General features: G+C 42.6%; 1 protein-coding gene across 1 annotated transcript; it reads left to right on the top strand.

Moving 5' to 3' along the window:
- The first annotated feature begins 19,935 nt into the window (after positions 1 to 19,935).
- On the top strand, positions 19,936 to 64,787 carry LOC119659225 (zinc finger BED domain-containing protein 4-like). The gene is made up of 4 exons (XM_038067242.1): positions 19,936 to 20,439; positions 62,637 to 62,694; positions 62,747 to 63,564; positions 63,630 to 64,787. Exons 1-4 carry the CDS (start codon positions 19,936 to 19,938, stop codon positions 64,785 to 64,787), a joined length of 2,538 nt encoding a protein of 845 aa, XP_037923170.1.
- The last annotated feature ends 7,302 nt before the right edge of the window (positions 64,788 to 72,089 follow it).

Raw genomic sequence — 72,089 nt, 5'->3', positions numbered from 1 at the left:
TCCTACAGTGTTTTACTGTAGTGTACCGTTACGATCTTGAATGAAATGCTCTAACACACTTCAAGGCCCTGATCCAATATGGATTGTTGCGCCAATGATTATTTGAATTTGAGAGAGCATATCCTTTACCACTGCGGGAATAGGGCTCAAAATTAAACCCTATCGTTTAAAGGGATGGTGGTTAGAAAAAGACAACTTTTCTCTTCCTTCTGCATATCCACCCCATTCTGTCCTCCTCATGAGATAGGCTCGAAAATTCAGCTTGACCATGCTGATGTAAAAGAAACCCAAATTTGAATGGCTATAACATTTTAAGAACGATGGGCGCCTTCGTCCCCATAAACTTTCCACACCTCCGGGGATGAAGCATAATAGGAATATTCTACCTATAAGAAAATTATATTTCAGTCGTAAGCAGCACAATATGCCCATACAGAGCACAACGCGTTGCCCAAAATATTTCAAACAAATTTGAAATTCGTCAAACATTTGCGCAACGCATGAAACGTGCTCATAAGTTATCAAATTATGGCGCAACAGCCTGCGTTGCTGCATTTTGATGCTTCGTATTAAAACCTATATTATTACAAAATTTAACGAATCTGGGACGAACTTAAGATACTACTTTTGACTTCGTTTGAGCAGATACACAATAATTTTTTTCAGATTTTTCAGGCTGGAAGATTCCGAGAACGTGTGCTTAAAGTAAATGGCAATTTTCGTACCCCTTCACTCCTTCCCTTAGCAATGTAAAAACTAATAAAATCTGCAGAAAGTACTCGTCAAAACTATTCATTTGACACCCCACAAGGCTATATTTAATAATAATAATCGTTGGCGCAACAATCCAATTGGATCAGGACCTTGAAGTGTGTTAAAGCACTTCATTCAAGACCGTAACGGTACACTACAGAATAGCCTATAGGAGGCAATGTGGTCAGCATTGCGCACGCCCGAGATTATTACCCTGATTTGACTCAGGTACTCATTCACAGCTGAGTCGACTGGTATCAGACGGCAAATTACGATACAAATTCCACTGCTACCAGTTAGATTTGAACCGCGACTTATGCTTTGTGCTCTAACCACTCAACTATCCGTAATACAAGGCTATATTTGGTGAAAAAAATAGCAAAACTCTTTATTAGGTGTATAGGGACCCCTCCCCTTAAATTTAACGTGCAACAATGTGATTCACCCCATACGTGGGCGTTCATAGGTTCCGCCTTTCCCTCAAATTTAGTGCCAGTTGGTACAACCGTTTCTGAGAAAAGTGCGTGTGACATACAAACAGAAACACAAACGAAACCTTAATTTTTACACTTGTACAAACTCCACTCTCATCGGCTCTTCAAATACTCCATGAGTCCAGTTGATTACCGATCCACCCTCCTCACTCTAAATGTCCTACTAATTTTGTTTACGTACACCTTGACATTGAACTCGAAATTCAACGTCGTTGGGCCCAACAAGTCAGTTGTTCCCAAGAGAATTGTTTCGAATCGGTCTCATTACAAAACTAAATTCCCTTACGCCCCAGCCAAAAAATTAAATTACAAATTGAGATCCACACAAATATATGTATCCACAGTGAGTTGGGCTATTCCCCATTTAGAAGCCTGAATATTTACAAACATATCTATGCGTATTTCGTAAGTGGCAATTGTCTCAAACAGTGTTTTATCTGAAATAGACATTTTTCTGATTCACAGATTTGCATGTCTGCTATATAATACGTACAGACATTTTTCCGACAAAAACACAGAAGAAGAAAAATATGTCTTTGCTTTCCAGTGCTTTCTCTTCACAAAACAATTCTTCAGATTTAAAAATATCTTTCGAATTTATACGTACATACTTTTTTGTATTCACCTGCATCTTTTGATTTCCTTATTGGATATTAAGCCCGAGTCCACCACACGTACGTACAGATAATTAAGTCGTTAATATTCACTATCCAGGCGAATACTGCCATTGGATACAAAAAAAATTAATAATCGCACTTGGAAATACAGGTATTCATCCAACAGAACTCGTTCTCTTACTCGTCATACGAATACGTTTGTATTCACTTTCGGATGTGTAGAATACGGTCGTATTTCTATTCAGTTGTGTAAATACCAAAATATTCACTTTTTCGAATACGAATATATTCGTACTCGTATTCATAGAAAATCGTCGTACACTTTTCAAGAGTTAAGGTTAAAAGGCATAGAGAACCTCCTTGCTTTAATCTGCAGTTCGTTTCAAAGCGTTGCGTTAGTTCACCGAGCACCTTTACCTAGGTTTCAATCTTATCCATCGCCAATTCAGTCATTAGTACCAGTTTTTCGGGTGGGGGAAACTATTATAATCTGTTGGCAGTGCGATTTCCTCCAAACTTGTTAGTATCGTGCTCTATAGTATAGTCTTTATGATGATTCTAGGATAAACTTAAGGATTACTTTCTTTAACCAAGTATTGATGAGACACCTAGATATCATGTGCATGGGCCACCATATTTTTTCAGATATTTGGAATAGTTTCTGAGAACACCTCCTTGAAGTATGTAACTCTTTTGGGGGCCCGCCACTCCTCCCATTTACAGCCAATATCAAAACTAATATCGGCTTCGAAAAATATTAATCGAGACCTTTCATTTCATACCCCATACGACTATTCCCGGTAAACAAAATGTTATATACCGCTTTTCCATGTTTGAGGACTCCACCTTAACCTCAACCTTATTACTCCCTGCATACGAGGGGATTCATAGGTCCCAGCTTTCTACCAAATTTCGTATCAATAGGAGTAACCATTTCTGAGATAATACATAGGTATGACAGTGGTGGTGAAAGTGACACAAAAAATGTTAACTTACATTACATTGAAATAATCTCCAAAATTTAAACCTGACACCAAAGAAAGTGAATTTTGTGGGGCGATGGCGGTCCACTACTTACGAATATTGTCTTTCGAAGCAGCTAAAAAAGCTCTTAGCAGGGTTTTTACGTAATTATTTGTGCAACAAGGCACGCAACAATATTTCACTGTTCTTCTTGACATTTCATGCGCGAAATAATTTTTACATTTTGAGGTTTTAATGAGCAACTGTTAATTGCCTGGTCTACTGATTTTTTCTGACGCGACCTATTACGTCACGCACAATGGCATAGGCTTTGAAGTGCGTTGAATTTGGTTGAGATTTAAAATGCTGATAATTTAAAACATATAGTTTTTTCAAAAACGGGTTTTGAGAGTTTCTCTAGATTGTACGGTAGAAGTGATTACCATTAGTGAAAATAAGGTGGGGAGTCTATTATAAACAGTAGCAGTAGGTTATATTGTAACAAAACCGTTTTGTGTCTCTGTTGGTGGTCATCAAGGAAGCTCACTCCCTCTTTGTGCTTGTTATGGATACTGTCACACGGGATATCAAACGTCCAGCGCCCTATACACTGCTTTATGCAGATGATGTTTCGCTGGCGCCTCAAAGCAAAAATGATCTCGAGCAACTTGTCCAAAAATGGAATGATCGCGTCATGTAACAGATCTCAGATTGAATCTGACGATCGATTCCCATGAAATGGGCACAACACAACACTGTCAGCGGCAGTCACATGCGCAGAAATGAGCGATTTAAATACGCTATCAACGCTATCAGCCAATGGAAAACTGCATTATGAAATTGCTTCACGCATTAACGCAACCTGGATGAAGTGGCATTATTACAACTGGTGTTCTTTATGATCGACGCATCAACGAACGTCTCAAATCCAAAATTTACCGCAATGTTGTCCGTCCTGTCGCCCTCTACGGTTCTGTGTGTTGGACGACTATAAAATACAATGATCAGCGTCTTTCGGTATTGGAGACGAAGATGTTGCGTTGGACGTTTTGATCACATCCGCGATCGATATGAAGTTGCACCTATCGTGGAAAAACTGCGAGAGAGACGTTTTCGATGGTATGGTCACGTAATTCGCGCTAACAAGAATTCACATGCCAAGATTGGTCTGAACATCAAAAACGATGATAAAGATGACATGATGGCCTTCCGGCGACCCACCCCAACCCTAAATACTAGGAAGGACTGATACTTTCAATTCAATTCATGCTAGTAAAAATATAATCTATAAATAGTAGTACGTAGTAAGTAAGGTTTTGTTTGTAAGATAGTAGTAAGGTCTGAAACAACATCTTATTAAAATCGATTCAATGTCTGTCTGTCCATCTTTCCGTCTGTCTGTCTGTTACAACCGATTTACTTTACTTTATTTAAAGTGAGAAGGTGCGGTCTGTGTGCTCATTTACATGCTGTGCGTGGCGCCATTTTGTGTTGAGTTTCAAGGGCTCCCATGCGAAAGGGGGACTGTAAAATGTTTTTTACAGAATATGGCCATGTGGGAATCACATGAAAAGGCTGGATTAGTACTTTTCGAAGCTCATTATTTCTGATATTGGGTGGAAGATAAGTGAATGAAGGCTCAAAATGTGTGTTATCTGAACGGGGGGTCCATGGGAACACTTTTGCTTTTCCTTTTTTTGCTATTTTCATACTTATTTGTAGGTCTATCAATATCATATCAATTACTGGAGACAGGTATGTGCATATATATGTATATGCTACAATGAAATTTGCGCTTGTTTGTTCAATTAGATGGACATATTAACAGAGCAAAGTAATGCCTCAAGATGCGTTAGATCAATTTACATAGGCAACATTTGATTATTTAGGAGTACAGTATTGATATCTTTGATATGTATATAATTGGTGAAGAAATATTTTGCATATTTAGCTATGTACGATTTGAAAACCGTGCATAGAGACTCCCTCAAATAAGATGAACACAAAACCGACTTGTTTTTCTTTGAAAACCCCAATCTTGTTATTTTAAAAATGAAAACTTAAAAACTTAAAAATGAAAACTTAATATGTTTACACAAAACCTTTTCAATTCAATATCTGTCTGTCTCACCCGATTTATTCCAAAAAGGCTGAACCAATTGTTGCGAAATTAGGTGAGAATGTGTGGTCTGTTTAAAGTCTAGCCTGCCCACTGATTGTTTTAAATGGCCGCAGTATATTAACTGTGCAAAGGTAGCATAATCATTAGTCTTTTAATTGAAGGCTTGTATGAATGGCTGAACGCGATATTAACTGTTTCAATTTAAATTTTAGAATTTTATTTTTGAGTCAAAAAGCTAAAATATAATTGAAAGACGAGAAGACCCTATAGATCTTGATAATTGATGTATTCAGTTTATAAAGGATATTTAAAATTTTATATAAAAGATTATTTTATTGGGGTAATAATAAGATTTGTAGTAAGTGGCGTCATTTTGTGTTGGCTTCGGAGGGGGCCTCTCTATATATGCAAAAATGGGGTGTACAATTTTTTTTTCACAGAATCTGGTCATGTGGATATCAAACGAAAGGCCACAGTACTCTTCGAAAACCCAAAAGTGAAGCAGGCCTCGTTCTCAGAACCTCTTAAAGTTTGAACGCAATCTAACTATTATTAACAAAATTATTGAAAGTTAAATTTCTACATTTCACGTAAATTTATTTCACTCTAGGACGTGTATGATGCCATCATCATATAAAGTGAACTTATCTGAACGGCGGGGTCCCTGGGATCATTTTCGTTTTTCTCTTTTTAGTGGTTTGAATGTCAGTATCAATTACTGGTAGCAGGCATATGTATAATATAACATAATATAACTCTGACTACACAGTTCGAATACGAAAGAAAGTCTAAATGCAATATGTATTTGGGTACTATGCATGTAGAACATTTGCAACTTAGTTCTACCGGTTTTAATGAAATTTAATGGTGACTTTAAAAATAATATTTCCTTCTGATTCGATTTTCTTATTGGAAAAAAAATTCAGAAATCGGAGTCATGTATTCAATCATATCCCAAAACGCCGAACAGAAATTAATAAGGTCCAAAAACATGAGAAGCAAGCGCATTTCCATTTGCCCACTGTGATATTCTCTTTGACATCACATTATATCTTCATAACACCAATCCACTAATCTTATTATTCCAACTTTCCTCTCTATTCTATTCTCTAAAATATATGATTTTTACTAATTTAAGGTCTAGGATAAAATATTTTTCCCGCCATTGTTTGTCAGCACAATTCCCACAGCTCTTCCCAACTACAGAGAGAGAGAGAGAGTATGTGTTGTTTTAAGTATATCAAATATAATAATATATACATACTTCTTTAAACTGCATCAGCAGAGCTTTGGAATTCCGACAGAGCATGTATTGGATTTCAAACCTCCTTTTGCGAACCCTTGAGCACTTTAGCTCGGATTTCTTCTGGTTTTTCTGGCAGGATGAGGGTCTCTTGCCCGAGGCCTTCATCTTCCACACAACGATTGGAGCCAATGACACATTCTCTCGTATATTTTGACAATGCAACGTACGAGTGGTTACCAATCCATACAACAGCATTCATCGAAAAATCTTTGCGCCATGAATCAAAGATGTAAAACTATCCCGCCCTGGGACTATCACCTTTCCACAGGTATTTTGTACGCCAGAAATTTCAAATTTGAATATCCAATCCTCGAAAGCGAACAGGAAAATTATACTAATATAACAGATTTTTTCCTACTAAAACCATCCCCGATTCCCCTTTCCTGTACAGCGGAACCACCATAAGGAATTACATCACGGGGCGGAATCAGCTCACTCTAGCTCTATCACATTTCTTCTCAACGCGACCTACGTAATCACGCTTTTCTTCACTCCTCTGCTTATCACAGTTTGCTCTGAATTGATGCGATCATGGAGTTGATCGCATCCCAATCGTCCTCACGTGCTAGCATTGTCCGCAACAGATTTTCTGGTACTAGCACCTCTCCTAGAGTCTCCTTCAGATTCTTCCTTTCTTCCACAAATCTTGGATAGTGGAAGATTACGTGCTCTGAATCGTCTAGGACTCTATCGCAGTTTAGACAATCAGCTGTGGAATCCTGTTTAACCTGTACAGGCACTAGCAATATTCTCTGATTTCACCTTGCAATCTCTCCAACCATTTCTAACATGGAAGACATGAGCGTGGGTGTTTACCGGCCCTTTTCCGGGCGTTCCAATGCTCTTGCCATCTTATTACAGATCTCTGCCTGTCACCATTCTTCGTCTGAGATGAAGGAGAGATAGGCTTCGCACTGTATATGATTGTAATCGCATCTGCAAGATGTCAATCGGCGTCATTCCGATGACGGCTACAAACTTCCCGCTGACGCACCGCACGGGGCTAACAATGCTGAAGTCTACGATTGAGGCAGACCCTCCCTTACATAACCCCGTTGACCAGGACTATCTCCAACTGCGCAAAAGCCTCTAATAGACTGCGTCTCCTTGCATTTGCTTCTCCGCTACCCCACTTAAGTGTCCAAATGTTGAAGTCACCGGCAGTTACCATTGGACTTCGTCCTCTTGCGCTGAGAACGAGATTGTCAAATTCCGACTGTAAACATATACCCCACCTATGCCTGCTGCCTGATTCGTAGTAAATTGACTTGTCGTTTACACGCCCATATCGCTGCTCCACCAGTCAAATCTGTACCCCATACGTCACCGTGAGTGTTTCTATAAGGTTTACTTTTAATGGCAATTTCCATTTGAGATTGGCGGATGGTCTGCTCAAGAAAATTCTTCGCGACCCTGCAATGTTTGAGATTTATTTAAACAAGCCTCGTTTTGTCATTACAGTCAACGCTTTCCAGAAATCCGGCCAACATGCCTTAATTTACTTCGCCTATTGTACTCTCGCCCCACACCTTCAGCATCGGTTGGCCTGATCAATACCGCTGGGGTATACCTTTACGTGGTATCCAAACATGAGGCATTTAAAACATGTCTGTCACCCGATTTATTCGAAAACGGCTGATGAGATCGCCTCTGCCCTGCGATCGAAACCGACAAAGCCAAATTATAATTTTTTAAAAGTACTGGGCGCTCGCCCACGAAAAGAGATATAAAAAGAAAGAAAACATTTCTGTAGTGCAACGATTGTTAGTTAGTAAGCTTGAGGTTTTGGAAATAAACCAGTCTTTTTCACCCACGTCTTATTAATTCATCGAAAGTAGAAGCCCGGATAACGTGAAATAATTAAAAGCATACCAACACTTTATTCTTTTTCCCTCTGCTCGGACTTCACTAAATGCTCACGCAAAACATGAACACGAATTATATTGAGCGTAAATTCGTCGACATTTGGGCCAAAGCTGAAAATATTTTGTTTGAGGATTGAGGGATCCCAAGTCCGCATCCACTTGTTGCGCCGAAACTGAGACCTGTTTAGAGGGCAAGACAAATCGTACTATGAAATTTGTATGACCGTTATAATCGTTGTATCGCCCTCAAAGCCCACCTGGCAATTTCAATCGAATTTTATTCTGAAATTCAAACTGTCAAAAGATTCCCACCATGCAAACATTTATTGCGCAAATCAGAAGAAATACTTGATAAGTAAGGGTAGTTTTCAAGAAGCAAATTTTCAGCGAAGTATATTTTCGGAATTCACAAATGCTTATGGTGTATGATACATATATGTGTACCCTGCCTACCAACGAATAATTCATCAGATTTAAAATCCTAAAACACGAGCCAAACCCAACCTGCCCATAATCGGATTGTGGATTTAAGTTGAGCTGTGCGTATTTCAAATAATTGATAGAAACTCCTTCCTTAAATAGGATTGAATGTTTTCCTACATAATGGGAACATTTGATCTAATGGTTAATGCAGTTTCACTTATGGGTGGTGCAATTGCCTGAATCGACATTTTCACGTGAGTTTCCGACACAATTGTTGCGAAGAGAAGGGAAGACAATGTTCAGTTAGAAAGGGCTGATTCGCTCAAAGATTATCTAAACACTTTATGCCAACATCTTGTTACTATAACGTTCTATGGAATGGTGGTAGGATTGTGGTATCAACCAAAAACTAAGCTTCTTTTGCACGTTGCCGCCTCATTCATGGCAGATTGGAAAGGTGTATCGCCAAAGATGTCATATTAACACTTTAGGGATTAAACACACAAGATAACAACTCTTTTCACAGCAATAGATCCTGGGTAGCAGACAAGGCGATACAATAGGCAAGTAGTTGATCTGTGGAGTGTTATTTGTGTCAGTACAAGAAGCACATACACCTTTGGATACATGTGTACGTACTGGTCTCGACGAATTGTAGTTACAACGCAAATTGGCTTCAGATAATCCCAATGCCTTGCATTGTTTGTGTTATCCTACTTCTAAGCGGATAATCACCACATTGGCTGCATGCGAACATAACAGAAAATCGTTTTTGCGATAGAGTTCCCGTTTGAACAGGGAAAATTACTTTCGAAAAGTCTCTTCATCGGACTTGCCATTTCCACTCCAGTTTTTCGTCATAAAGCACGACAAAATTCTGACTACACATAATAAATAAATGCGTTTAAGACACAGCAGCAATCTATTATTAAGAATGCTTTGCTATACTTTTGAAAATAGACAGGCAAAAGCTATACGATAACTGTACACTTTGTGAAAGAGAATTTCTGGTTGCTTCAAATTCGAAAGGTAATGATGCTTCTCTAATTTTTACATATGACCTACAGAATAACAAACGCACAGCGAGAGCCAAAAATTTCTCTCTGTATGTGTTTTTTTCATAGAGAAATACAGGTTATAGCATGTAGTTTCATTCGATAAACATTGCTACTATATGCTGGCAAAATTATTAAAACTGATCATGCGACTTAACACCGAATATTGTTCATAGTTTTCCCAGCAGTCTTTCCGAAACCTACATTCTTCTTCTTAATCTTTAGTCTTTGTTCCGTTGGCTTGCCTAGATCCTCCAGACGCTCTCCAGTCACCACCTAGCATGTCAAGCCATTGTTGTTTCGGTTAGCCTTTGGGTCGTTTCCAATCGAATACGGTATTCGGGCAAATTTTACCTCGTGAATTCTTGTCAACACAAATTATATGATCATATCATCGGAGACGCCTCTTTCACAAATTTCCCACATTCGAAAAATCCATCAAGACAACCTTTGTTGTGAGGCGAAAAACATGATCTACGAGTACATCTAGTGGGTGGCAATATCGCAATATTCATGACAAGAACGAATGGGGTGGCGAACCTGCGCGCGTTTCATTCATAAACACGGACAGAGACACAAAACGAACCTGCCACACTTCGAACTTTGGGCCGCTGTTACAGTTCAGAGCTAACATACACTAGTATGGCCCTGGAGCCTATAAGCGACTGATAGCCTATAAAGCTTATACAAAGCGGATAAGTTCATCTGACATCAGCCCTCGTCGAAATGCATGCTATATTAAGCGAACGTGGCAAAAATGGCTATAAATTTTTCTATTTTGGTACCCCAGACAGTTAATACGGTGCTGGCATTGGCATCTCAGAGGGTTTCCGTGATGCCATTAAAGAAGTCAACCGATTTAACGACTGATGAAGCTCACCATTGTGTCAGCTGGTCGTACTATTCACTTCTTCAACCTGCACGCACCACCGACAGGTCGACCTGATGCCGAGAAGGGTGCATTCTGGCAACTTCTCGATGCAAAAACCTGTAACGTACCCGCTGATGACTATTTCATCATTGCAGGCAACCTTAATGGTCATGCGGATAACAAAGCAGACGGTAACAGGTGCAATGGGGGAAAAGGATTTGGAGGGCGCAATGAGGATGGCGAGCGTATAGTCGATTCCGTGGAAATATATGGTTCATCCAATGATTGCCTCATCTTCTTACATTTTATAGTGGAAACAGTTAAACGCAAATTGACTACATTCTCATAAAACGCCCACATTTCACCATCGTCACTCACTGCAAAGCCGTTCACTATGAGACCATCGCTCCAACATCGACCGTTGATAGCCGTCTTGCGAATTAAGCCACTGATAAAACAGCCTGAGGAATGCACTGGCCCGCCACACTATTTAGTGAGAATTCGATATCCCGACTAAATTAATAAGACTGACTAGGCTGACCCTGACCAATGTGCCTTGACCATTGGACATCAACAATGGTGTAAGACAAGGGGATGCCTTATCATGCGTCCTCTTTAACCAGGCCCTGGAAAAAGTGATCCATGATGTTGAAGGTAAACGGGAGGGGTATGATCGTCTTTAAGTCCATCCAATTACTGCCCATCCTGACGATATCGACATCATGGAAAGACCGACCCGAGACGTACAAACCGCCTCAATGAAGGTAAGACACAATATTTAGTGGCAACGTCAGCACCAAAAACCAACCAACCAACAACACCAAACCGCATTGATCACAATGGAAGAATAAAGATAGGAGACTACAACTTTGAGACTGTCGATAATTTCTAGGATCGAAAATCACAACCGGTAACAGCTATAACGATGAAATCCGCCCACGATTGTCGACTTTAACAGAGCCTATTTCAGCTTACAAAAACAGTTCCGCTCGAAACGTCTCACCATAGGATCACAGCTCTTACTGTACTCATATATTCTTCGGGGACTTGGGTTTTTAGCAAGCAAAATTGCGAACTCTTGGCCGAGTTCGAGAGAAGAATCTTCCGAAATATTTTTGGCCCCCTGCATGAGTGAACGATTCCGTAGCCTACATAACGACGAAATCTATGAGGGATACCATGATCGTCAGATTGTGGATAAAATAGGTTACGGTGGGCGGGTCACTCAGTCCGCATAGATGAAAATGATGCAGCCCAAAGGGCAATATTTTCGATAGAAAGAGAAAACGAGGCAGACCCTGCCTGAAGTGGAACGATGGCGTAGGCCAAGATGCGAAGTAGCTTTTAGGGATATTGAATTGGTGGACCTCGGCGCAAATCCTGAGTGTCCGCGGTTCCTTACTAAGGCAGGCCTAGACCGGATACCGGTTGTTGAATTATAATAATAATTTAGCGTGAAGAAATGATCACACGCGATTACCCATCATTACGAATGGGGAAGAATCTTGAAATTAAGTTAAAGACACGATGCATAATGCGGCACCAAACCAGGCAACCGGTTCATCAACTCAGATACTTCGGTTCGCAATGACAATGTTTTAATAAAGGTCCGTGAAAAGAAACGTCTTTATTTATTTATTTATTTATTTATTATTATCCACACGAACTAATTTGGTATGCTTTGCGACAACACCTGGTACCAGAGGAACCCGTGCGCTGGGTTAAATTGCTCTACCACGATGTGAAAAGTAAAGTTTGAAACATGGCGGGTATACCAGAACCGCTTCGCATCTCGGTCGGTGTACATCGAGCAAGCACCCTCTGCCCATTCCTTTTTGTTCTTGTTATGAACATTGTCTCACGGGACATCCAATGTCCATCGCCCTATACATTCCTTTATGCAGATGATATTTTCCTGGTATCTCATAGCAAAATCTCATCCAAAAATGAAACGATCGCCTCATGCAGACCGATCCCCATGAAATAGAACTGAGCCAATGGAGAACTGCGTTATGAAACTGTTTCATTCATTAGCGCAATGGCGTTCTTTGTGATCGATGTATCAACGAACACCTCAAATCTAAAATTGATCGCCATGTCGCCCGCCCTGTTGCGTTTATGGTTCTAAGTGTTGGTCGACTATAAAGGACAATGAACGGCGTCTTGCGGTAATGAAGACGAAGATGTTGCATTCGACTAGCTACATGACACGCCTTGATCACATCCGAAATGAGGATATCCGCTAGCGATGTAGGGTTGCACCCATCGTGGAAAAATTACGAGACAATAAATCAATTTGAGATAGGTTTTGTTTTACACAAAATCAAAACGAAGCACCTACATTCATACGAAAACAAAAAAATTTCTTTTATGAAAATGAAAAATGCAGTCTTTAAACACAGCACATTACTAAACCAAAGTTAATAATAATTTATTACTATATTTGGGCTTTTTTGGATAATCGCTCTAAACTTCAAGGAGCTTGGCACCAGTTGTTGCGCCTTTGATGTCCAAAAATCTGAAAAACATCAAGCATATAGACTTTGAAATACATATTATTCCAGTATCTGCTCAAATAAAGTTAATAATAGTATATTGCTATGTTTTCGAAATTTGCTGGAAAAAAACCCTAACAAAAACATTACCTATAATATAGGAAGGAAGTCTTGCGACTTTTAACAAAGTTGTAGGAGGGCAAATTTGTACTTTTGCTTGCTATTACCGTAGACCACCATCCCAGCAAAATTTATATATTCAAAAATGTCGAAATTATCAATAACATACACATATGACCAATTATGCATTTATACGAATTATCAAATACGTACGTCAATAATATAACATGTCACACAATACATCTCTAGGTACACGAACATGATCAATGAGGTTAAAGAAATGCACAACATAGGACGCGGTACTACAAAGTTTTGTGAAGACCTTACTATTGTTAACGAAGTTATACTAGGGCAAAGTTGTCTTTTCCGTGTGAATTTACTGAGAGTATTATATTCAAGTGATTCGTGAATTCGAATACTTTATGAAAAACTGGTTACGTACAAATGGAACCATTGTTCAGCAAAGCATGTAGCCTTTAAATTCCATTGTTCCTCTAGGTAAACATTTCTACTTATAACTACATATTTCTACATTCGGGGAAATGTTCACCGTTCAATCCCCAACCCATTATACTGTTGCCATGGAAGGCCAGACTGAGCGACCGACATGTATATATGCAACCAGGGATAGCTACAGTAAGTTTTATCCTAATTGCCTTTTTGATCTTTTTTCTGTTTTGCTCCATTCATACTTCCTGCAAATACCAGCAACAATCATACATATGTGGACTCCCCCTTGTAGCGAAGCAAATATCTTTCCATTTCAAAAACATCAGGTGAGAAGCAAGATGAACTCTTTCGGGAAATGAATTGAAATTTCTTGTACATATAGTATTTCTAATCGAATCGGTCAAACACACATGCACACGCATTTGTTATACGCATACATAACTACATACTCGTACATCTGTACATATACGAGCGCAGATGAAAACACATGCTAAACTTTGCAGGAAACTGATTAGTATTCATATGAGATCGTTAGGAAGCTTGGCGCAAAGCAGCTACCATTAATGAAAGTACACGGAATCCCCAATCGTTTCGTAACTTTTGCACTCCGAGCAATACTGCACGGACTAAATGTGTAAACATTTACATTCAATTAACATTTCAATTATATCAAACGCCCAGGAACGGAAACCCTGATTATCAGTCCTTTCCGTTCGTGCGCTCTGAGGTCATGTTGGAAGCAATGACAGAGGATCTCTCTGTGTAATTGTTATTGTTTTCAGCTCGACTATGCACCTAGCATATAACGCAAAATTAAACAACAACAACAGGAAGCAGGTTCTGAAAACATTCTCGCCCCCTGATACGCTTCCATTTGCATATTTGCTCCGCATAGAGACTAGAAATGAAAACTCTGCACAATTGCCGAACGATATGGTTTGTGTTTGTTATCTGTTTTCAAACAACACAATTTCAAACCAATTTACGGAAGAATTGTCGTTGTCAAGGCTTCAGCAAGGACTATGAATGCCCCATATGCGATCCAACCACGACTTTAATGGTTTGCAGGTCGTTTTCCCAACTCGTATGGGTGATTTTTACACCTTTCACGCCTACACACAACTCTGAAGAGCTATACAAACGAATGCCAGACAGGTCATCCTATTCCCATCAACTCACAGCAAATTGCTTTATTCGAAGAAATTGACCTGGACGCATTGTAGTCAATCATGGACGAGCTTTAAATTATTTCATGCTCGACTTGATTACATTCAAATCTCACTCGTGCCGACAGTTAATCGATACCATCCCGGCTTAGCGCAGGAAGCTAGAAACAACCCTCAACCTCCCTTCGCTACTGCCAGTATCCTAGTTGGGCTTGTATGAAAGGATTTCACAGTCGAATTACTTTTCAAAAAGCATACCTCCAGGTATACTTCGTCAGCGAGAATTCTCTGGAAATGATTCGCTATTCAATCTCGAACAAAGCCAGAAGTTCGCAAAAATTTCTTAAAAATTCAAGAAAATATCCATAAATTCAACAACGAAAAATTTCTCTTAGGATTATTGTCCGATATTAGATTATCTACGCCTATGAGTAAGGTTGGCAGGGTGGCAAGGTGGTAAGGGTGCTCCCTTCATAGGGAAAAAGCTGACTCCACTTTGCACTAGACACGTGGGATCATCGTGCTTTTTCCACGTTACTTTCATAGAAATTGAAGTTTCGACTAGCTTGGACAAGTCGGGGAGCAGAAGTTGAACACTTCAGTTATAAGAGGCTTTGTGTATTTCTTACATAATAATTTCTGAGTGGAAATGGTACTCACTTCGATGAAAAGATGATGCAAATGATGACCATATTTCAACTGATTTTCAATCGGCCTACCAAGATAGCAGAGAATATCTTATAGATGGTACTGCGCTGCACAGCGCGATATTCCTCTTTTCATGTGTGGGACAAATAATGCACCGTTACCAGTCATCAGGCATTGACTCGCTGTTCCACACCACCTTAATAAACCGCTCGGTATAGTTATCGCGCCAATATTTAACTAATTCGACTGTAATTCCCTGCGCTCTTGGCAACTTACGGCTTTTAAGTCGATTTATTGGACGGACTGTTTCTTGCATGCTTAATGGTGACAGCATTTGTCCATCGTCTTCAGTTAGCGAAACCTCCAATTCACCAATACTTAGGTTGCTGAGCAGTTCATCGTAGTACTCAGCCCAATGTGGTTACACAGTCGGAAATCAAATTTACCGCTTTGTCTCGCGAGGATAAGCATCTAAGTATACAAGACTCGATTTGCTGACTTGTTAGTAAAAGATGCGCGCCTGGTGCGGTTGCTTCCTGTACTCCTCGAGTTCATAGACCTGTTGGTTTCCCCAAGTTTCTTTTTTAAGGTGTTGTTCATCCCAGAGCCATACAAGTTGGTAGTAGTATAAAATATAATATGAAGCATATTATCCACAAGTTTGACCAAAATCATACTATTACTAACAAAGTTACAGTAGCTTAAGTACTGAGGAAGAGAGTAAGTAGCTCTCGAAATACGTATTTACTAACTAGTAAAATATATTGTAGTAGGAGAAAGCTACCTAGTTTTATTTTTATTTAGAAGAACTACAAGCATCGGAACGATAACTATTTTAAAGTTACAGTAGCTCAAAGTTGACTCTCCCCTGTAAATTTACTGCAGCTAAATATCAATATCACATTCAAGTGGGTGCAAATACATAACGGGCTACGTACAAATGGAATAGTTCTACATTTAAATATACTCATAGAAGATGCAAACAAGACGTTTCATACCTGAAGCGCCCAGCTTCCGGTTTCCCGACTGTTTCTATCTTTGAAGTCATTTTTCTGCTCGTCAGAGTTCGTGATAAGCCTCCGTGGTTGTCCGCGTTCCTTAAGAAATGCAACATTGCTCGATACGCAGAATTCTTCCATTCCGTTGCTAGCTTAGGCTCACCGCCTAACTCGTTACCTAATTTAAAGGTAACGTGCTTCAAGTGGTTGTGAAGATCATTTATCACCTGAGTTCACTCCGGCTATTTCGGCATATATTTCACCTTATAGACATTATAAGGGCCTCATTGTGGATGGCTTCAGTATTCACTTTCATTTGATTGCCAGATTGGATACTAGGCGGTGCTGTTATTCGAACCCTGAGCAACATACCAACGAGGTAGTTATTCAAGTCTATATTGGCTCCCCTATATTTTCTGACATTCATCGAGTTGAATCAACACATAGTTACTTTGGTTGAAAGTGGTCCCATCTGAACAAGCCCACATTTGTGGTCCGCTGTCCACGCAAGCCGGATACTTCTAAAAAACCACCTCTTCCATTACCAGGTGCATCGTTGTAGAATCCGTCCAGCCGTTTCGTATCTCCATAACTGGTTTTTCGTGTGCGCTTGTCAGGCCTCCCCTAGTCCCAATCTCGTGGACCTACCTTGTACAATTTATCCCGGTTTAAAGGGACTATGTGCTATGGCGGTCAACAGGTAGTACAGGTCCCAGGACCCACGATGGAGCGTAAAATCTTCGAAACGCCTGCTGAACCAACACCAACAGCTCTACCACCAAACCCTTTCGCCACCTCCACGTGGCGACCGCTGGGAGCTTTTTCTTAACGAAAAGGTGCAGACGGAGAACGATGAAGGCGAGTCTCCCGCGCCTAAAAACGGGACAATATGTACCAGCTGGTCCTCCAGATTGGAGGTTGGGTAGAGATGACAACCATATACGGAAAACTGATGTTACGAAGCCACGGACGGAGCTCGGACAGGATGGATTTCAAAACGACGAACGCGGCAACGACAAAGGATTAACGATTAGTGCATTTTCTCATGGAACGTGCGCTTCCTGTACAGAGATGGAGCTGCCATACAGCTAGCCGATGCCCTGCCCAATATAGGAATGATGTAGCAGCATTGCAGGAAGATGCGTTGGACAGGGACCGGTTTCCTGGAGAATAGTCGCTACATCATATATTATAGTGGCCATCAGTAAACCATGTGCTCGGATTAGATTTCTTAGTCAGCCGAAAAATGAAACCTGCTGTTATCGCTTTGAAAGTATAAGCGAAAGGTTATGCACTCTTCGTTTGCGAGGCAAATTTAGAAATATAAGCCTTATAAACGTTTACGCCTCTATAGAGGAGACTGCAGAGTCGGAGAAGGATACCTTCTACGAGGCAGTTAAACGGACTATCGAAGCCTGTTCCAAATATGATATCAAAGTCAGGCGATACGTCGGCTCCCATCGCATACATAAGGCTACAAATGATAACTGCAGATTATTCAGTTAGCAATGTTACACGATATGGCTGTTGGAAGTACCTGGTTTGCTCGGAAAGCGGCCACAACATATGTGGCCTCTCCAGACGGGACCACTTTCAACCAAATTGACCACGTACTGATTGAACGCCGCCACTTCTCAGCCTTGATAAATGTCAGAACAACAGCATTACTGTCTCGTTGACATGGTGCTCCGAATTCAAATTACAAAACCGTCTACAATCCCCACTGAAAATCCAGTGAGAGTGAATACTGAAGCCATTCACAAGACAAACCTCCGTAACACCTATAAAGGGGTAATGGATGCCGCAAGAACGCCGCAGCTAACAGATATCCTGCATATGACGCATCAAGAAATGATCTTCACGGGCCCCTTGAAGCCCGTTATCATTGATATGGCCACAAACGTACTTGGCCCCAACCGCAAGAAAAGTCGGAATGGCTGCTTCGACAATGGAACAGAAGAATGCTGCATACTAAGTACTAATGCATTCTCAAAGAACGTGGGCCGTGTAAAGACTTATCACGAACTCCGTCGAGCGGAGAATCCACTTCACAAGACGGAAGAAGAAAACCTGGGAGATCCAACAGATCGGCGAACTCGAAAAGTACAAGGAGCAACCGCATCAGGCGCGCAAGTTTTACCAACAAGTCAGCAGGATGAAGCTTTATACAATTCGATTGTTCATCCTGCCGAAATAAATAGGGAAATCTGATTTCCGACAGAATGACCATATTGGAGCGATGGGTTGAGTACTTTAATGAACTGCTCAACAACTAGAACATCGGCGAGTTGGAGGTCCCGCCAACTGAAGACGACGAACAAATACTGCCACCACCAAGTTTAGGAGAAACAAGTCCGTGCAATTTCATCGGCTAAAAAATCATAAGTCGCCAGGAGCCGATGGAATTACAGCCGAATCGGTTAAATATGGAGGCGACCAGTTACACCAAGTGGTTCATCAACTTGTGCTCAAGGTATGGGACATCGAATCAATGCCTGACGACTGGCAACGAGGCATTATCTGTCCCATACATCACGCTGTGCAGCTATTATAGTGGTATCACGTTGCTGCGTACCATCTATAAGATACTCTCCGCTATCTTGCTAGGCCAGATAGTCCCATTCGCCCAGAACGTCATTGGCCCATACTAAAGAGGCTTCATTCCAGGAAAATCAGAAACAGATCAGATATTCTCTATGCAGTAAGCGATTGAAAAATCTGTTGGAATATGGACATCAGTTGCACCATCTTTTCATCGACTTTAAAGCCGCCTATGATAGCATAGCCAATTAATTAGACTGACTAGGCTGACCCTGACTAATGTGCGGGGCTAGATAAAAGCAGCAGGATTACTCTCGAGACCATTCATCATCGATAACGGTCTAAGATAAGAGAATGCCTTATCACGCGTCCTCTTTAACCTGGCCCTGGAGAAAGTGATTCGCGATGCAGATTTCAATGCAAGAAGCACCATCCTCTTCAAATCCACCCATCTACTGATCTACGCTGACGATATTGACATTATGGGAAGAACAACCCGAGATGTACAGTCTACCTTCATCCAAATCGAGCAGTCGGCTCCTGATCTCGGACTGCACATTAACATGAAGTACATGGTACGTTAGTGCCAAAGAACAAACAACCAACGAATCGGACTGGTCAAACGAAAACATTAAAGATATGGGACTACAACTTTAAGACCATTAATAATTTCTCTTATCTAGGGTCGAAAATCACAACCGATAACAGAGACGATGATGAAATCCGCGCACGGTTGTTGGTAGGCAGCAGAGCCTATTTCAGCTTAAAACAAGTCGGAATACCGGAAGCTCGTGCTTCGGGTATAAAGGTTTTGTGTTCATCTTATCTAAGAAATTTCGTTAGTCAGATACAGTTCATCAGTAGTTCAAGACGGTCGCTGGAGCTAGTCGGTCACGACAAAACTTCAGTCCGCTAGAACAGTGTTAAAGGAAATCTCGCACTAAAAGCGCGCTAAAAGTTCCACGATTGGCGACGGTAAGAAATTAATCTATCTCTTTATATCTTTTCAGATCTGAACTTTTAGCTGAAGTGCTAAAAGTTTTACAGGATGAGTGAGCTACCCACCGGCTCCAAACGCCGGAAAACCAGCGGAGGCGCCACCGATGACGCCCCAAACAACGAAGTCCCGAAGGGTGACATGGAGTTGGAGTCCTCCGTGCCATCCGAGGACGACTCAGAATACGCGACTGACTCCGATAGCTCTACATCATCACGCGCCAGCGCCCCGGCCGTCGAAATCCAGGATTTCGTACGGGTGAAAAAAGAGAAGCGCGCCCTAGCTACCAAGCTACGCGCCAAAGAAATGGAGGTGGAATCACTCCACGCGATCATCCGTGACCTGCAGCAGCAAGTTAACGCGCTGAAATTAGCGATTCCCGACAACCGGACCGCAGCGACAACCACGGCACCAAGGACAACGGCCATTCCGAGGCCCAGCATCCCGGCAACTCAAGTAACCCACCCGAGGCCATCAAGCAACAACACCGCCACATCAGCAAGCCAAACCAGGCAGCCGGCATCAACTAGTCGCAGCACCACCTCAACCAGCAGAGTAAGTAAAATCCCCCCCCTAGTGGTAGTAGGCCCCCCGAGTGACTTCTCTTCCACAAAGAGAACGCTCCAGAAATCCTTGCCTCACGAGTTCCTTATAAAAAAATCTGGTCCCGAGTCACATCAAATCCTCGTTAAAACGAAAGAGGAATTTGATACTACCAAGAAACTTCTGGTCGACAGCAAGACCAAGTTTTTTACCTACACTCTCCCTAGCGAAAAAACAACGAGCCTCATCATCAGAGGCCTGGATCGCACTTTCTCCCCCCAAGAAATCATGGACGACCTACGCGACCAAGGCGTCCATAACATACTGTCGGTGAAACCTTACCAGACAACACGTGCCAAAACTGAAAACCGCACGCTCGATCTTTGGCTCATCACCTTCGACGCCACCTTCGTCGAAGAGCAGCTCAAAAAGGTCAGAGCCATCCAACGAACCATTGTCCGCTTCGAAGAAATTCGAAACAGGCAATTACTGCAGTGCAAGAACTGCCAGAGGATTGGCCATGCCGCGCCAAACTGTCAACTCGACTACCGTTGCGTGAAATGCGACCAAGTCCATCCACCAGCGGCCTGTCCCAAAACGGCTGAAGAAAAGCCGAAGTGCGTAAACTGCGGCTCAAACGAGCACCCGGCAAACTACAGAAATTGCCCCACCTTTACGCTGGTCACGTCTAGGCGCAACGCACAGAGGCGTACGCGCACTCCCCAACCACCACCCAGACAGACACCTCGTCCAATAAATACTCCCTCCTACGTGCGTCCATCTGTGTCGTATGCAGACGCCGCACGCGCCCAGTCGACCTCCTCGACACACACCAGATCCTCTAACGCTATACCTGCCAATGTGAACATGAAGCAGTTGTTTGACATGTTTACAATGATGGTCAGCTCTCTAGCCTCCAACAATGGACGTTAGATTCATAGAGCTGAACATCAACTCAATCGTCGGCAGAGCACGCCGACACGAATTTGAGCTATTTCTCAAAGAGCACAAACCACAGGTTGTACTACTCTGCGAAACTAAGCTCAATTACCGCCACAAACCATTTTTCCCCAACTTCAATCTGTTCAGAACAGATCGCTTCCAGCAGCTCCAGCCCGGCAACTCGATCGCAGGCGGAACCGCTATACTCATCTCGAATAAATTTCGAGCCACTCAGCACTTCCCCCCGGTGGACTACTTCAAATCAATTGAAGTCACCCTGATCTCGATAAGTACCGAATCTACCACGGTATATATCGCAGCAATCTACTGCCCACACCAATTCCTTGACTCAGCAGATCTATCCAATCTGCTATCTTATTGCTCCAGCCAACCACGCGAAGTCGCCAAAGCCTGGGCGCTTGTCATAGGCGGAGACTTCAACGCGAAACACCCGTCATGGCTAGACCAAAACCCTAATTTCAATGGTCACGAACTCCACAGGTGGCTCACTACGCCATCATCCTCACGTAATATCTCTCATCTTAGTCCCGCACTACCAACCTTCTTCCGTTCCAATTACCAATCCTACCTTGACCACTTCCTCACTACATCCAACATCACCATCGTCCCAAACCCAAACACCTTTCCTTTCCTAGAGACCGCCTCTGGACTCAGTGACCATGGCGCAATCATCCTTGACTGCAAACTGCCAGGAAGGGTCAAAAACCTCCCTCCTCGCTCAGTGCCTGACTTCAGTAGAGCGAACTGGAGCCATATTAACCAACACATTTGGAGAGAACTCAGCAACATTGAGCTCCCAACCTCCCACCAAATTTCTAACTCCGCAATCGACCAAGCTGTCGATCATCTCACCCAGCTCATACAAAACTCATGCGATGAGCTTATTCCGCAACGCTCCCTGGGTTATAGAAACCTAATTTCTCTTCCCAATGATATACTGGCAGATATCAAATATAAGAGAACTCTTCGGCGCAGACTCTTCAGAAACAGATTCTCGCCAAACTTTGACACCATGAAGGCCGAGTTATACAACCTCGACCTATCAATTCGAAACAGAATTCGCTCTCTGTACCTCGAAAACGTCAATTCTCGCCTTGCGAACACTATCCTAAATTCGGAAACTTTCCACGAATTAAGGAAATCCTGCCCTGGGCTCGGAAAGTCTTCCGCCCCAGCCCAAATTCTACCCCAAAACATTTCCCCCCCTGAAAAAGCCGAGGTCTTGGCGAAACACTTCCACGAGGCGCATCAAATTACCTCTGGTGTACAAAACTCCCAAACCGAGTCTGAAGTCGCGGACACTATCGCCCGACTCAACTCCTCACCCACCTTTGTACAGTCTCGGCACTTCGCCAATATCTTCACTAACCCGCTATGCAACCCAAGCAAGCATGACCTCATTCCAAACTTAACGTTTGCGAAGCCGCATATGATCAGAGGCATCATAGAGAAGAGCAAAAATAAACGCTCAACCGGCTTCGACCGTATCCCGGCAATTCTCTTGAAGAAATGCTCAAAGTCCATCAGCCCTGTCCTTTCCAACATCATTAACCACTGCATCCTGAATGCACACTTCCCAACGAGTTGGAAATGCGCCCGCATAGTCCCTATCCTAAAGAAGCAGGAGAATCCGCTACAACCGAATAGCTACCGGCCAATTTCGGTCCTTCCGGCCCTAGCAAAAGTCTTTGAACGGACCATCAAATCGTTCATCGACATTCAAATTGACACCTCTGATGCGATACCTGACTTTCAGTTCGCGAATCGCACTGCTCATTCAACTGAGCACTCCCTCCTTATCCTGAAAACGGATATCCTTTCGGGACTTAATAACAAGACTCCCACAATTGCTTGCCTTCTCGACCTAAAGAAGGCTTTCGACTCCGTCTGGCAGCACGGACTAGTCCATAAGCTTTACCACTCTCTCTCTTTCCACCCTCATCTTTGCAAGCTCATACTGAGCTTCTTGGAAAATCGCTCGGCTAAAGTAGCAATACCTGAAGCCACATCTTCGGCATTCTCATGCCCGGCAGGCATCCCACAAGGGTCGGTCCTATCAGCCACCCTTTTCTCGCTCTTCACTGCGGATCTCCCAAAACCACCAGCACACCCACAACCAATCCGTATCCTACAGTATGCAGACGACCTTATCATTTATTCCTCAACCAAAAACATCCCCCTGGGAGAATCACGCCTCAACTCATACTTAGACGAGTTGTTCCACTATTTTAATAGATGGAAACTCATGCTGAATCCCCAAAAGTGTCAGGCAATTGTATTTCGAGGCCACCTCCGACTGACCAAACCCATCCTCCATAGGCTTAAAAACCTATCACTCCGGGTTAACGGCTCCACTATTCCAAACACTAATAACGTGACATACCTTGGTGTCGTCATAAACTCAAGGTTGTCAAACGTTCCCCACATCTCAAAGGTCCTGGCCAAAGTAAATTCGGCGTTCTACGCTCTGCGCCCAATTTTATTGTACAGGAGCCCAACCCCAACCAAAATAAAACTTATGTGCTACAAACAGCTCATAAGGTCTATCATTTCTTACGGCTTCATTTTCTGGTGTGACTCTTCCCCAGCGCAGATGGAGCGACTGCGCCTCAAGGAAAGACGATTTCTCCGGCATGCCAGCCAAATCTACCGTAATGATGATCGATCTAAATACATTTCGAATTCCACTCTATATAATGAGTGCGAAATTCCCCGCATTGACGCTTTTCTCGTCAACCACGCGATCAATTTCCTCCGCAAGTGCAGAGATCACACTAACCCCTTAGTCAAATCTTCGATGGGCATCATTTGCCCCGAGGAAAATTTCTTAACCCACAGTAAGTTCCCTCAACTCATCCTTGAACTTCTGGAGCGCGGCGACGTGTTCGACGAAGAAGGAAGAGTCATCCTGTACACAGGCCCCTATTCCCCTTCACAATACGTGAAGCCCTAACCAAACATGAACCACGGATAACAACCCCCTCCCCCTCCCCCTTTTCTCACCTTCACCCTCTTTCTATCACCTTTTCTGACTATCTCCCCTTTACCTTTCTCTTCTTTCTCTCCCCTTTCCCTGTCCCCATCTTCTACTACCACAGTTAGGAGGTTTTCTTTCCAGGTTTTCCTCCAGTTTCTTTCAGAGTCGGATAAACATCATCAAGCAACACAATTTCAGCATATCAACATTTAGTATAGACCTTAGATTAAGTACCTAACTGTTAAGGTTCACATGTTTAGTTTTAAGAATACGTTGTACAAGATTTTGATTTTCAATAAAAAAATGTGTTTCTCTTAAAAAAATGTGTTTCTCCTATCTAAGAAATTTCAACGCACATTTTTATACCCGTATCCAGCTACAAAACTACGAGACATACGTACATATTACAGCCGTAGATGTTACGCTCAACCTAAACAAACAAACTGCCTATTTTCGAATACTGTACAACATATAGGCTCGTATATAAATTGATCGTACCCATATTTCCGATTTACTTCTTATATCTATCTGAATTAGGCTCTACCCGCAAAGTTCACTAGCACGCATATACTATATACCTACATACACACATGTCTCGTTGGAATAATTGATATTCATATACAAATTATTAAAGAACTAAAACAAAATAATTCTTTTCCACTCAATTTATACGAACTTACTTCGTGTGGTATTGACGAATTGATATGTAATGATGACGTCATGCAGGTTGTAGAGTGCACGAAATTCACAAAAAATTGTAAAGTTTTACCCTCTATAACTTTGTTAATAATAGTAGGATTTTCTTCAAACTTGACCAAATTGTGCACTATGCTCTTCGTTATATGCATGCCAAATTTTGTACTTCTGGGATGAACATAAGGGGGGTGCCGGGTAAATTTCTAAAATGTGGAAATATACTATTATTAACTTTATCTGTGCAGATATCGGAACCGGATATATTTTGAGGCCTAGATTTCACAGAGATGCACTACTGAGATTTTTTTCAGATTTTTCGGTTGGATAGGTTCTGAGAACGAGACTTGTTACACTTTTTGGGGGTCATATTTTGAGCCCTCACTCCCCTATGTTTCACCCCATATAAAATATTGAACCAGTTTCAAAAAGTACTAATTGAGACCTTTCATTTGATATCCCACATGGCCACATTTTGTGAAAAAAAATTTTGCACCCTCCTTTTACATGTATGAGGAGCCCCCCTTAAACTTAACACAAAATGGCGTCAGTTGCTGCATGTAAAGGGAACGGCAGATCACATACTCCTACCAATTTTCGTGACAATCGGTTCAGCCGTTTCCGAATAAATTGGCTGTGACAGACAGACAGACAGACAGACAGACAGACGGACAGACAGACAGACAGACAGACAGACAGACAGACAGACAGACAGACAGACGGACAGACAGACATCGAATCGATTCTAATAAGGTTTTGTTTCACACAAAACCTTAAAAACTGTTCCGCTCGAAATGTCTCACCATAGGGTCAAAGCTCTTACTGTACAAGACTATGATCTTGCCAGTCCTTATGTATTCCTCGGAGACCTGGGTTCTTAGCAAGAAAAATTGCGAACTCTTGACCGCGTTCGGGAGAAGTATCCCCCGAAAAATGTTTGGCCCCCTACATGAGAATGGACGATTCCGTAGCCTACATAACGACGAGATCTATGAGCGATACCACGACCGTCTGGTTGTGGATAAAATCCGACTCAACAGGTTGCGGTGGGTGGATTGCCTAATCTACGATGATCTATAGTAGAAAAAGGAAACGAGCCAGACCCTGCCTGAGATGGAGCGATGGCGTAGATCAAGACGCCAGACAGCTTCCAGGGATATAGAATTGATGGACGTCGGCGCGAAACCGGGATGTCTGGAGGCAGGCCTAAACTGGATACTGGTTGTTGCGTCGCCAGCGTTCTCTGAGATGGCAACATTACTCTGTATGCAGCATTCTTCCGTTCCATTGTTAACTTACATTCAACCTCGAACTAGCCGTTTCGACTTTTCTTGCGGCTTGGACAAAGTATGGCTCCCCATATATGGGAATGGAGGTTGCAACATTTTTTTTCACAGAAGGTCTACTTTTCAAAACCTATCTAACCGAAAAATCTGAAAAAAAATCACGGTGATGTATCTAAACGAAATCTAGGCCTCAAAATACATCCCTTTCCGATACCTGCTCAAATAAAGTAAATAATAGTATGGCAGGTAGGTAGGTATCAGTGCCCGCTCCGAGGAGCCCAATTAGCGCTTTGGTGCGCCCTTTTGATGCCACAAACTTCCAAGACTGTGACTGTTGTTATGGGAGCAGGGAGGCAGAGTCCAGCCGGCTGGAATCTTCAGAGCCAGCCCGTAACATTCACGAAGAAAAGCAGCTCTCCAACCCTGCAGCTAGAAATCTCTGTGAGGTCCCCAAAGAATGGTTTACCCAATGCCCGCAGCCTGACTCTAGCCAGAGCTGGGCAATCACAGAGAAAGTGCATGAGAGTTTCCCTTTCTTCTCCGCAGCTTCGGCAATGCGAGTTGTAGGGTATGCCGAACCTAGCGGCATGGTCCCCTATGGGCCAGTGACCCGTGCAGACCGCCGTAACCTCGAATGCATTTGCACGCGTCTGGCACAGAAGCTCTCGTGATTGGGCTATGTTATAAGTGGGCCAAATTCTCCTTGATTTGGCACAGCTTGTAAGCCTTCGCCTTCTCAGGCCCGCGGCTGCTAGGTAGTGCGAGTAGACTCGACCCCCAACAGCCGCCAGCGGAAAACCGACTGTATTCGCCGAGAGACTGCCACGAGCAGAGCCTTGCCTGGCCAATCCGTCAGTCCGCTCATTCCCCTCTATCTTCGTATGCCCGGGAACCCAGAGGAGAGTGACCTTGAGCGTGCCGCCCAGACGATTAAGCGCGTCTCTGCACTGCCCCACCAACCGGGAAGATGTCGTCGTTGAGTACAAGGCCTTGATGGCCGCTTGGCTGTCGGTGAGAATGGCTATGTCACGCTTGGGGCTCGAACCACGCTCCAGCCATCGACAGACTTCCAATATCGCCAGTACTTCCGCCTCGAATACACTGGTGAAACCTGGGAGACCATACGACTTGGAAACACAGTGTGTATTCCAGAAAACCCCCGCGCCGACTTCATAGCCCATCTTTGATCCGTCCTTAAAGAATACTGTATCATAGTCTTGCAACACGCCGCCGCTCTTCAACTTTTTTTGTTTTGGTGGGATTAGGGTAGGTGAATGCGTTTACGCACAGAGTATGGGACTCCCGCAACAGCACGTTGGCGGACTACCAACTAACGACCTCCCTGCCATCAGAGAACTAGCCTGGAACCGTTTAACACATTACTTCGGGCTAGCCCTCCCGCTCTCCCGGCTTTGGGAGCCTTCAAGTCAGGGAATTCCTTTCACCAACGGGAGGGGTGGGGAGGACTGGAGTTGTTGTTAGTTCAGGGAACCTCTTACCGTCCGATCCCTCCGCTGGTCGAGTTCAATCTCCTTCGTAATAAGAAGAGCCCGAACATAATGCGCAATACGATTCCAGCTGACAGCGCTCTTCAGCATCTCTCGCACACTGTTATCTGGAGAGAGCTCCCCTGTGTCTGCATAAAGCTGCTGGCGGAGGCCGTCCCACCTCTCACACAATCAGGAGATCGCGTCTTCCCAATCCTGTGCAGGTAAGACTGAAAACTTCCATGCCCACTTAGAAGTAGGGTAAGGAAGTAATCAATCTCACCGTGCGTTCTGTTCAACCATGGGTCTAATTTGTCGATGAGCCGCGCAGTCCCCTTGCCCTTGGCTCATTTTGCCAAGAAAGTTGCCACTCGCTAAGGGTGCGTTGACGTTCTTCACGGACAACCACTTTTCTTGAGTTTTCGCCCTTGCGGCGATAGATAGCTTTGCGCTCCTTGGCAAGGAGGGCAACGGGGATCACTCCCGCAATCACCATCACAGCCGGTTCAGAAACGGTGCGATAAGCAGACGCCACTCGCAAAGCTCCCCGCCTCTGCACTTGAGCGAGGCGTTTACGATGCACCTCCTTGTCAAGGGCATCAGCCCATGCCTCCACACGATAGAGAAGAACGGACTCCGTTGCTCCCATGAGGAGACGTCTCCTAGTTGATATAGGGCCCCCGACATTCGCCATTAGCCAACTCAAGGCCGCAACTCCAGCTGCAGCCCTGTCCGGTGCTGCTTTAATTTGCTCGAAAAAGCTTCATCTTCTTCTCAGCAATTCTGGCCGTTGGCGGAACACCAGTATGTAAACTTCCGCCGGGATGCCATCAGGACCTGGCGCTTTCCTGTTTTTCATAGTGAGAACCGCTTCTTCGAGCTCTCTCATTGTGAAAAAGAGGCAATCCACGACGCTTTCCGCGTTATTTACATCAACTCGTACAGGGTGTGTGGGGAACAATGCCCGCACAATGCGGTCCATCTGATCAGAGCTTCGATTTTTCGAGTGACAAGCTTATAGCTTGTCACGGGTCGTCATTCACCTCGTTAACAAGCTTTTGCCAGCCGCGAGCTTTGCTTTTATTTATAACGCTGCGGAGTCTCCTTTTTGCTGATCTATATTGTGCATTTATGGCAAATGCCTCCTCGTTGGCGTCTAAACGTTGTGCCAAACGGCGGAGCTTATGACACTCCTTCCGTCGGTCGGCAATTTCTGCCGTCCACCAGTACATAGAAGGCTTGTCGCGTCTGGGGCCTCTCCGGGACATGGTAGCCTCACACGCCGTCGTTATCAGATTCATCACTGAATTTACGACGGTGCCAGCTGCGACACTACCACCCCCCGGAGTGCCCCCCAGCGGGGCCCTACCTGCTCCAAGAGCTTCGACGACGATGTTCACCTTCGCGGCATTCCATACGCAGGGGAACGTCGCGTTGGTGCTCGCCGGCAAGTAACGTCAAACACTTCGAACGCAATGTACTAATGATCACTTGCCGAGAAGTCTTCTAGGACTCGCCACCCGTCCACCGATGATGCCAGGGATTCCGACGCAAAAGTGATGTCAGGAATGCTTCCTTCACAACCTGGGCGCCAAAGCTACAAGCCCGGTTCTTGCCGCCATTTCCAGAATCCGTTTCCCTCTGGAGTCTGATTGAGGCATGCCCCATTCAAGAGCACTGGCATTAAAATCACCGCCTACCAGGATTCGTCCCTCCGTGTTCGAAACGGCGTCCTCCAGAGCATCAAGCCGGCGCCGAAAGTCCGGCATTGTCTCATTCGGCGTCAGGTAAACGCTAAAAACATTATCCCTAAACACCGGATCCAGACAAACCCGTCGAACGTTCTTCCGGACCCAGATGGCAACGGTGCCCGATAAGTCGAGATACCATGAGGACGGGTCCTTGTTTCGGTATTGCTCGCTAATCAGCACTAGATCAGCATTTACTTCCGCAGCGAACTGTGCTAGCAACTGGTGAGCGGTTGCACTCCGGTGCAATTTGCAAAATGCGGATCATGGCGTTCGCACCCTAGCCCTCTCCAATTCCGCCCTGAAGATCGGACACCGTCCCGAGCCCGCAGTGTGTGCGACGCTTTCACCAGACGCGCCACGATCCCTGCAGAGAACACAACTCTCGCTTTCCTTGGAAGTCTTCGCTTGATGACCCACTTGGACGCATCTCTGGCATGGATTTCACTAAGGACGTGACGTGTCTCTGGCGACGGAGTCCGTTTCTTTTTTTGCTTACTCGATTTGTGTCCAAATCCATCTGCTCAGGACTAGCGATTCTAACTGAGCTTACTTCCAGAGCAGGGGCACTGCAAGGTATTGGAGTTGCATCTCCGCACAGTCAGTCGCGGCATTTGATGAGGCTTCCTCTTTATTTGGGCGCCCCGGTGTCACATCGGGTATATCAGCCCTTGTTGCCTCTTTCGCTGATCGCTGCGGTGAAGGACGCATTTTTGTGCTCCGCCCAAACACACTCAGCTCTTCCTCCTTGCCTGTTGTTTCGTCGTTTTTTTTATAAGTTTATGAATATTTTCCAGGAAAAAGTAACCAGCGCATCGTGTGCAAGGGAGCGGACCGCAATAGTCAGGAGCGGGTATATCCTCGGGGACACAGCCCCTACCCCAGTTCCCTGAGGCCTGACCTACGCTTAGCTGATTCCGGGATTCACGGACGGATCAGCGCTCGCTCGGGGCAACGCGGTCTACTAACACCGATTCAATGCACACTACCCGACCAGGGTCCCGAAGGAGCTGGCTCCTGATATACGTCGCAACTACCACCTTGGCAGAGTCTACTAACACCGGTTCAATGCACACTACCCGACCAGGGTCCCGAAGGAGCTGGCTCCTGATATACGTCGCAACTACCACCTTGGCAGAGCTAGGCTCACATCACCCCGTCGACGCCGACAGAGAGCTGTCGACGGCTCCGGAGACTCCCAGTGTATCCCGACGTGTACCGGTCATTCGCGGTTCGCTCTTCACCGAGAAGCTTTCTCGAGGCTACTACATAGGACGCAGGTATGCTGCCAGCCCACACCCCGTATCGTAAGCGACCCGTTAAAAGTCGCTAAGGACCCCTGAGGGGGCCGGTCTTCCACTTTGCCCTGGTTGGAAAGTTCACAGCAAAGTTTCTCGTGAAGTTCAGCTTGCGTGTGATATAGTCCGTGGGGGATGCCCAGATTTCCCGAGGTATTTCGTCTAGGATGTTGCTGTGGCCGTAGGTACCCAACATCCGGACTCACGTAGTCTGACGAAACTGCACGCTGCAACATATTTAATCTAGAGGTCTAGGGGAAGGAGATGCAGGAGTACATTGAGAGCATCTGCCGGGCAGGACTGCACAGCCCCAGTAGCACCCGCACACGCGGTTCTTATTAAGCTTCATCCTATTTATTTTTTTCCAAAGCCTGCCACCATACAATAGAGCCGTGCATTAGAATCGGACGCACTACAGCGGTGTGCATCCAGAGACCTATCCTCGGCCGGAGACCCCATTTCTTTGCAAAGGTTCTCTTGCAGGCATAGAATGCTATACAGGTCTTCTTAACCCTCAGTTCCATGTTCAATCTCCAGTTTAGCTTTGGATTACACCCAGATACTTTACATTAGAGGAAAGAACTAATCTTTGTTCATTCAGTCGTGGTAGATGGGATTCAGGTATCCTTGTCTTGGTAGTGAATAGCATCAGTTGCCTTTTGGTTGAGTTTATGCTGAACTTGCGGCCCACAGGCACACCTTTCGCAACCCTCCTTCCATGATGTCGCTCATAATGGACAGAAACATCCCTGATACTAATATCATCAAGTCGTCGGCATACGCCACTACCTTCACCCCGCTGCTGTCCAATGTACGTAAAATTTTGTCCATTACTATTAACCAGAGCACCGGTGAGATGGCGCCACCCTGGGGCGTGCCTCTGTTCATAGCTCTGGTCAAGTGGAGGCAATCCGACTGGATTATCCTGGTACTCAGCATGGATATAATCCAATGCGTGAGATACCCCTCCAATCCAATACCGGTCAAGCCTTCCTTGATGGCATTGGTACTGACATTGTTAAAAGCTCCCTCTATATCCAAGAAGGCAGCAAGGGTATACTGCTTGTACTGCAGCGACCGCTCAACCGTGCCAATTACCTCGCGGAGAGTGGTTTCTCTGGATTTTCCTTTGAGGTACGGCATGCTGAGACTTAGAGAAAGGCGTTCTCTCCATAATCGCCCTTAAGTGAATGTCCAGGACGCGTTCTAGGGTCTTCAGCACAAAAGAGGTCAGGCTGATTGGTCGAAAGTCCTTCGCGGACTCATGACCGCGTATGCCCGCTTTCGGTATGAAAACCATCGTGCGCGCCTCAGGACTGCGGTACGTATCCTAAAATGATGCAGCTCCGGTAAATCTCAACAAGCCACGGCACAACCCTTTCCTGCTGCTTCTGTAGCATGACTGGCATTGTGCCATCTGGGCCTGGAGACTTGTATGCGGAGAAGCTGTTTATAACCCAGCCGATCCTATCCTCGGTAATTACCGATTTGATAGGCTCGCACAGTTGGGGTTGCCGTAAGCCCTCCAAGCACGGTTCTGACTCACAGTCCTCTCCGCTGGAGAAAAAGTGCGTTTGAACCAGCAGCTGAAAGATTTCGCTAGAAGATTGCGTCCAGGAGCCTTCCGACTTTTTAAGAAAGGATGGGCTCTTATATTCCTTGCACAGAATCTTACTGAGCCTCGCGGATTCACTAGTGCTTTCGATGTTCTGACAATAGTCCAGCCAAGACCGATGGCCGACTTGTACTTCTTCAGGCAGTCCTTGTATGGCTGCCAGTATTTTTGCCTGTGGCAGATGTTGAAGATTTTTCTGATCAGCTTCCTGAGACTAGAGAGATCTTCATTCCACCACGGTGGCAGGGTCTTTTTGCTAATGCAGAAAATTCACATAAAATGTAAAAGTTTCACCTTCTGCAACTTTGTTAATAATAATTGGATTTTCTTCAAGAGTTATGCCTTATGTTATTCCTTATACCACTGCCAAATTTTATACTTCTAGCATGAACCTAACGGGGATTTCCAACTAAATTTCTAAAATAAGCTAATATGCTATTATTAACTTTATTTATGCTGATATCGGAACGAGATGAAGTTTTGGGGTTCCAGATTTCTTTTAGGTACACCACTGTGATTTTTTTTCAGGTTAAATAGGTTCTGAGATCGGTTAGATAGGTTCTGAGAACCAGATCTTTTGCACTTTTTGAGGGCCATATTTTCAGCACCCACTCCCTACGTCTCACTGGATATCAAATATGGGACAAGTTCTAAAAAGTGCTAATTGAGCCCTCTCATTTGATACCCCACAATGGCATCATTCTGAGAAAAAAAAATGTACACCTCTCCTTTCGCATGTATAGGGAACCCCTCTTAACACAACACAAAATTGTGCCACTTGCTGTATCTAAAGGGATCTACAGATCACACTCATTCTCAAAATGAATATTTACAGACCACACGTTCTCACAAACTTTTGTGACAACAGGTTTAACCGTTTTCGAATAAATCGAGTGTGGCAGACAGACAGACATACAGACAGGCATCAGGTTCGATTCTAATAAGATTTTGTTTCACACAACACCTTAAAAACGGTAAATCGGAATGTGGAAATTTAAATGCAGTTTCAACACAAGTCTAGAGAATAAAGCACAAAGAAGAAACAAATTCAATAATAAATAGTCGAATAATCTCAAAAAGTATCCGGATGGACGTGGTGTTACTAATACAATTTATATGAAAAATATATTGTTTTGTGCCTTCTTGTCATAGTAGCTCGCCTGTATGAAATTTCCTGACTTGCCTTCACAAAAGAAATTAAACAAAAATGAATTAAAGTTTCGACTTAAAACTTTTAAGGAAGTGGTTCTTAAGACTATATTGTATCAAATTAGTAAATAGCAAAACAATGTTCTAAAGAAATGTTTGACTGTGAAAAAGTCCCCTTCGGACCTAGTTCCATTCTAGAATATAAAAGCGCTTCCAGTATAAAGGCGTTATGTTCATCTTATGTGAGGAACGCTCTACGGACGGTTTCTCATTTCTCCATAGCTAAAAATGCAAAATATTCCTTCATATATTGCCAAACTCCAACTCATCAATATGTACGCACATACATATTGAAGACATAAATCGCTCATCAGAAACAAGTCGGGAAACCAGAAACTAAATGCTTCAGGTATAAAAGGTTTTGTGTTTCCCTATGCGAGGAATGACAGTGCTCTGTGCAGATAGTTAACAAGTCGGGAAACCGGAAGCTGGGCGCTCCAGGTATGAAAGGTTTTGTTTGTTTCTTCTGTGAGTATATTTGAGTGTAGAACTATCCCATTTGTACGTAGTCCGTTATGTATATGCATTAACATGTCTGACTACCCACTTTAGTGTGATATTGATATTTAGTTGCAGTAAATTTACACGGTAAAGTCAACTTTCAGCTACTGTAACTTCGTTACTAATAGTATGATTTTGATCAAACTTGGGAATAATATGCTTCATATTATGTTTTATACTACTACTATAACTCAGAGCTAAACTTAAGGGGGGTTTTACTCAATTTTCCCAAAAATATGGTAATATACTATTATTAACATACTTTGAACAGATATCGATATGGAGAGTATTATGAGGCCTGGGCACCATATAGAGGCAGCTTCATCATTTTTGTCAGATTTTTCGGTTGGGCGGTTTCTGAGAATGGGTCCGTTAAAGAAATCATCACTTTCCACCCCTCCCACTCCCCGCCTTTCTAACAAATCTCAAAAACTAAGATCGGATTCGAAAAGTACTAATCGAGACCTTTTATTTGATACCCCACATGATTATACTCGGTGAAAAACAATTTTTACACCCCCCTTTTACATGTATGGGGACCGCGCCTAAATCACAACATAGAAGGAACTCATTCACTGCATATCTGAGGGTCCACAGTTCCCACCTTCTCACTAAATTTCATGTCAATCGGTATATCCGTTTCTGAGAAAAGTGAAGATTTTAATAAAAAAATTCAAATGCCCTCTACTATTTCAAAAGGCATTTAAACAAATAATTTGATCTGGAAAGCACTGTATTGATAGCAGTCAACCTCATACGCTTCACACAAGGAGCTCAGTATTATTAACAAATGTGAAGAAGACAATCTACAACAGATAAAACAAATCGAAATACCGGAAGATGCGCTTCATGTATAGAGGTATTGTGTTCATCCTATGTGAGAAACTTTCTACGCACATTTTTCCATTCGTATAATGCTAAAAACCCAAAATATTCCTTCATATTTTTTCGAACTACAAGAAATACGTACATATTACGTACGTACGTGGGCTCACTTTCTTGTGGTATTGACGGATTGATATGTTATGATGACGTCATACACGTATCAAAATGCGCGAAATTCACAAAAAATGCAAAAATTTCATGTTCTATAACTTTGTTATAGATTGTGGATTTCCTTCAAACTTTCCAAAGTTATGCCTTATGTTATCCCTTATGCAAGTGCCCAATTTTGTTGTTCTAGCAGGAAATTAAGGGAGGTTCGGCTAAATTTCTAAAATATGCTAGTATGCTATTATTAACTTTATTTGTGCAGATATCGGAACGGGATGTATTTTGATTCCTAGATTTCGTTTAGATACACCACTGTGAGATTTTTTCAGAATTTTCGGGAGAGTAGGTTCTGAGAACGAGACCTGTTACACTTTTTGGTGGCAATATTTTGAGCTCTCACTGCCCTATGTTTCAACTGAGATCGAATATGGGGCCAGTTTCGAAAAGTACTAATTGAGCCCTTTCATTTGATACTCCACGTGGCCACAATCTGTGAAAAAAATGTGCACCTCCATTCACATGTATGGGGAGCCCTCCTAAAACTTAACATAAAATGGTGCCACTTGCTGTATGTAGGGGGGGGGGGGGGGGGGCGGAGGGAACAACAGACCATACGCTCTCACCAATTTTCGTGACAATCGGTCCAGCGGTGTCCGAATAAATCGAGTGTGACAGGCAGACACACAGACATCCACTCGATTCTTATAAGATGTTGTGTGAAAAAAGGGCTGGGCTGAAGTGGATTCTTCATGAATTGAATTTTAATATTTCTTCTTTGAATCGCTATAAGGTTGATACTAATAGCCGGATTTCCATGAAACTTGGAATGCGTTCTGTCCTCTATGCCGGTGCAACAAAACCTTATTAAATTCGGTTCAATGTCTGTCTGTCTGTCACAGGCAATTTTCTCAGCAACGGCTATATCGATTGACACGAAATTTGGTAAGAAGGTGAGAACTGTGTACCCCCAGACATGCAGTGAGTGATATCCTCCTGCGTTGAGATTTAGGGGGGGGGGGGGGGGGTCCCTATACATGTAAAAGGGGGGTGTAAAATTCTTTTTCACCAATATAGTCATGTGGGGTATCAAATGAAAGGTCTCGATTAGTAATTTTCGAAGCCGGTCTTAGTTTTGAGATTTGTTAAAAAGGCGGAGAGTGGGAGGGCTGCAAAGTGATGATTTCTTTAACGGACTCAATCTCAGAAACTACAACCGGAAAATCTGAAAAAAATCATGAAGCTGCCGCTATACGGTGCCCAGGCCTCAAAATACTCTCCATGTCAATATCTGTTCAAATTAAGTTAATAATAGTATATTACCATATTTTTGGGAAATTGAGTAAAACCCCCCTTAAGTTTATCTCAGAGTTATAAAAGTCGTAGTAGTATAAAACATAATATGAAGCATATTATCCCGAAGTTTGATCGAAAATCATACTATTAGTAACAAAGTTACAGTAGCTCAAAGTTTTCTTTCACCGTGTAAATTTACAACCCCACGTACTAAATCTGACATGCTAAATACATATTCTTAACGAGCTAGGTACAAATGGGATAGTTCTACACTCAAATACACTCACAGAAGAAGCAAACAAAACCTTTCATACCTGAAGTGCTCAGCTTCCGGTTTCCCCACTTGTTTTCAATCAATTTCTAAAAGTTGGTTATATACTATTAATAAGTTTATTAAAGCAGATATGGGAATGGGGACATATTTGGATGGCCAGGTTTCATATCAGTATTTGCACAAAACCTCAAAAAGGAGATAAGTAGATTTTTCATAAACTAATAAGTAATATTTGATGCGAATGTCAATTATTCTCACTGATTGTGACGTCAGCATCTTATTTGGATGGCGTAAGTTGCAGTAAATTTGTGTGAAATTGATAAGTTTGAATTGCTATAACTTGGATAGTAATAACCGGATTTCCATGAAACTTGGCAGTGTTATTCATGGTACTGCTATGTTGTTGCATAATTTGGTACTCCCGAGATGAACTAAACAGGTATTTTCGAGGCAACTTCGAAAAGTTGGAATATAATGAGATATATTTTAAGCCTAGATTTCACATAAGCGCCCCACTCTGAATTTTTTTAAGATTTTTGCTTTGGGTAGTTTCCGAAAATGAGACCTGTTTCACTTTAAGTGTGAACCTTTTGCCTCTTTATATTTGCACGGTACTACTAATCGAGACCTTTCATTCGATATCCCACATGACGACATTGGTTGAAAAAAATGTACATCCCAAACATCAAAGTTCCCATCTGCCTACCAAGTTTTGTTCGGATCAGTTTAGCCATTTTGGAGGAATGTATTTGTGACAGACAAACAGACAGACAGTGAATCGATTTTAAGAAGGTTTTCATTTCATTTCATTTATTTACTCATAGTGACTTACAACTAGACAATGATTACTTAATGCTAGCTTAATAACGGCTAATAGATCTTAACGCTATCAAACGGGTGACTATTACATAGTTTGGCCGACCCGACCTTCTCTGTAATCTACTTTACTGTATATATTTTTATTTATACATCGATCTTGACAATTTATAATAGCACTTGGTATTTTCAAACTGCGCCCGCACTAAAGGCACAAGAAGGTGAAATTTTACTTACTTAACCTAGTTACATATAACTTAACCTAACTTATTTTAACTTAACCTAATTTAATCTAACTTAATCTAACATAATTAATCCTTAACTAATATTTACAATAAGCACATTACAATTTCCTGTGCTTATCCTCTATCCTCCCCTACCAGGCAAGGAGTTTCAAAAAGGGTTAGGATTTTGGGTCTTAGAGATGAACTCACGATTTGGCAGGGCCTTAAGAATGTGGCCAATGGGGAGGTTTTACCCTGTTGGTAGAGATGCGGAATTAGTGGGTTGGGGTGGTCCTCCGTTCTTTCCAAGAACCTTTCCATTATTGTGAGAACGTGTTCTCGAAGTGGTTTGACTTTGGCTCGCCTATACACTTCGGCGTTTTTGCCGATCTTTTTTGTTTTCCAGTTGTAAGACAAGCCTGTACAATGTCTAAGGATTCGGCGTTCGAATGACTCGCATTTTGCCATTGCTTGGTTGGAGCATGTGATCCAAGTTGGTGCTCCGTAACAGATAACGGGTCTTATAAGGGCCTTATACAGGGTCAGTTTGGTTTTGGTGCTGAGACCTACTGTCTTGCGAAGAATTTAGTAGATGCTACTGACTGCACCGCGTGCCTTGCTGATAGCGAGCTGGAGGTGGGAGTATTTGATCGAAGTAGATCTGCTCACTGTAGTGTTCCCGATTCTCATTTTCAAGCGTTTAGCTTTCCTATGGATGCCTCTAGAACCTAAGTATCTAGATTTTCTCCTAAAGGTGCAGATTTGCGTTTTTTCCCTCATTAATCTTGATTCCCCAACTACGGTAGTACCTGCAGAGATTTACAATGTATTTCTCAACCGCTTTGGCTGCCCTGTTGGGGTGGAGGTTCGAAGCGAAGATAAGCGTGTCATCAGCGAATTGGATCAGTTCAACGCCGTCATCGGGGATCGGAACGTCAGCCGTGAAGATATTGTAAAAGGTTGGCCCTGAAATGGATCCTTGCGGTACACCCGACGTTACCGGCAAGAGATCGGAAAATTCATTCCCCACGCTGACATAAAAGTGCCTATCTTCGAAGAAACTTAACGCAAGTCTAATTATCGGGACAGGGAAGTCATTATCTATCAATTTGTATATAAGTCCGTTTACCCACACGGAGTCGAAGGCCTTTTCCAAATCTAACGCACATGCTACTGTGGGTTTATTGTTAACGTTAAGTCTTGAGACGACAGTGTCGTGTAGGTAGCTCAGCGCGTGCTGGGTTCCGTGTTTAGAGCGGAATCCGAACTGGTGGTCAGGGATAACTTTGTTGAGATTACAATGCTGGACTAGCCCAATTGCCCATGCTTTCTCAAACAGTTTGCCAAGGTTCATAGGGAAATGGGCCTGAAATTGCTTGGCTCGTTGGAGGTTCCTTTCTTTCGGATCGCAATAATTTTTGCAACTTTCCATGTGGATGGAAAGTAGCCGTTATTAATACAGTTGTTGAAAACTGCTAATAAAAACTTCAGTGAGGCTCTGGGGAGGTTCTTTATGACGAAGTTCGGGATTTCATCAGGCCCGGCTGACCTTTTACCGTTGAGGTTTCTGGTTAAGTCGGTGAGTTGAGGTAAACTCAGAAAATGTTGCGATTCCGATGGCTTGACTGAGGTGTTGGTTGTGGTGAATTTTGTTAGCTTCTAGGAGCTCTCAGAGACGAAGGCCTTGATTGTTGAATCAACAATCGACGATATAGCCGGGTTGTTTTGAGGCGGAGGGGAATTGAGCTGAGTCTCAAAAGATTCCGCGAGAATTTGCGCTTTCCTAGCGTCACTGCAGATGTGCTCCCCGTTCTTGGTAAGAGCGATATTGCGGGACTTATGTTTGCCGGTTAGCCTGTTGATATGCTGAAACATATCTGGGCCGGGCTTAATATCTGCTAGTTTCCTTGTCAGTTCTTTGTTGCGGAAATTCGCCACTCTTTGCCGAATTATTGTACTCAGACAATTAATCCGGGAAAGTAATGCTTTATACTCAGCATTAACTTTATTTCCGAGTTTGTGGAAAATCCGTTTGAGTTTCCTACGCCATATTTGCCTGACTTTCATATGGAGCATGATATCGTGAGGGACTGAGTTATATTGTAACTCGTCGACTTTAATAAGCCTTGTGTTTCTGCGTGTAGCAGTATTAATGGCATCTGTGGCCAAGGTGATGGCTTCGTCGATCTCCATGTCTGATAGATTGCGGTCAGTTGCGAGTTTTCTCAAGTTCAGCCTTGGTGCAAGGTCTGCCTTGAATTTGTCCCAATCAGTGTGGGCGAAGGACCTTACGGTGGTCATTACTCGCTTTCGCAGTTGGGAGGACGAGGACAGTTTAAGTTGTACTGCGAAATGGTCAGACATGCCTGGTAGAGTAGTGCACGATATCACTTGAAAGTTCAGGGAAGTTTCCTCAGATAGGAGGAAGTAGTCAATGGTTGATTGGCTACTGGGTCTTGTCGGAGTATCTGGCAAGACTAAATCGACATAGGCTGGCGAGTAAGGGTCTTGGATCCATTTAAGCAGGGTTTCCCCATTTCTATTGAGTGCCGTATCGCCCCAGGAGGTGTGCCTAGAGTTGAAGTCGCCACCGAAAATGAGGTACTTGTACTTTAACTGGAGATTGCCCAAGATCTTAAGATCTTGTCCCAGTTGCTCTGTTAGACAGTTGCATTTGATGGAGACGGAAACTACCAAAATCCGTCTACCATCAGTGGTTTTTACTATTGCCGCGGCAGCGGAAGAGGTAAGCAGGTTTCGTATAACGACTTCCTCAAATTCATAGTCTTTTCTGACTAAAAGGGCAGCGCCAGTGTTGTTGTCGTTCCGGATAATATTATACCCGGTGAATTGCACGTTATGCCTGCTATTGAGGTGAGTTTCTGAAACGCAGTATAAGTCCGCTTTCAGACTGTCGATCAACATTTGGGCAGTGGCACGTTGGGCGTGTGAGATCAGGGACGCGGAGTTAAAGGTAACGATATTTAACTCCATAGGTTCATCAAGAGTTTTATTGCAGCGAATTGCCGCTGCTCGTTGGTGGAGGCCGTCGCGAGAGATTGCACCAATTCGCGGAAGGCGTTTGGTGCGGGGGTGGGAGCAGGTTGTGCTGCCACTCTTGGTGCAGAGTTCCTGGCAGCTTGCGCGTACGATACGCTGGGTCTGGCCAAGCTTTGTGACAGTTGTGTCACTGCGTGCTTGGCTCGGGAGCTTTCGTTCGCTCTTCTTTGCTTGGCAGCTTCCTTCCTAGCTACCATTTCTTTATAAGCTGGGCACCCGCGGTAACTCGCTGGGTGGCCTGCTTGCCCGCAGTTGCAGCAGAGTACTCCTTCGGCTGCAGTCCTCGTGCATTCCCCACGAGGGTACGCTTTCGAGCACTTGACACATCTGTGTACTATTGTGCAGTTTTGCGCAATGTGTCCGAAGTTCTGGCAGTTGTAACACTGCACTTCTTCGAAGCTCATGACTTTTTGCCAGGAGATCTTTTGATGAAGGATGTATCTTTTTTTTTTTTTTCTGCGTACACGGAGGTGGAAAATCTTAGAAAGACACGTCCGCCGCAGCTCCGCCGCCCGAACGGCGGAACAACAGCGGGCGCGTGTGGGATTCACACCCACTAAAAACCACTCCCGGTCTCTCCAGCCAAAGCCCCGCGGGACCACCATTGAGGTATTACTTCGCGGGGTAGGTTTGCTCTTAGGCACTCATCCTTCTCCTATTTGCAGCTTTCCTCCTTCTTTGTTCTTTCAGCAACTCCTCCTGCATTTGGATGATTGCGGAGCTAACCGCAAGCCACTTCTCCTCGGACCCCAGCATCTCAGTAACTAAGCTCTCCGGGGTCCCGCTCCTGCCCAGCACCTGGTTTAAGTTCCTTCTCTCCATCGCAAATCGTGGGCAGTGAAACATCACATGCTCTGGATCCTCCGGTATGCCATCGCATCTGGGACAGTTCGGAGAATCATCCAACCCAAAGCGGTGCAGATACTGCCTGTAGCAACCACCGTGTCCCGTGAGGAACTGGGTAATGTGGTAGTTGGTATCCCCATGTTTTCGCTCAAGCCACACCCTAATGTTGGGAATGAGCCTGTGCGTCCACCGACCTTTCGCAGACTCGTCCCATCTGCGTTGCCAGAGATCAAGCGACTCTGACCTTGCCGCATTTCTACGCTGTGCATGCCCCTCCATATGTCTTGCATTGTACAGGACACTCATTTCTTTGGCCAGAATGTCAACCGGGATCATGCCTGCCACCACCAATACTGCCTCATCTGATGTGGTTCTAAAAGCACTGCAAACCCTCAAAGCCATCCGCCGGTAAACCGAGTTCACCTGCTTCCGTCTCTGAGAGTTTGCAAGCGCCTCCGCCCACACAGGCGACGAGTAGAGCAGGATGGAGCGCACCACTCCGGCTAGCACCAACCTCCGGCAATGTTTCGGCCCACCAATATTTGGCAACATTTTTGCAAGCGCCGTGGTGGCACTGGCTGCCTTTTGGCATGCATACTCTAGGTGCTCCCTAAAACTCAATTTGGTGTCAATTATTACCCCCAGGTATTTGATAGCCGGCTTTGATACGACCGTATGTCCACCGACCTCCACTTTTACAGTATTATTTTTCCTGCGTTATCAAGACCGCTTCCGTTTTCGCGTCCGCCAAGGTCAGCCCGGCCTTTTCTAGCCAGGACTTTACCGTTCTCACTGTTTCCGTTGCGTAAACCTCCACATCTTCTGGATGTTTTGCTGCAACAACCACAGCTAGGTCATCAGCAAAGCCGACAATCGTAGTCCCCTCTGGGACGGAAGAGCAAGCACCCCATTATACATGATATTCCACAACAGGGGACCAAGTACCGATCCCTGTGGTACCCCGGCTGTGACAATGTACTCTTTGGGGCCCTCATCCGTCCCGTACCAGAGAGTCCTCTCTGAGAGGTAGTTTTCCACCAAATTCGCTAAGTATCCGGGGACACCTATGTCAGCCAACGCCCCTTTAATTCTATTCCAGTTGGCCGAGTTGAATGCGTTTTTGACATCCAACGCCACCACGGCACAGGAGCCGCCAGAAATCAGTGCACCTTTTGCCAGGTTTACCACCATGCCAATTGCGTCCACCGTAGAGTGGGCGCGTCGGAAACCAAACTGGCGTTCCGACAAACCATTGCTGGCTTCGACGATGGGCAGGAGTCTATTGTAGATGACTCTCTCCAACATCTTCCCCATTGTATCCAACAGGCAGATAGGACGATACGACGCTGGGTTTCCAGGTTGCTTGCCAGGCTTCGGAAGCAACACCAACTTTTGCTTTTTCCACTGGGCAGGGAATATTCCTTCTTTTAGGCACGCCCCGAAGGTGTTGGCGAAAAGGTCGGGCCTAGTCTTCACTGCCAGTTTCAAAGCTCGGTTGGGGATGCCATCCAAACCTGGGGCCTTGTTGTCACCGAACCTACCACATATTTCCCGCAGCTCCTCCACAGTTACAGGCGGTATTATGCCGTCATTTGGCTGGACAAAAACTTGCCTTCCCCTATTTTCGTGGTGAGGGAACAGAGTGGTAACAATCTGTTTCAGGAGGCGCGGACAGGTCACCTGGGGTGATTTCCGCAGCCTTTTCATCACCACTCTGTAAGCCTCGCCCCAAGGGTTTATGTCGGCATGGTCGCACAGCTGTTTGAAGCAGTTCTTTTTGCTCCTCCGAATGGCTTCCTTTAGGCGGCCACGCAATTGCTTGTGTGCCTCCTCTCGACCGTCGCCACCGGGTTTTCCCCTGAGCCTCTGGCAAAGCCTCCTTGCCCGAAAACATGCGGCTCGCAAACTTGCGATTTCATTGTTCCACCAGTAGTTTGGTTGCCTACTGGGGAACAATCGCCTTCTGGGCATAGTAGCATCGCATGCTTCCGTCACCCATCGAGTGATCTGGGTGGCTTTCTCTCCAGCCGTACCATTCAGGGATATGTCGGATTTGAGCACCGCGGAGAACGTGTCCCCCTCGAACGCTTTCACTGTCCAGCCAAGCATACCACCCGGCATTTTGCGAAAACTCTTTTTCGAGCTCGATCCGCCCTTGATCTCTATGCAGATTGCCTGGTGGTCGCTGTGAGTATAGTCCTCACTGACATGCCAAGCGATTCTACTGGCTAAAGTGGCACTCACGTATGTCAGGCCAACTATAGACCCCAGGCTCCTTCCCCGGAAAGTGTACGAAGACCCAACATTCGCCAGTACCACGTCCAGCTCCGCGAATGCTTCGAGGAGAACACGTCCCCTGACATTAGTTATCCGGCTGCCCCATTCAAGAGCCCACGCATGGAAATCGCCTCCTATTATGATCGGCCAACGTCCTCTTGCATCCAAAACAAGAGCAGCAAGCATTCGCTCATACTCGACGAGTGTAGCGCTGGGTGGAGCATAGCAGCTGTAGATGTGGATGCCCTTCACCTTCGCTCTGATGAAGCCCTCCTCCGGGTGCTCCATTATTTCCTGGAAGGCTTGTTCTCCACAAGTCCACAGCGCTGCTTGGCCCGTTTGGTCTTTGACCCAAACGCTACCACCGCGGTTTCGGTATGGTTCACTTAGTATGGCCACATCGATGTTTTTCTCGGGGATGGTTTGCACGAGTAGATCCTGCGCCGCCTCGCAGTGGTTGAGGTTGATTTGTATCAACCTCATCTGCGATTTGTGCTAAGGGCTCTCCTGTATTCCGGGCACCTGCTGCTGCCTGCAATGTGCCGATGGTCCACACCCTCCTTTCCTTTGCACAGTAGACAATTTGGGTCAGCTCCGCAGTCCTTGCTGATGTGGCCCTCCACTCCGCATCTCCTGCATTGCTTTGACCTGTCATTTGGGTTAGTGCATGACTTCGCAATGTGACCAAAGCCAAGGCATCTAAAGCACCGTTTTAACGCCACCTGTTCCCTAATGCGACACATAACCCAGCCTATTCTCACTCTCCCTGCTGCTAACAGTTTGAGTGCGTTCTCCACTGGTAGGCTGATGATGGCGGTTTGTGTTCCCCCATAGGCTTTCCTTAGAGTTTTTACCGCTGACTCTTGTAGTCCGGCAAGATCGAACTGTTTCTCCAACGCTTCGCGAACCTCCTCCTTCGCCGTGATTTCATCTATATCTTTGCAGATTATAGTGATCTCCGGCCTGCTAGCTCTTATGTCGGCTTCCTGCCCTAAAGTCTTCCCGATTTGGCTTAAGAATTTGTCCGCGGTTACATCCTTGGATTTCTTAAGTTCCAACATAAGATCTCCCTTCTGCGACTGTCTAATACGGCTGACGTTGTCTCCCAAATTGGTGAGTTCGGGGTCTGCCTTCACTTTCCTGAGTATGTCGGCGTATGACCCTTCGCCCCGTTTGGAAATTAAAATCACCTCCGGTCTAATCTTCCTCCGATAGTTTCTTTTCCGCGGTTCTACCTTCCTCCAAGCTTCCGCATCCGCCTTTGGAGGTTCGATCCCTTTTCTCGAGGTAGCCACTGCAGTATTTTCCCTGGTAGCTTCAGACATAATTTTCATGAACTCCGCCTTTTTGGGAGTTGAGTCCTTTCTTCTTTTCGGGGTTTACTGGCCTGTTGAGTCATTCAGCTTCTCGCGCAGCCTCTTCCCCGGTTTCTCCCCTTTTGTGTTTTGAACCGGCGTTACTTGAGTTGCCTGGTTCACTTTTCCAATCGGCGACTTCGCTACTCGTTCATCCTGGGCCTTGCCGTACGTCAAACGGATGCCTCTTATCATGGGCCTTATATTTTGGTGAATGTTCCTGCGCTCCTTTATGAACTCACACAGCTCCATGATCTTTTTACCGAGGGCAGTAAAGGCAGCTCCAGACTGATCATTGCCCAAAACATCGCTCGGGTGAATCGGCGTCAGCGATTCTTCCTCATCGAAGACTCCCGCTATACGCTTCCCACTGGGGGTAGCGATCGTGGGGGCTTGTGCCCGTGTGGGAGGGGATCTGCGAAAAATCGAGCTCCTTCTGAACGGATCCATCACTGGAGCCAGTTCAAGTTCCTCCCGTACGCTTGTAACATTAGATGCCACAGTAGCCAAGGTTCCCACTACTGAGGCACTGCGGTCGTTGGATATCGACGGCCGGGAGCCCGCTTGCTCACTCCCAAAAACCGCCGGCACTGGGTTTCCGAAGCCCTGCACCGTAACTTCATTCTTCTTCTGCTCCTCCATGTTTGGTTTTATTTCTGGGTATCCTTCCCATAGCCAATTTTTATCCACGGGTGGGCGTTTACTTCCCACCTACCCGGCCTGCGCATAAACATGCCCATACACGCACATCTCCGGATGCGTGCATGTGCATGGCCATGACACATTCGCCGAGCATTCCCTTATCCGCACGAAGGGACGCGCCTGATGGGAGATTTGGCAACTCCACACAGGATGTATCTAACCTTCATCACTTCGGTGAGCCCTTGAGAGGGCTCGAACGTGGCTATAAATAGTCCCGATTGAGATTTCATCGGGAGGGTGGGGACTTCTCTGTGCAGAGCTTTGTCTCGTGTTTTTTAGGGATGCTTTCAATCCCTTGGCTTTAATTAGTCGGAGGAAATGGGGCACGTTTAAATTGTAGCCGGTAATGGCTGGAATTTTACCTTTTTTGGTTTTCAAGGACGGGGAAGGATTTGCGGATGGCTGTGGTGGCTATGGTGGGGCGGTTACAATTTCCGCACTAACCTTACTTTTCTTAATGCTTTTCCGGCTCCGGACGAAGTTGAAGGGGTCCTCGTCGATGATTAAGAAGGTTTCGTTTTACACAAAGCCTTAAAAAAGAAACATTGTCTCCCATATACTAATGCGTACATATAAATTCACTTTACTCTTTGTACGAAACATACATATATGTATGTGAATCCATACCGCTGTAATTACGCATACACATATCTTACTACCCGCAAACTTCACTACCCGCAAATTTAATTAGCACATATCTGTCATACTGGTATACAAATAATTATAATAATCGTTGGCGCAACAATCCAATTGGATCAGGGCCTTAAAGTGTGTTAGAGCACTTCATTCAAGACCGTAACGGTGCACTACAGAATAACCTGTAGGAGGCAATGTGGTCAGCATTGCGCTCGCCCGAGATTATTACCCTGATTTGACTCAGGTACTCATTCACAGCTGAGTCAACTGGTATCCGTCGTCAAATCACGACGCGAATTCCACTGTCACCAGTGAGATTTGAACCGCGACCTTCCGTACAACTGTTAGTGCTCTAACCACTGAGCTATCCGTATATATATATATACAAATACCTAAAAAAATTAAAGGGTCCTCATGAAATTCGCCAATCATATAAGTTCACCTTATATGGCGAAAACGAAGACGAGGCAGACCCTGCCTGAGATGGAGCGATGGCATAGGTCAGGACGCTAGACAGCTTTTAGCGATATCGAATTGGTGGACCTCGGTGCAAAACCGGGGTGTCTGAGGCTCCTTATTAAGGCAGGTGTGCACCGAATATCGGGTGTTGCGCCGTTGATGATGTTGATGATATGGCGATCACGTCATAAACGTCTTAGAGAGCCAGAAATTTATGTAAAATGCAGAATTTTAACCTTCTATAATGTTGTTAATAATAGATTTTTTTTTTACTTCTAGGATGAATTTTTCTGGTGAATTCCTAAAATATATTAGTATACCATTAACTTTATTTAACCCATGTGTTACCACCCAAAAAAATACACGTTGTTTACCAGCCGGTTTATATAATAGTTATGAGTTTATATATTAGACAGATACTGGCTACGTTATGGGTCGCGGAGGTATTTGAGCTGAACACAATAATATATAGTAAGTTTTATATTGTGTTATTGAATTACAAATAGTGATTTATAATCTTAAATCAAGTATAACACCCAGTGCACCTTCTTAATTCAGGTAAGGCCAGATTCCTTGAATTCAAAAGGTAATTAAAAAGAAGGGACTCTATACTGTTTGATATCTGAGAAACATACTGAAAACGTTTTGGAGCAAATTTATATATTCGGGGGGCAGTTTGATTTAGTACGTCTCGTTTACTCAAAGAAGAAAGATACAAGCGTCGCGTAGCTACTGCAAGCACAGCTTGGATATTTCCGTATGTTGATCAGTATTTTCATGTGTTCGTTTACTGTAAAGCCTCTTCGTGCATTTTATATGCAAACAATAGAGGAGGTGAATTTTTGAGGTCTAAAAATAAAATATTTGATGTACTAATATAGGTATAACGCTTTTATTTATGTATTTTTTAGACAATGACATAGTCACAAATTATTATATTTTATAGTAAAACTAACATGGGACCAAATGTAAGTGGGGTATGCTCAACGGCGAGAGTACAGATAAACCCTAGCGTTTTTCTTCAATTCCCATGATATCGCTTTTCTTGATGCTTGCATCGTGTGCTACGACAATAAAATAGAATAAAAATATTCCTAAAAGGAACAACCAACGCCGACTTTTAGTACGCCACTTGCAAAACAATTAGCAATGCTGACAATTGAAAATCAAGCTTCAAATCAACGGATTATGCAAAATCAACCAATGAAATTGCTGACCGAAAGTTAAAAGGACAAGTCAATTATAGTAGAGGTTGCTGCTGCCAATCAACTTCGAGACAACACTGCTAGGAGGGTTGTAGACAAGGAAGTGTTGTGATAAAGGTAGAAAGCCCGTTTGTAACGAACATACAGCAAAAATAACTAAATGTTCAGAATGCAACCAATACATTCAAATTATGTTGAATTAGTCTATTTACTACATTATTTTTCTATTACTGCCTTAAGGTCGAAAAATCATATTTTTTCGTAATGATGATATTACGAAATATAGTTATTATTATAATCATCGTACTCACATATATATTTCATAAACAGTTGAAAATTAATACAATCCATCATAATTTATTTATCTAATACCTATTTACATTCTCTTTGTCTAGAAGCACATTTGCTTTATGATATGATACATGAATAACGGAATTCTGTATATAGGTACTTCTATTTTGAAATTTTCCTATTTAAAAAGGAAAGAAAGTTGTCTAATGCATAATTTAATACAACATTGGCACAATCATAAAGATCCGAGAACGTTTCGGCCAATTTTTCCCAGAAAAGTAATTTAGCAAATTGTACGTCAATGGGTAGCCTGCTGGTAACACAAGGGTTGAGCAGATATCTGAGCGAGACCATTTTATGTGAAAAACAAATTTACACCCCCCTTTCGCATATATTCGGATGCCACTTGCTACATGTGAAGGGACACCAAATTTCGTGACAATCGGTTCAGCCGCTTCCGAGTAAATTGGGTGTGGACAGAGAAGACGTTTTGTTTCACACAAAAGCTTAAAAACCAATTTCATTGAAGCGCATGTAAAGTGGTGTCTTTCAATGAATCAAGGTTGAAAAAATGAATTATGTAAAATAGCAGTTTTGTACCTACTTTCTGATCTTATTTAATGTTTTTTTCAATGAGTGTGTTTCTATTTAACCTGTTACAACTACCGCAAATTGAGCACTTAGCATAAAGGAATGTTGAAATACGAGCAAAAATTTGGTTAAACAACATTATTATTTCTACACAACTTACTCTATTTTACAAGCAAACTTCTAACTATTCTAAAGTGAAGTCCTAGCGGTGACTCGACGTTTGTTGCAGTATCCTAGTTTTCGAATTATTATGATGTAAGTGGTGTAAAGGCGGCGATTTTTTTCGAAAAATTAAAAGCTAAGGGTTAAGAAATGCAAAAAAAACGAGTCGGGAAACGGGAAGCTGGGCGCTTCAGGTATGAAAGGTTTTGTTTACTTATTCTGTGAGTATATTTGAGTGTAGAAATATCCCATTTGTGCGTAGCCCATTAAGAATATGCATTTAGCATGTGAGATTTAGTACTTGGGGTTGTAAATTTACACAGTAGAGACAAATTTGAGCTACTGTAACTTTGTTACTAATAGTATGATTTTGATCAAACTTGGGGATAATATGCTTCATATTATATTTTATACTACTACCAAGTTCTATAACTCTGGTATAAACCTAAGGGGGGTTTTACTCAATTTTCCCATAAATATTATAATATACTAACTTAATTTGAACAGATATCGATATGGAGAGTATTTTAAGGCCTAGGTACCATACAGAGGCAGCTTCATGAATTTTTTTCAGATTTTTCGGTTGGGTAGTTTCTGAGAATGGGTCCGTTAAAGAAATCATCACTTTCCATATGTTTTGCAAACAAAACCTTCAAAAATACTGAATATTTTTTCTTTGGAATTATATGGGGAATCGCTTGAGAATTCAGTTTGTCCGATAAATTTTTAAACGCTATGAATACATGAAGGATATTTATATATAATTGCCAAAGTACTTTTTAATATGCAAATTTTACATGTTTTCATGCAACCTTAATTGTTTTCATCTTCCACCTGGGCCGTATAAAGACTTATCACGAACTCTGTCGAGAGGAGAAACCACTTCACAGACGGAAGAGGGAAGCCTGGGAGATCCAACAGATCTGTGAACTCGAAAAGTACAGGGAGCAACCACAGCAGGTGCCGAAGATTTACCTAACAAGTCAGCATGATGAAGCCTTATACACTTCCATGCTCATCCTGCCGAGACAAAGAGGAAAATCTGATTTCCGACAGGATAGGCATATTGGACCAATGGGCTGAGTATTTTTATGAACTGTTAAACAACCAGAATATCGGCGAGGTGGTGGTCTCCCCAACTATAGACGACGGACAAATACTGCCACCACCAAGTATGGAAAAGCACAGTCCGTGCATTTCATCGGCTTAAAAATCATAAATCGCCAGGAGCCGATGGAATTACAGCCGAATGCGTTAAATATGACGCCAGCCAATTACACCAAGCGGGTCATCAGCTTATGCTCAAGGTGTGGGACAGGGAATCAACGCTAATGGCAATGAGGCATTATCTGCCCCATACATAAAAAGGGAGATATCACGCAGTGCAGCAATAAGATATTTTCTGGTATCCTTGCTATCGCGGATAGTCCCATGTGCTCAGAACATCATTGGCCCATACTAAAGAGGCTTCACTCCAGACAAATCAGCAACCAATCAAGATTTCTCTGCGGCAAGCAAAGCTGTTGGAATATGGATATCAGTTGCACCATTTTTCCATCGACTTTAAGGCCGACTATAATATCATAGCCTGGGTAAAACTGTACATTACCCTGAGAGAATTCGGTATCCCGACGAAAGCAGCAGTATCACTCTGGACATTATTCGACATCAACCACTTTTTAAGACAAGGGGATGCCCTATCATGCGTTCTCTTTAACCTGGCCCTCGAGAAAGTGATCCGTGATGCTGAGGTAAATGCGAGGAGCATCACCCTGTTCAAATCCACCCAACTACTGGCCTATGCTCACGATATCTAATCATGGGAAGAACGACACGAGACTTACAAACTACCTTCATCCAGATTGAGCAGTCGGCGCGAGCTCTCGGGCTACACATCAACTGAAAGCAAGACAAAATATATGATGGCAACGTCAGCACAAAAACCAACCAGGCCAGCACCATCAAATCGCACTGGTCAAACGAGAAAAATAAAGATAGTAAATTAAAACTTTAAGACCGTTAATAATTTCTTCTATCTAGGGTCGAAAATCATAACCTATAACAGCTATGAGAATGAAATCCGCGCACGGTTGTTGGTAGCCAGCAGAGCCTATTTCAGCTTAAAAAAACTGTTCCAGCTCGAAATGTCTCACCATAGGGTCAAAGCTCTTACTGTACAAGACTATGATCTTGCCAGTCCTTATGTATTCCTCGGAGACCTGGGTTCTTAGCAAGAAAAATTGCGAACTCTTGGCCGCGTTTGAGAGAAGAATCCTCCGAAGAATTGTTAGCCCCTACATGAGGATGGACGATTCCATAGCCTATATAACGACGAAATCTACGAGCGATACCACGACCATCTGATTGTAGATAAAATCCGACTCATCAGGTTGCTGTGGTTGGGCAACTTAATCCATATGAATGAAGTTGATCTAGCCCGAATAGTCTGTAAGAGCAATATCTATGGATGAAAAGAAGACGAAGCAGACCCTGCCTGAGGCGGAACGATGGCATAGGCCAGGACGCCAGATAGCTTTTAGGGATATCGAATTAGTGAACCTCGCCGCGGAATGTCTGGACTTCCATATTAAGGCAAGCCTAGACCGAATACCGGTTGTTACGCCGTTGATGATGATGATGATTCGATGTTGTTCCGTTCTTTGGTTTTTGACGTTGATGTTGCCACCATGTACTTCGTTTGCCGTTATTAACGTGCAGCCCGAGATCTCGCGCCGCCTGCTCGATCTGGATGAAGGCAGACTGTACATCTCGGGTTGTTCTTCTCATAATGTCAATATCATCAGCGTAGGTCAAGTAGTTGGGTGGACTTGAAGAGGATGGTGCTTTCTGCATTGGCACCTCCATCGCAAATCACTTTCTTCAGGGCCAGGATAAAGAGGACGCATCATTGTCTTAGACCGTTGTAGACGTTGAATGGTCTCGAGGGTGATCCTGCTGTTTTTATCTAGCCTCGTACTTTAGTCAGAGTCAGCCTAGTCAGTCTATACCGAATTCTACCGGTTCGTAGTCAATTCCACCAAATCAATGGTAAATCAATGTTCGCTTGATGTATACAGAGAAACAGTGCGGTATCCTTGTCAACAAAGTTGAAGCATGGTTCGCGAGAAATGTCATCACCATGTGTGAATATCGCCCAAACCAAAAAATGTTTTACTTTTGGACGAGAAAATTTCATGATTGATAAATGAAAGGAATGACTGAAAATTTGAATTATTCTCGGAAAGCATTTTTCAATTCCTTTTCGCTTTATTTCATTGCATTTAATTTGCTTCATTCTGCAATAAATAAATTGATTTTCAAATTAATGTGATTTTCTAAGTGTTTCTTTTGGATCTGAAATCTCAAGTTGAAATTTGTATTGAATTGGTCTTCGGAAAAAGCCACATTTATTTGGGAGGCGTCATTTTGGTGTGCGTAGACTATATGAATCTCTAGAAATTGTTTGATGTCTTTTTGGAGCAACATGATTTAAAGGGTCTAATTTCTCAATAAGACGACCATTCAAATACTGAAATTAAGTGTGGGTTTATTATAAAAGATATTACATTTGAGACAAACGGAATCTAAACTTTTGATTTGGTTTGAATCAAGGTTCACTAATTTTAATGAATATGATGCCTTTAGCGCTATAAAACAAGTCGAAATACCGGAAGCTCGCGCTTCAGGTATAAAGGTTTTGCGTTCACCCTACGTGAGAAAGTTTCTACGCATATTTTTCCATTCGTATATGGCTAAAAATCCAAAATATTAATTCATATTTTTTCAAACTACAAGAAATACGTACATATTACAGAAGTAGATATTATGCTCACCCTAAACAAACAAACATTGCCTATTACCGAATACTATGCTTATATATGCACGTATATTAATTGATGGTACACATATTTCTGATTTACTTCATGCACAAAAGCATATATATGTACATATGTAGCACGTATATTGAATACCGCTGGTTTAATGTACAAATATATCTATTTGAATTAGGCACTACCCCAAAGCTTCATTTACATATACATGCTATATAAATACATACATATATTTGTCTGGAGTAACTGGTATTGATGTATAAATAATTAAAAACCTAAAACGAAATGTTTCCCTGCGATCTACCATTCACGTGAGCTCATTTTGTTGTGGTTTTGACTAATTAATATGTTATGATGACGTCATTCACGTTTTAGCATGCAGGGAGCTTTCTGGCTTTACCTTTATTTGGGCATATATCGAAACGGGATATATTTTGAGGAATAGATTTAAGTTGGATTTCTGTCTGATCACTGTGATTTTTTTCAGATATTTCGGTTGGATAGGTTCTGACAACTAGACCTGTTACAGTTTCTGGGGTTCATATTTTGAGGCATCACTCTCCTACGCTTCACCCGCTATCAAATATGGGACCAGTTCCAAAAAGTTGAGCCCTTTCATTTGATGTGGCCACATTCTGCGAAAAAAAATTTTGCACCCTGCATTCACATGTATGGGGAGCCCCCTCTTAAACTTTACACAAAATGGCGCCACTCACTGCATGTAAAGGGAACAACAGACCACATGCTCCCACCAATTTTCGTGGCAATCGGTCCTGCCGCGTCCGAATAAATTGGGTGTGACAGACAGACAGACAGATATTCGATCTAATAAGGTTGATTCTTTTACACAAAACCTTAAAAAACTAGAATATTCATATAAACAAGTCAAAGTGAGAGCGTGCATGTGGGGTGTTAAATGAAAGGGCTCAGTTAGTACTTTTCTGATCTTATTTCTGATATTGGGTGGACTCAAAATGTGTGCCTCCAAAAGTGACACTAATCTCCTTCTCAGAATATATCCAACCGAAATAATCTGGAAAAAACACAATGATCAATAGGATTCTGATATCTGATTAAGTTTGTTTCTTAATTGCATATAAGACGCCAACTACTATTTACCAATAGATAACCATTCAAATTTGTAAGACGGTTGTTCATTGCAGACAACCATAAACTGCTTCTAAGTTGATATAGTTTGAAACACATTGACATTTCTGGGAGAATAAATTTTCTTTGGGGTGCAGTGCAGTGCATTTGATTTCGAAGTAGATTTTTCGTTGTAACACAAAATGGAAAGCCTAAATATTGTTAGCGATTACTATACTGCAACTGCAAATGCAAATGTTGCTTTAAGAAAGTTTTTCAAAATATAGTTACAAATGTTTAAAACTCCTGGCAGCTCCCTTCATAAATACATCCATGTATATACTTACTTATACATTTTTTCACATTCGATTTTGAGAAGCATTGTACGCGCCATGAAAGACCTTTTGGAAGCCTAGTTCAATAGCTAGTGATGACTTCAATCACTCAAAACAGTATCCGGTGAGTTCGACAATGTAGAGGGAGTGGAGAAGCATTTCTAAGTCGAGATTCACCAGGGAAGTGGATGCGTAGAGGAGTTAAGGGGGAACCATGTCGTAATAAAGTACCTAGGTACCTAGGTAACGGTGGTCTTTATTCGCGCACGAAACGGTTTATCTCATTCTGTTGAGAATACCCACACACACAAAGGTGCTGACAGCCTGCCCTGCGCTTTTAATACGCTCATTCTGGAATTCTTTTGTTTCAACGCCGGCCGGATGTGTCATTCTGTTCTCTGGCGTTTTATTCCTGCTTAGCATTCAAATTCCCTTGTTTTATTCTTGGTCATAAAAAAATGAGATCCGATTTAACTTTATTCCGGTCGTTCATTCACAATTGTTACTTCACGTGTTTTGAGAACTGGTTTACAGCAGAAGTATTACATGTCAAGGCTGCTTTTTGTGAAGACCAATCAACTTAACACTCTTTTGACTCTGAGGGATCAACAAATCGATCACCCTTCGTTCAATAATATTGATATAACTTTTGTTGGGTTTGATACAGATTTGCTGATATTGCTTGAAACGAACTGACCTTGCGCTCGTTCTAAAGTCCCTCACTTGAAATTTTTTTGAAGGATTTCTAAAGGTTTGTTAGTGCTCATCGGCAGTACCTGCATTTCCAGCCTTTGAGCGGCATTGTAAAAGGGAGCGAGCCGCTTCGATCACGCTGCTCCCAGGGCAGAGGTGAGGCAGCGTCTGAAGATTTGCCTCTGCTTTCGTCTGAAGATTTGCCTCTGCTTTTTGTGAAGACCAATCAACTTAACACTCTTTTGACTCTGAGGGATCAACAAATCAATCACCCTTCGTTCAATAATATTGATATAACTTTTGTTGGGTTTGATACAGATTTGCTGATATTGCTTGAAACGAACTGACCTTGCGCTCGTTCTAAAGTCCCTCACTTGAAATTTTTTTGAAGGATTTCTAAAGGTTTGTTAGTGCTCATCGGCAGTACTTGCATTTCCAGCCTTTGAGCGGCATTGTAAAAGGGAGCGAGCCGCTTCGATCACGCTGCTCCCAGGGCAGAGGTGAGGCAGCGTCTGAAGATTTGCCTCTGCTCTGGTAAGAAGCCGTAGCCTTCGTCCCCCTTTTCCCTACCTACACTATTTCGCAATAATTCTTAGGAGATTGGGTTCCCACTGCGAAAAACCTGCTCATGGATCTAAAAGAAAAATGCTTTCTGAGGCCACCGGAAATAATGAGTAAACTAACTACGAAATTGGACATAGAAATCAAAAGAGAAGTCTGTAGCGAATAAGGCGGACGTTAGTGTCTGCCATTCACTCCTTCATCGGACATAACATAGCACTTACGCGCCATTGTTCATGGTTTTACTGAAATGCGTTACAACTCCCTTCAGAACTTCCCGAAGCACTCCTCTACTGTTCCACACTTTATGCTCCTGGGGCGACCCACTCGTTGGCCATCTTGGAGTAGTAGATTCCACTGCATGGCGTAGGCAGTCAATCGAGTTGTTTTCCTTTCTTAATGTGGGACCTATGCACTACCACTTCCGCCTCCCGATCACATCGCGCACGGTATCACTAAATTGAAAATGGGAAGATTTCAATGATGAAAATTTTGCACTTTTTATGTAAGACACTGTGACCGTTTCAAAAGTTGATTTACGGCGACGGATGAACGTTATCTAATATATAGTTTTAATCAAGATTCTAATATCATTCCACTAATTCCACGTCCTTCTCACGGGATAGGAACCTCTCGGAGCAGCTGGTATTCTTTCTTTGCACCATTTTGGTGTAGCATATCAATGGTTTCAATGCCAACATTAGGTTTGGCTCTGATTGTCTTTCATAATCTTCGCTCCCAACATTTTGTCAATCGTCTTCGCCATCACTTCCAGTTTGAAACTAAATAAGCTAGTGACGTGCGATAGATGCAATGTGGACTGTGGTTTTGAATAAATGTGCAGTCAGTAGTGTGTCACACCAAAATTACTACGAAATGGCTGAAGCTGTGCAAGAAATCTGATGGGAAGATATGATAGTCTGTGGATATTCTCTCCAAGTAGCAAGTAGGGTCATTTTCTTTTAAGTTTAAGGGTGGCGAAAAAAACGTGCACGTGGGGCGGTAAAAGGGCTCAGTTAATAGTCTTCTGATCTCAAAGGGTAGTATAGGTCCCGGGGCGAAACGTGGATTGGTACCCACGATGGAGCATAAAACCTGGGCAATGCCTGCTGAACCCACACCAACAGCTCTACTACCAAACCCTATCTCCACCTCCACGTGGTGACCGCTGGGAGTTCTTTCTTGATGAAAAGCTGCAGACGGAGAAGGATGAAGGCGTCTCCCGCGCCTAAAAACGGGACAAATTGTACCAACTGGTCCTCCAGGTTGGGGGTTGGGTAGGGCTGACAACCCTACACGGAAAACAACCTGTTACGAAGCCACAACAGGAGCCTCGGATAGGACGGATTTTAAAACGACGGACCCGGCAACGACAAAGGAACAACGATTTGCGCTTTTTCTCCCTGTACAGAGATGAAGCTGATAAGCAGCTAGCCGATACCCTGTCCCAATATAGGGCTGATGTAACAGCGTTGCAAGAGATGCGATGGACAGGGACCGGTTTCCTGGAGAAGAGCCACTACACCATATATTATAGCGGTCATCCAGTAAACCATGTGCTCGGAGTAGGTTTCTTCCATCCACAACACAACCCTCCGCGACACCTATAAGAGGGAAATGGACGCCGCAATAACCGCAGTCAACAGAGGACCTGGAGATGAAGCATCAACTAATGATCTTCACAACCACCTGAAGAACGTTATCATGGATACGGCCACAAATATACTTGGCCCCAGCCGCAAAAGGAGTCGGAACGGCTGGTTTGACGATGAATGTAAGCTAGCAACGGAACGGAAGAATGCCGCATACCGAGTAATGTTGCATTCTCAAAGAACGCGGGCACGTGCAGAGACTTATCACGAACTCCGTCGAGCGGAGAAGCGACTTCACAGACGGAAAAAGGAAGCCTGGGAGAACCAACAAGTCTGTGAATTCGAAAAGTACAGGGAGCAACCGCACCAGGCGCGGAAGTTTTACCAACAAGTCAGCAGGATGAAGCCTTATACACCTCGATGCTCATCCTGCCGAGACAAAGAGGGAAATCTGATTTCCGACAGAATGGGCATATTAGAGCGATGGGATGAGTACTTTGATGAACTACTGAACAACCAGAACATCGGCGAGTTGGAGGTCCCGCCAACTGAAGACGACGGACAAATACTGCCACCACCACGTTTAGGAGAAACAGTCCGTGCAATTCATCGGTTAAAAAATCATAAGTCGCCAGGAGCCGATGGAATTACAGCTGAATTGGTTAAATATGGAGGCGACCAGTTACACCAAGTGGTTCATCAACTTGTGCTTAAGGTATGGGACAGCGAATCAATGCCTGACGATTGGCAACGAGGCATAATCTGTCTCATACATAAAAAGGGAGATATCACACAGTGCAGCAATTATAGAGGTATCACGTTGCTGAGTACCATCTATAAAATATTCTCTACTATCATGCTAGGCCGGATAGCCCCATACGCCCAGAACATCATTGGCCCATACCAAAGAGGCTTCACTCCAGGCAAATCAGCAACAGATCAAATTTTCTCTCTGCGGCAGGCGATGGAAAAACTGTTGGAATATGGACAACAGTTGTACCATCTGTTCATCGACTTTAAAGCCGCCTATGATAGCATAGCCAGGGTAAAACTGTACACGGCCATGAGAGCATTCGGTATCCCGACGAAATTAATAAGACTGACTAGGCTGACCCTGACCAATGTGCGAGGCCAGATAAAAGCAGCACTCTCAAGACCATTCGACATCAACAACGGTCTACGACAAGGGGATGCGCTATCATGCGTCCTCTTTAACCTGGCCCTCGAGAAAGTGATCCGTGATGCTGAGGTGAATGCAAGAGGTACGATCCTCTTCAAGTCCACCCAACTACTGGCCTATGCTGACGATATCGACATCATGGGAAGAACCACCCGAGACGTACAAACTGCCTTCATCCAGATCGAGCAGGCGGCAATCAGTGCGAGATCTTGGGCTGCACATCAATGAAGGCAAGACAAAATATATGGTGGCAACGTCAGCACCGAAGACTAATCAACCAACAACGTCAAACCGCACTGGTCAAACACAAACACGAACAAGAATAAGGATAGGAGAATACAACTTTGAGACCGTTGACAATTTCCCCTATCTAGGGTCGAAAATCACAACCGATAACAACTACGATGATGAAACCCGCGCACGGTTGTTGTCAGCCAACAGAGCCTATTTCAGCTTACAAAGACTGTTCCGCTCGAAACGTCTCACCATAGGGTCAAAGCTCTTACTGTACAAGACTATGATCTTGCCAGTCCTCATGTATTCCTCGGAAACTTGGGTTCTTAGCAAGAAAAATTGCAAACTCTTGGCCGCGTTCGAGAGAAGAATCCTCCGAAGAATTTTTGGCCCCCTACATGAGGATGGACGATTCCGTAGCCTACACAATGACGAAATCTATGAGCGATACCATGACCGTCCGGTTGTGGATAAAATCCGGCTCAATAGGTTACGGTGGGCGGGTCACTTAATCCGTATGGATGAAGATGATCCCACCCGGAAAGTCTATAAGGGCAATATCTATGGTGGGAAAAGAAGACGAGGCAGACCCTGCCTAAGATGGAGCGATGGCGTGGGCCAGGACGCCAGACAGCTTTTAGGGATATCGAATTGATGGACCTCGGCGCAAAACCGGGATGTCTGGAGTTCCTTATTAAGGCAGGCCTAGACCGGATACTGGTTGTTGCGCCGTTGATGATGATGATGATCTTATTTCTGATATTGGGTGAAACATAGGGGAGTGAGGACTCAAAATGTGTGCCGCAAAAGTGACACGAGTCTCATTCTCAGAATATACCCCACCGGAAAATCTGAAAAAAAAGCACGCTATGAACTGATAATTTCTTTTACGAACACATTCTCAGAAACTACCCAAATCTGAAAAAAATCATGAAAGTGCCTCTATAGAGCGTCCTCGAATACCCTCCATGGCGTTATATACTCAAATAAAATTAATGCATATCATGCTAAGGTAAGTAAAAAAACTATTGTATGCATCGGAAAATATTTATTTATTTTTTATGATGTAGGTACATGTCTGAAGCTTTTATTTACATTGTTTTGAAGATCAAATCTGTTAGGTGACGTCCCCCATTCTCCATACATTGCGTAAACCGATTTCTGGCGTTTGTCATGACTCTTGTTAGCATAGCAGGTGTTATGTTGGCAATTTCTTCTTGGATGTTGGTCTTCAAATCTTGTAGGGTTCTTGGACGGTTCACATAAACACGTGATTTCAAAAAACCCCTATAGAAAAAATCACAAGGGGACAGATCGGGAGAGCGTGCCGGCCATTCCAAATCCCCTCTAATTGAGATAAGGCGCTCTGGAAAGTGTTCCCTCAAAACAGCCATCGATGCTCTTGAAGTGTGTGCTGTTGCACCGTCTTGTTGGCACCAAGTGTCCCCCAAATCCAAATTTTCTAGCCATGGGAAAAAAAATTCTGTAGCATGTTTACATACCTGGTCCGAATTCACTGTCACTGTAACCTCAATGTTCTCAGGTGATCTAACGGGCCGAGGGACTCCAGTTCTTCCTTTTGTCGCGCTTGCAGTTTGTCTGAATGTAGTGACCCATGTAACAATTGATTTGCGGTCTGGGACGGGAGCCAACAGGGGCTAAATTAAAGCGATTTCGAAATGCACGCTGTGTTGCAATAACCGAACTATCCGCTTGAAAAGTAAACCTCAACGGCAAAGGCACGCTCCTCACTATTCCAACGCATGATGGCGACTGAACCGTGTCGGGACAAAACTTTCACAGTATCCCCTCTTGAACGAGACAACTAGCGCTCCGCTATGACATCAACTAACTGAGTGGCGCGCATTTTAAAAAATGAAGTTATGCTGCCGCACCCTGTATAAAGCAGTAGCACGCGAAAGTGATAATATATGCATATACATACATTAAATGCTAGGCACTAATGGGACAAAGGTTCACTCACATGTTTTTATATAAGAAGTACAGAAAACGTTTCATACAGGAAGCGTCAAGCTTCACGTTTCCCGATTTGTTTTTTTTTTCTACGTGAAAGGTTCATTCATTTTTCATCAATACTTATTTCACGCTGTCCTATACTTTACGTTGTGAATGGAATAAATGCAGAGTAAATTATTCTAGTAATAAGTAATATTTGATATAACATCATTTCTAGTTTAGAGTTATTTTTTCAAAAAATGATATGATATCACATTACCTTAGGGTGATGTTTTGAGCACCTCTAGTATTTATGTCTTTAATATATGCATATTTCATGGAATTTGAAAATATATCCAGCTCCAGTTCCTTTACCGACTTGTTTCAACTTGGAATCCATGTTGTTTCTATCACAGCCTTTGTCCGGTTCTATAACAAGGTTGACTAGATCAGATTTATCATTTTTCTCGGCCATAGGTTTGGTTTGAGTGGAGTTGAGAGACTTACTGTCTAGTGCATCAAGCTATTGTTATATCGATCGGCCTTTTGATCGTTTCCCAACGACTGGGCGGACTGCACTAACTTTGAATTTGGGCACTCGTTGATGCATCAAGCACAGAAAAAGCGTGCTCGAACGCCACCTCATCTAAATTGCGCTGGACGCCTGAAGCAATTTCATTACGCAATTCATCGGTGACTGATAGCATTTTAGATGTTTAAAGGGTTAACCCCACTTGTGACTTGGAAAAAATAAATTTTTTTATTGTATTTCAAATCGATCCGATAAAAACTGAATGAGATATGGTTGGTCCAAGTGTTTTTGTTGGGTTTCCTTTCGATTTTTGGTAAATTGTGCACGGTACCGAAGAAATACTCTTCACGATGGAGTGTTGGTGAGACTGTATCCTTGGCTGGGTATAAATAAAATATTAATTATTTAAAAGTCTGCCGTGCTCACTCAATAATTCGGGAACTTTATCATTCGGTCTGATAATCGAGTCATCCGCAAATAACGCATGCATGACGGGAATTTCAAAGAAAGTTAATGAATTTCCCATGAAAATTGTGACTATAGCGTACAGTAGAGATGGGCAAAAAATAACCAAACTGTTAAAAATAACAGTTTCTTCATCAAAAACGAATTAATCGTTTTTTCAATTTTAAAACAACAGCTACATTTTTTTGCCTAAATAAAACATGAAAATGAAGCGGTAACGTATAACATTTAACGTATGACAAAATCAACTGTTAACGATAACGAGTGGAAAGAAACGTTTTCTGTTAAAACTAAAAACGCATCGCATAGAAACGATTAGCTAGTCGTTTCGGCTATTCTTCATGGGAATGAGTTAGACAATGTCGAGTCGAGCATATCCGCACATACGATGCGTATGCAATGCACACAAAAACACCACACACACACCAGTACAGCTCAGCAGTACGTGCGCGAACCACAACCGAGAGCGAATTTCTCTTTCAATACAGAAGCATCACGCGATTCTCAATGAGCCTTCCAGGCAACAGGTTACAATTGCAACGAAACGACAAATAGCGAAATCGCGATACTATACGAAAGAAACAACTGTTTTTTTTATTATGAACTGTTTCATTGCAAAACGAAAGAAATGAAAACAACTGTTTAGATTTTTCAACTGTTCTGTTGCAAGTTATTGAAGAACGATTAACAGGTGATTTTTCAATTTCAATGGAGATGGGTGTATATGGGATTTTTTTCGTGAATTTTGATTTTAATTAGTTATTATAGACTGAGATTATTTTAGACAAAGATATTAAGTGCTGAAAATAGATTAGAACCAAATAAAAATAAAACAATAATCAGTAAGTAACAAATTTGTTTCCATTAAATCGACTACTTTAAAAAAATTTTTAGTGAGCGGTAGGCAACGAAGCGATGTGTGGAGCTATTTTTCACAAAAAGAAAACGTAAAAGCAGTTTGTGATATCTGCAAAGCTGAAATTTCGTTTAAGAGTACAATAACTAATTTAAAAAGCCACCTGAAAAGGAAGCACGTAGGCGTTTATACAGAACTTGTTTCCAAAAATTGTGCAAATGATAATTCGCAGAATAGCAGCGGATCAGTAATACCTCTTGAGTCTGAAACAGCCACCATTAACACCGAAAGCGCAGAAACGATTCCTCAGCCAAATGTATCCGTACCGGTAATACCTTCAGCATCCAGCGGCCAAAATCGAGTAGAACGGCAACGAACAATTGGCTCCTACATTGCTAAAGAAATAACTTCACACCAAAAGAATCTAATTGATCGGGATCTTCTCCATTTATTTGTGAAGGAATTTCATCCATTCAGTTCAGTTGTTGTTCAGTTGTCATCCAGTTCAGTTGTTGAAGAACCTTCCTTTCGGAAGGTCATCAAATGGATTCCCGGATACGAACTTCCTTCAAGGAAGACAATTTCAACAACAATGATACCTGCCCTGTATCAAAGTTGTGTTGAAAATGTTCGAGATTTGGTGTCACGCGAGGCAATATCTGTTTGCTTGACGACAGACTGCTGGACATCTGCCAACAATGAGAATTATATGGCAACAACCGCTCATTTCATAACTGAAGGGTTTACTTTTAAGACTGTATTATTGAAATGCTCTTATTTAAGTGGGAGTCATACGGCCGTTCATCTCGCGGAGGAGATAAAAAATATAATATTGGAATGGAATTTAGAGGGAAAGGTGCTTGTGTGAAATATCTCAAGTCTCAACCTGCAATTTTAATATGAAAAAGAAGTATATTTTAGGTAAATTATGCTATTTCGGATAATGCAACAAATATTACAAAAGCGTTAGCTGATATATTGAGTTTGAAGCATTATGGCTGCTATGCCCATAGCCTTAATTTAATTGTTCAACGAGCTCTTAAGGAACTGGAGCCAACACTAGAAAAAATTAAAAAAATCGTAACGTTTTTTAAAAGAAGTTCGTTGAACAATGAGAAACTCTTGAAGTTTCAAATAAATTCAGGTGTTTCTCAACCAAAACGTTTGATTCAGGATGTGAGTACGAGGTGGAATTCTACCTTTTATATGCTACGTCGGTTCATAGAGCTAGAGGAGGCAATACGAGCGACTATAGCTTTAGTTGACAGGAATTTGCCCGTTCTCACAGGAGAGGAATGGAAGACCTGTAAGGAAGTGTGCAACATATTGAGCCCATTCGAAGAAATGACCAATTCGATGAGTGGCGAAAAATACATGACAGGAAGCGCCGCGATTGTGGTCACCCGGTGTCTTAAAGGTGTTTGCGAACGGTTTGCCCGAACTTCTACCTTTTCTGCAGCGACAGAAAAAGTTGTCAGCTCATTACGTCGGGGATTGACTGATCGATTTGGAAATATAGAAAAAATTATCCCGCTGGCGATTTGCACCCTTCTAGATCCCAGATATAAGCATCATGTTTTTCAAGATGATTCTGCACTTTCCGCGGCTAAAACTTTTTTGGAGAACTTAACAATAGAAATGATCGAAAAAAACACAAGTGAGCAACATAATGGCGGATCGTGCACTTCTAGATCCTCTGTTACCATTCCTTTCCGAAATGAACCAAGTGCTTGGGGCATTTTAGATGAAATTATGGGCGATAAGCAACCACAAGCATCTCCAATATCACGAGCGAAAAAAGAGATCGAGAGTTATTTTCAAGATGACGTTCTCCCACGTCGGGATGACGACGGAAATAGCAGTAATGTTTTAAATTGGTGGAAAACATTCCGGCATATTTACCCCAATTTAGTCAAAATATTTCGTATTAACTGCAATATCGTCGCAACCTCCGTTCCTTGTGAACGTATATTTTCAAAAGCTGGTAACCTTATTAGTGAAAAACGTATCAGGCTATCATCTGAGAAAGTTGAGTTAATTTTGTTTTTGAATGCAAATTTGGAGTCCTCAGATCAATGAATTTAATTGCTTGAGCAGCAAAGAGGAGCACCTTTCATTTATTATGTTTGTTTTTTTTTCTTTATTTTTATTTATGTTGATTGAATTATTGAGTATTGAGTATTGCTTGTTGAACTGAATTTCGATTAAATATTAATTTATTTATAAAAGGTATAATGCTTTATTTTTTGCTGATGTATTTCCTTATTTTCTCTTCTTTTATAAGCTAAATATGGACATCCATCCAACAAAGATTGATGAAAAATCAATTTTTTTATTTATTAATGTATCACTATCACCTATAACAGGAGGTACATCTATTGTACAAATTATTCCTTTTTTCTGATGCTGTAAGAATGCCTGGATTCACCATATAAGACAGTTGCTAAAAAAAATCGAAAATATAGTTGAATAATGCTTAATAAATAAGCCTTCTCAATCATTATTTTTTCAACCGTTATTTTTCAACTGTTGTTTTTAACTGTTATTTTTCTTGAAAAAACTGTTAATTAACGTTTTTCAATAACAACAGAAACGCCCATGCCTAGCGTACAGTGAACTGCAGCACTCGACGTACATCAGAGCAGCCGTCGGCTTATCCCCGCAGCATTTCTTATTGTCCACCGGAGAATCCACATGAAAACTAACCTTTTTTTACAACCCTGGCCTCGAAACTGCGCCAATATTGAATCAATATTTGACTCGTCCGAGAGGTTTCTGGATATTATAAATTTTAGCATTAACTAATTTGTATTCTTATCTGTAGAAATAAACATGAATGTCAACACACAGAGCTCTGGGTAGTACCGTAATTTTTTTTTATTTCCCTTTTAATTTTATTTCCAAGTTGTCACAATCTCGGCAGATGCTGATTTTACCTAATACTAGTATAAATGCCAAGCATTTAGACTCGGACGATCCTACGTACTTAAATTATAAAGTGGCGCTGGTGGTGGTGGGTCAACGGGAGAATCTGTCGAGAACTCCCTGCAACATCGAGCTCATATGCAGAATGGTGTACTTCTGCATGGTTTGAACCAGACTGTGCGAAAGTCCCAGGACATGAAGGGAAGCCGTGAGGGATTTAGGTACATCACCTGTAGCTGACAATATTATGGGAACTATAACCACCCGCTCGAGACGCCAAATTTCTTTGATTTCCCGAGCCAGTGGTTCATAGTTCACCTTCTTCTCCACGTATTTTCGTTCAATGTTGCTGTTATGGGGGATAGCAACATTAATAAAATACGCGGAGCGACCCGTCTTCTCAATTAACAGTACGTCAGGCTTGTTGTGTGGAATATGGCGATCAATTAAAACTTGCTGTAAGCACAATTATTAAGTACTGCTTGCGGCTCATATCGGTAAACCGGATGTGTTCCCGTGATAAGCCCATGGATTACCTTACATACAGCATTATGCCTGGTGATGTATTGCACTGGTGCCATACCAGTGTAGCAAGAAATGAGATGTTCTAACGTCTCTAACGCCGAAACACACATTCTGCACTGGTCGTTCTCCACCCGTTCTTTCATGATGGGCTTTTTATAAGCTCAGGTAGCGACCACCCCGTTCTGAATGGCGCACATAAACCCCTCCGTCTCAGCAAAGAGCTCCCCAGCACACAGCCATCTATTCGACAAATGCAAATCGACAAATGGCTGCCAAATACAATTCAGCATGGATTCCTTACCGAATTCCTAGGTATTTGTAGAAATCTCGGACAATGTCTGGATGTGGAGGTCACCAATGCTATGTCGGGCATGCGGATCGTGATGACCTTTGCGGATCGCTTGGATTCGACACTTGTCCGATCCAAACCCCATCCGAATATCACGGCTGAACATGTCTCCTATCCACAACAGACTTCTAACGTAGTCTAGCATCATTCAGGAACCATGAAAGGGGGTTCAGTGCCATGCAAAACCAAAGAGGACGATCTGATAGCCTACACGGCACACAAGAAGGTAACTGAGGTGCAAGTTGAACTTCAGAAGATGTTCAATGATATTAAGTTCTTCACGAACAGTTGGCGGATGAAAATCAATGCGCAAAAGTGTGAAACGATTCTGTTTCGAAATTCCTTGGCGTATGCCAGCAGGAACTTGAAAAGGAATTGGAGAGATTTCCACATTGTCGCGAACGAGGATAGTTCAGAGCGCATTGCTCATAAGAAGTGTGTTAGATACCTGGGTGTGCGTCTTGACGAGCGTCTCCAATTTAACGAACACGTTAAAGTCGCGCTAGAAAGCACTCGCACGGCATTCATGTCTTTTCGAAGACTCTTTGATGCTCTACATCTTTGCTGGAAGGTTAAGATTATTTGTTATCCTACTTTGGTTAGATCGGTGCTCACCTACGGGTGTCCTATCTGGTTTAATTTGAGTGCTAGCCAAATGGAGAAGATAAGGATCTTTGAAAGGAAATGTCTGCGTGCTTGCACGGGGCTTAATAGGACTGCTTCGTCAAACTATGAGCTTTATGTAACTAATGAGGTGATGTATGCAACTGCTCCTGTGCCGAGAATCGACACAGTTATCATCTGATTGATTCGGAATCATATAGGGCGATATGTTTTGCATGGCGAGAACCCTTGGGTTTTACAGCCGTTCTACCCAAATGATTGGTATTTCGAGAAAACTCTCACGACAGGTTGCATTCCTCCCGAAGCGTTCGTGTATATTGACAGGAATGGTCTAATTCATGATTCTGCCGGTGATCCGGTTATGTATCATATACATACATACAAATACCCCCCGAACTTGACTGTGGGGGCTCCGTTCTGCCATCTGTTTCTTGGTGGGACTATGTAAATAATATAAATATTATACGGGTGTTACTTTCACCTCCGGTCGTTATGAATTATATATTTTATTATATTGTATTGTGTTCATTTCACTTACCAAAAAAGAAGAAAAAATTGTGAAATATAAGAATATCTTTAAATGCATATATCATTCATTTTATTTGCTTTAAATAAATTGTATATATTTTTGCCGATTCTCGGCATATAGTGCGGCTCGGTGCCTGTGATCCGGTTATGAATCAAATACATAAGCGGGCCGCGGACAAAAGGATAGAATATTCCCCGAACTTGACTGTGGGAGTCCTGGAATTCGACTGGAGATATTCCAGAGTGAGAGCAATTGATATTAAGCGGGATGAAAAGGAGAAATCCTGGTACTGGTGGCTGCAGGATGGTGGTTAGCGCTGGCAGTGCTCAGTTCTGTCATTTCTGTTTTGGAGGAGCTTTGTGAATATGTACATATTGAACGGGTGCTGTTATACATATGTTATTATTCTTTGTTATTATTGCAAGTGTTGAAGTACTTTTTCTTCCCATAGATATTGTTATTGTAAAAAAAGAAAAAAATATATAAAACGAAAATAAAAATAAAATAACCAAAAATTAAAGAAAGAAATACAAATTTTTGACTAAAAAGTAAAAAAAAAAAGACATCAAAAAGAAAAGCGAGAGTAAAAATTATTTTTTCTTTTTAATTTAAACTGTCTGTTGTTTTATTAGCCTCCCGTGTGTCGGATCCGCAGAATCGAATTTTTTTTTGGCATTAATTGTATCTAGATATAGTGCAGAATATATAGGCAAAGTGATTTTTTGATATTCGAAGTCATTTGGAAATTATAGTGTTAAACACGTGATAAGTCACATGCCAGATTTATATCGATCGCCGTAATAAAGCTCGTATTTATCGGTTCGAATGACGTTTGAATTGCTTCGCTAAAAGGACAAGAATTGAAGCCAAGGCCGTACATGTGTTTCTTCAAGAAACCTAAACCTATGGACTAGGTATAGCAGATAAATGGTCAATTAAAGTTTTATGGCTAGAAATCGCATTCTACTTTTTAAATGCATTTTTATCGAAACAGCATGTTGAAAATCGACTGCCACCATAGCCCAAAATCTATCCCACGAAATTCTTTGAAATTTTCACGACTTATTCAGAACATATTTCTACGGTCCGCAAACTAAGATAATTGCGATTCATTCAGTAGTTTTTTTTTATTCATTGAAGAAGCCATAAAAAAACATCAAAATTCAAAAAAAAAGTTTAACAAGGCACCAAAAATTTAGTTTTTAATATTTTTTAATAATCCTAGTTTGCGGACTGTACTTAAGTCTGTACGTTAAAATGCCGTTTACTTTTTTTTCTTTAAGATGATCGCAGCGCCCTCTAGCGTGGCAGCAGAAAACACCTTTTTTTGGAGATGGGTGTATAAATTGCTTTGCATTTCAATAACGAGCTATGCAATCGGGCTGGAAAAATTACTATGCACGCTCAAGATACTAATAAATCCATGGTAAAAAATTCGTATTTGTATCTTTTTCTACTTCTTCACAAAAAATTTCTTAAAAAGTTAAAAAAACGGCTTTCAGGCGGGATGACCCCCTTAAGAACAACTATAGTAATTTTATAATAGCTTTAAGTTTAAATTAGTCTTTTTCTTATTGATTAGATTGAGCAAAGAGTTTTAATTGTGATAGTTTAAAGAACAATAATTTAAATTAAAGGTATCTTTTCAAAAGATTAAACATTTATTATTATTACTTTGATATTTCTTAATTTACCTTTAAGGCCAAGAGAATTTTGTCGGGTTTTTGACAATTTCCCCACAATTTATTGTAAAATTAGATTTTTATTTCTTACTGTTTCTAATCAAACATCAATTTTAGTCTACAAACCATTGTAAAAAAATGTTGAGAACCCACAGTGGCCATTAGATTTAAGTTAATTTTGCTAGTTTAAAAGATTGTTTTTTAGTTCATTTTTCCAATCTATATACTATTGTTACCTATTTTTTGAAAATAAAATGATTTTAAATCCAAGAATACCAATCAAATCAATGTCTTCATTTCACACCATTTGCGTGTTATCATTGATTTTAAAGCAAAAAAATGTACAAATATAATATAATACTACTTTGTAGAGGCTGCTAATGTTGACAATTGATGATTTATTCTCGCAGAGAGATAAAGTTTTGAAGCTTACAATTTTACTATGTTACTTAATGTAAACCGATCCTTACTTATTTGTTTTTTATAGAATGTTCTTTATTACTTTTTTGGAGTTGCCACAATGTCGGCAGATTTTACCTAACACTAGCACTAAGTGCCAAGCAGTTAGGCTTCGATGATCCTATCCACCTAAAAATATACATGGACTTTGGTTGTGGTGATCGGTTCAGGTTTCCAAAATGGTGTAAAATGCTTCTGCATGGTTTGAAGGAAATGTTTGAAAACTGCGAGGGATTTAAGCAACCTCACTGACAATACTAGGATAGGAACTACAACCACCCTCTCGAGACGCCAAGTTTCTTTGATTTCCTAAGCTAGTCAATTTACCATCCTCTTGTACTCAATGGTGCTATTTTGGGGATAGTAATATCAACTATATGAAGCGATCTCTCTTGTTAACTCACAATAAGTACTGATTGCAGTTCATATCGGTAAACCATACATGTCCCCATGATCATGGTTGTATCCAATGTTTGGATAATATCGCCACCACCAAGTGCTTCTGCGCCTGGAAGCGGAACTCATTCTGCAATGCGAGTTCTCCACCTCTTTTATAAGCACAATTGGCGACCACACAGACCTAACATACAGCTATTTGTTCGACAAGTGGAGGTGGCGGTGGTGTGCCAGAGACCATTCAAGTGTTTACCATGCATTGGCTTCGACTTCCATTCATCGATCCTTTTTGGTCTGACTCCACCCCACTCAAAGGATTGAAAACTCAATGACTCATGTTAAGTGGAGTTAGCTCGAAATCTGCCTTACAGACAGCCACATACAAAGGACTCGCCTACTCTTTGGTTGCTGTAAAGCTAAACGGGTAGCGAGTCAACTTGGCGGTGATGTTAAGCCACAACGTCAACCACGTCCCTATGTTCAATGTAGAAAAGCACACAGTAGATAGTAGACATACAATAGACTTTGGGTGATACATTCAGAATTCACATCGGTCTTCGTCCATACCAATGTTTCGAATGCAAATGCAAACAGATTCAGTGCGAGTATTTTATGCTTCCCGGAGAGATGTGATTTCAGCACCATCTTGACACATCACATGAATTCGTACAGAAGAACATCCTTCAAACCACCGCATCGGTTCTGTGTAGAATTGCTATGTAATGGCTTGGATATGGAAGTCACCTATGCTATGTTCGACACTCGCCTAGACTAGCAACTATGGATGGGCTCCGAAGTATTGGTGCCCTCAGATCAGGACATTGACAAGGTGGCACACCACCCTCGTACGATGCCCAAGACTTAGCATATTGGTTAGCCAGATGTGCAGGTCGCCGTCAAAAGCATTGGTGTAATCGATATAGCAGTTCTCCTTGAGATGTGCATTGACCCTTCCATTTACAACGGACGTTATAAATTTGAAGAGAATTGGCAAGCAAGTAATCATTCTTGTGCCTGCCGAATCCTGCACGGTGTCCTTTTTAGTGACATGGTAGACAGTCCCCACAGTGAGGAAAAATAGAAATTCTACCAGCTGACTAATGACTTGATTTATGTCCTATCTTAACCAATTGAGTACACTGTTGAACTTTTTGTACCAGAAATTCACCCCGCGTGAAATTGATAACTTTGAACAACTAACTTCGTTACTGATGGCAGAATTTTGGGGAAATTTTTCAGTTTAGTGCTTCACACTATTATTAGGATGCACATAAGGGGTTTTTCCGTCAATTTCAAAACTGTTGTAACATGCTTATATTAAATTTCTTTGAGAAGATACCGGAATGGGATAACTTTTTATGGCCCAGATTTCATATAATCGTGATTTTTTCCAAAATGTTTGGGTTGAGTTGGATCCGAAAATGGATGCTATCTCACTTTAAGTATGTACCTTTTGATCCTTTACTACCCTTTTTTGCAACGGACGTCGAAACAAAGATCTATTTGTGAAGCGCACGCATAGGAGTCCCCTTTAAACTACACGTAAACTGATGCCACTCACTGTATGCGTAGGATTTCAAAGTTATCATATGTCCCCGAATTTCATTTGCATCAATGCAGCTATTTTCAAGTGTGAGTGAGGCAGACGGACAGACAGACAAGCGATTATATGCTGATTTATATAAGGTTCTGTTTTGCACGAAACCTAAATGAAGTAAAAGATGAAAGCACGCCTAATTTCCCTGGTATTTATATAACATACTTGTCCCAAACCCAGATATAGGAGGAGTCTTTAGGGAACGTGCTCTGTACTTCTTCTTCTTCTTCAACCTTTGCCCCGTTCACAAGCGACGTGTTGATCGGTTCCGCCATTTTACTTGGTCAAAAACCTG

This window comes from Hermetia illucens, chromosome 1 (assembly GCF_905115235.1).
Source record: "Hermetia illucens chromosome 1, iHerIll2.2.curated.20191125, whole genome shotgun sequence".
NCBI classification, from domain to species: Eukaryota; Metazoa; Arthropoda; class Insecta; order Diptera; family Stratiomyidae; genus Hermetia; species Hermetia illucens.
The sequence above is the reverse complement of the archived record's forward strand: the minus strand, read 5'-3'. Positions and strand labels throughout refer to the sequence as shown.

Excerpts from the sequence above, each read along its gene's own strand:
- LOC119659225 (XM_038067242.1), top strand. The coding sequence starts at position 19,936 with ATGAGTGAGCTACCCACCGGCTCCAAACGCCGGAAAACCAGCGGAGGC. Across the intron at positions 20,440-62,636 it reads GCACCACCTCAACCAGCAGA|ACAAAGATATTAAGTGCTGA; the intron begins GTAAGTAAAATC and ends AGATTATTTTAG. Across the intron at positions 63,565-63,629 it reads AATGGAATTTAGAGGGAAAG|GTAAATTATGCTATTTCGGA; the intron begins GTGCTTGTGTGA and ends AGTATATTTTAG.